The sequence below is a fragment of the Gallinula chloropus genome (genome assembly GCF_964237585.1).
Source record: "Gallinula chloropus genome assembly, chromosome: 3".
In the NCBI taxonomy this organism is placed as follows: Eukaryota; Metazoa; Chordata; class Aves; order Gruiformes; family Rallidae; genus Gallinula; species Gallinula chloropus.
In genome coordinates, this window is record NC_140087.1 from 112,349,720 (window position 1) to 112,421,808 (window position 72,089).

The 72,089-nt window shown below is 44.9% G+C and overlaps 2 protein-coding genes across 2 annotated transcripts; both read right to left on the reverse strand.

Moving 5' to 3' along the window:
- Positions 1-5,684: 5,684 nt before the first annotated feature.
- Positions 5,685-20,756, reverse strand: MATN3 (matrilin 3; the record flags this gene model as incomplete). The annotated part of the gene is made up of 7 exons (XM_084261173.1): positions 5,685-5,812; positions 9,137-9,259; positions 12,629-12,751; positions 13,939-14,061; positions 14,510-14,632; positions 18,208-18,777; positions 20,624-20,756. The coding sequence occupies 7 exons, from the start codon at positions 20,754-20,756 to the stop codon at positions 5,685-5,687; spliced, it is 1,323 nt and encodes a 440-aa protein (XP_084117299.1).
- A 1,980-nt stretch (positions 20,757-22,736) lies between these two features.
- Positions 22,737-36,067, reverse strand: LAPTM4A (lysosomal protein transmembrane 4 alpha). Its single transcript, XM_084261471.1, has 7 exons — positions 35,916-36,067; positions 29,667-29,787; positions 27,453-27,529; positions 27,243-27,365; positions 25,432-25,527; positions 23,999-24,097; positions 22,737-23,520 (listed from the first exon to the last, which is right to left on the reverse strand). Exons 1-7 carry the CDS (start codon positions 36,012-36,014, stop codon positions 23,446-23,448), a joined length of 690 nt encoding a protein of 229 aa, XP_084117597.1. The 5' UTR covers positions 36,015-36,067; the 3' UTR covers positions 22,737-23,445.
- Between the last annotated feature and the right edge of the window lie 36,022 nt (positions 36,068-72,089).

Here is a 72,089-nt window from a genome sequence, read left to right on the forward strand (position 1 = left end):
GTACAACAGTAAGAATGGCTGATTAATAACATAAGTAAACCTTTCAGGATAAAGATCTTAAATTGGAGGATGCTTTTCATCCTTCTGAGTGTTAAACAACATTATTAATACTGGAAATTACTTTTAAACCTTTTATCTGCAGTAACAAGGACATGAAGGTTTTCGAATCAAATGGGGGAGGGCTTTCCAACTATGTGACTTAGGGATAGGATCCTGTCGCGACGGAGGGAAGACAAGGATATGCTCAATATGAGTAATCAGCAAGCTTCAATTTATTATGGCTAACGGCTTTCTGTTATACTATCGTTAATACATATGAGAGTATTCCAAGGGCTGGTTGACAAGCGCAAATGTCCTTGGGAGTACTGCTCCTGTACCAATTGATGTGCTTGCTGCAGGCTTTCCCTCTTCAGTGGCCACTGCTCAATCCACACTGGTTCTTCAGATTTCCATTTGAGTGGGATCGGGAAAGTCCAAGCAATGGCCACTCCTAAAAAGGGAGGTCCGAGGTGAGAACCATCCCCATTTGGGACAAGATGTCACGACCAATCAAGGCATGTACCCTGCTGGGGAGTAAAATAACAGAGACACAGCAACTTATCTCTTTATCCCCTATTGTCCAATGTAAAAGAGGCGACCTGCGAGCGAGGGTTAAACCTCCCACTCCTGCAACTGAGTCACTGGTGGCATAAGTCAGCCACTGGTCTGGCCACATATGTGAGCTGATTATGGACACATCAGCTCCGGTGTCCAATAGGGCAATAAGTGACAAAGTTTGATTTGCCTACTGTATCCGCACCGGACGTCGTGGACGCTGATGTAAACCGACAGTCAATAGGGCCATGGTTCTGGTTGATCCAAAACTGCCCTGCCCTTGAGGTTGTTCTTGTAGCGGTGGAAGGGCTCCAGCAAGATGGGGTAAAGGAATTAACTGTGCCACCTTGGTGCCCCTTTCAATAAAAAGAGGTGGGAACATTGTTTGGGCCATAATTTGAATTTCCCTGTTAAGTCTTTATCGATCAATCCCACTAGTATATTAAGTCCTTTCATGGTAGCAGAAGAGCGGCCTATTAATAATACCACAATGGAAGCATCGCCAACGAGTCGAGCCACGGCCGCCTTGTCGCTGTCTGGAGGTTTGCAGGTGCAGGGGCGCAAGGGCTGCAAGAACCTGATTCTGCATAGCCCTTGCCTGATCTCTCAAACCTATACCCAACTCTTTTATGGCATTAACCAGCATAGCCTGAGACCCTACCGGGACCTGAGACATGCGCTCCAATGCTTCTTCAATTGTCCATGTGGCAGGCAGGGTAGCAAGTATATTTCGAGTGGTACTATTACAATTTTGAAGTGCACATTGTTTTAGCAAAGTCCCATGCAAATATTCGGGAGTTCCAGCTGCTATTATGGCACCTGCCACATGGTCAACAAAGAGGCCAAATGGCTCCTCTCTACCCTGCTTAATGCTCATATACGAAGGAAACCATCCGGGCTGCTTGGCAAGCCAAACGCATACTTTCCTTAATCTTATCTGCACCCAATAATGCCTGTGCCTCTGTTCTCACCCAATTACCCAAGCCTAACAACTCATCCAAAGTAACACCGTGTAAGGGATCCCCAGGGGGACGCTGCTCAGCTACTGATTGATGGCACCGAGCCTGCCAATGGGCTCCAAAAAGCAATTGCTGGTGTTGAGTAAGAATTAACTTCGTTATACTATGGATATCATTAGGCAGCAACAAATTCGTCCCCCAGATGTAGTCTAGCATTTGTCTTGTGGGCTCTCCCTTTATACCCGACTCGTTCACGGTCGCGTGAAGCTTCGTTAGTAACTTCCAATTTAGGCTCTGAATCGCAACAGCTACATTCCCTTGTGCATCAGGGGCAGAATAAACTACTGGGAAAGCGTGCGCGATTTCGGCAGCTACCTCTAAGTCACCAGCAGCTACAGCCTGTTCCGCTATCTCTTGCCAAAATTTGTGCCGGCTTTCCCTTACCCCCGTGTTTTCAGCAAAGGGATTTGTACTGGGAAACGGCGGGGCTGACGCCGGGGGGCAGGAGCTATGTAACGGAGGCAACTCCGGCGGAGGGGGAGGCATCTCCTCCTCCTGCCCATCCAAGGGGTTTTTCATCCCGCCTCCGGCTTGTATAGTGATAGTACGCACCGAGGGTGGCAAAGGGAACATGGAGGAGTCTTATCTACAGCCCGCTCGCCCGTTCTTGCTGCCGGGGCAGCCAGACGGGCGGTGGCAGCTGCGGCAGCTTTCTGCTCCGCCTGGTGTTGGCTTAGCGCATTAACAACCGCCCGCCACGGCTTCATTAGTTTTTTCGCCGTTTTATCATCATTGATAACGGCATCAAACAGCTTATCTCCAAAGTTCCGCCACTCCTCCTTCTCAAAGACCTCATTACGATCGCTAAAACATCCCTCTGCTACCCCATACGCTAAAAGTCCCAGGAGCTCCCTCTTACAATCTATACCAGGAGTATTACACTTTTCTAAAAAGCATTTTAATGAATCATACACTGCTTGTCTGCCAGCCATTTAACTCAGTGCACTGTAGCAGCCTTTTCTACAGACTCCGGCGGTGCGTGGCCGGCAGGACCCGTCTCTACGGTCTCCTGAGCGCGAAGGTAGTTGATCCGCCCCGCAGACACAAAGCTACCTTTTCTTTTCCGCCTCCTGGGCTGCACAGGACCGGAACCTCAGTCTCCGTCGTGCTGTGGCCACAGTCACCTGCTATCAGGTCCGTTCTCGCCGTCTTTCAGGTCCCTGTTCGGGCACCATTTGTCGCGACGGAGGGAAGACAAGGCTACGCTCAATATGAGTAATCAGCAAGCTTCATTTATTATGGCTAACGGCTTTCTGTTATACTATCGTTAATGCATATTATAATTGTTACTAATGCATATTATAATTGTTACAACTTGATTGGTTCTTGGTTAAAGGTTACATCACTCATCTTGCTGCCTGGGAACGGTGCTTCTTTCTCATGCTCAGGAACAGCAGAGCCTTGAAACATACATTTTGTTTCTACTTCTTGTTACTGTGTAACACCACCCATCTTGTTACTGTATGACATCACTATCAAGAACATACCCACCTTCCTCTCTATCATTTGTGTCAGGATGGTGCAAGGCCTACTCTGGCTATTAAGTTTCATAGGAGACTGATACTAAGTTACACAGGAGACTGCTTGAACAATTACTCCATAGAGCCATGGCCTTGCTTCTCACCTAGCCATTCTTCCACAGGATCCTGTTTAATTTTGTGGATTTCTTCCATTTGTGCCTCCATCATTATCTTTTGAGGTTTTATTTCCTTGTTTTTGTTAAGCACTTTATTTCTAAACACACATCCTTTAAGTTGTATGCAAAAAGAACTTCCAACATCAGTGTGCTGATCATACTTTATTTTATTTAAATAAGTTACAAGACCCCAAATTACGTTCCCATTTATTGGACAAATGACATGGGCACACTTTTTACTCTGTCTTGCCGTTTCACAGTTTTATATAATGTGATATACTGTATCCATTAATTTTTTTCTGTGTTGACTTTTAAATAAGAGAATAAAAATGCAATTATTGCAGAAAAGCAGTACCTGCTGTACTACTTCTAGTACAGACTGAAGCTCAGTAGGTATAGGTAGCGTTATGCTTACAAAGGGACTGTATTTTAAGATCCTCAGGGTCACTATTTTCAAGACGGTTCTTTCCCTGAAGTCTTGAAATTTGTCAATAACAACAAACCAGCTGTCATTTTGTAAGCTGTGCAACAAAGTAAAGCTTGCTGGACACAAGAAAAGGGTTGCTTCTGAAAGATTGTTTTAGAATTAAGTAGAAAGATGGCTCAGACAATCTGCTGCCTGTCTTGATATGCCTGTAGCTTCTCAGACACTTCATCTAGTGGTCAGTTGTTAAGGACAGAATAATAGATGGTTATAAGGATTGGTTAACAATCTTTCTCATTGCTGCATTTTCAACAAACTGCATTTTCAAATGAAGTCAATAAATGCTTGAACCAGAGATTACAAAACATTTTGAGATCTACCAAGGTCTGGCAGCTTCCTAAATGATCTCAGCAACCCTAATTTCTTAGAAGGAGTAGGACCAAGTGACATTCAAGAGAGCAGCAGGCAATCGTCTCCACCGTTTTTTCAGGTTGTCTTGAAAGGGTGCTAGGGACACAAATTGCACACCAAAGAATAACTTTGGAAGACAGCCTCAGTTCTTTGTAATAAAGTGTATTCCTGACTTGAAACCAGAAAATTTTCTTGCTTAACATTAGCTCTTTCAGGCAGAAAGACTGTTCTCTGCAGAGTGTGCCACTATTGAGATGACATTACAGATTTAATTATCTTGGTGTTCAGTTTTAACTACTTAGATTCTCTGGAACTGCATATTTTACTCCAAGGAAAATCAGAGTCTTCACCTTTCCCAGGCAGATAAACTGACCTCCAGGCACACTGTAGGAAGAGGGATTTGCAATAAGACCTTAAAAAATAACTTTGATGATAACTTTGGACTCTATGATCTCAATGGTCTTTTCCAACCCAGTGATTCTGTGATTTGATTAATGAACCGGGAAAGCCTTGTGTCCCTGGCAGAAGTTTTCACTTGGCTTTCAGAATCATTGGTGAACTGAAAAAACTCATTTATCTGTTTAAATAATGAGTTAACATATAAAACTTACTACTCTCCTGCTTTACTCTCCTTCTTTTGTTAATCCTAAATGCCCCACTCTTCCTTGATTTTGAAGCTTCTGGGATCAGAATGACAATAGGTGATGTAGTGCTCCCCTAAATCAATTTCTATTTGAAAAAGAGACGCTTTTACAGGAAAAAGCATCCAGTCTCAAAAACTTATAACTTCCATCTATTCGTTCCTGCCATGCTATCTGAGGGCATTTATTCCAGCATTCAGGCTGGCTGTGCTACCACAGAGTTCACTAGTTTCTCTTTTTTTTGGTTGGGTGGGGTTTTTTTTTCTCTCCCACACATTTATGAAATGTCTAATCCAGGGGCTAACTACATTTCTCTTCTCTGCCACATGCGCTGCACTACAGCAAATGAAGCTAGCAGATCCCAGCACAGCATAGCTGGCACCCACCAGCCTGCACCTCAAATGTCCTGCAGACCCAAGGCTTGCCCAGTGCCTCCAAACTCAGCACCCTGCCTTGAAGCTTTCCACAACAACTGCATATTCATAAGATAGCACATTTTCACAGAGAAGAAGGTGGTGCATGAAAATTGCTTGGGACAGTGCCTGTCTGCAGAGTTGGGATGCAGAGGAATACCACGGCAATGGTCAGACTGTGTCACACTCCCTAGTTTGAGTGTCTTGAAAGTTTTGGGGCATATACCCACTACTAATAGGACAGCTCAAAGCTCAGGTTGTAACTATAAAAATCACGTGAAAGAATTATGAACAGAGCAGAGCTTGATATTCAAGATGCCATATATAACCTTGGTGATGTGGGCACAGGCATTTTATCTGTATCTTGATACTCAAGCCCTTCAATGAAATGTGAAAGCATGATGGTATTTGCAACAATCAAGATTTTGCTCTGTAACATTTCTGAAACTATCAGGGAAATTCTTTCTGTTGTGAGGTATGCTCCTTCCCTGGCTAACATCAAAGCAGCTCCCTCTAAAATACCAGTTAAGAGCCGAATGCAGAAGATCATGTAAGAAAAAGGATATGTTTTGTGGACAGAGCTTCAAGGCGTGAGGTGACTGAGTCCTGCAGGGCAGCTATGGCTTCACACTTACAGGATTCTTCAGTTGTTACGAGACTGCTTGTTATGGCTCCTAAGAAAGAAAACAGCATTTAGAATTTGTATGCCAATTATCAAACATTTAAATCCAGAGAAAATACTTTATTCTGCAATGGGAGTTGAACTCGTGCTCTGAGACTACAGTCGGCACTCCAACCCACAGCTGTCAGGAAGGAGGGAGGCAATGAACAGGAGCCAGTGTGCAGCCAGAGAAATGAATGATAAGTTCCAGAAACAGGGCAGGCAAGAGAGAGCTTGACTCTAGCTGAGGAAGAGGCAGAACAGGAAGTTCCTCATCTGCCTACCTGGATCCTCTGCATCCTTTAAATTAGAATATTATTGAACAAAATATAAAAAGAAGTCTGGGTGCAGGGACCAGTCAGCCTCCCCTGTCATTGGTAGACTACAGTGAATCTTTATGCCTGTTATCACCTCTCTCATCCAGAATATCCCCCATCCCAAATGGTAGGACACCCTTGGAAATAAAATGAATGAGTTCAAGTAACAGAGACTAAGAAGAACCTGCAGTCCAGGTCTTTGTGTTCTGAGTAGTTCTTTGACCATCAGACTATCCACACAGGAAGGCCACTGACATCACTGTAAACAGAATCTATTCAACTGGCTGGCTGAATCTGTTCCTAGGTCTTGCCCTCAGTCTTCTAGACTTACAGAGCACCAGCATCAGCTGTCCTCAAGAATCCCTTTTTCTCCATAATCCACCACAAAACCAAGGATGATCACAGAGGGCTCAGAGAGATGATCATTTCACTGCGGTATAGGAACGTCAGACATCAACTGATGGCTGTGAGTTTGTAGCTACATAAAAGGCAATTTAACCTCACCTACTCCATAAAGAAAACAGGCCTGAAGGCAAGCTGCACCACTTGCTGCAGGCTAAGAACAAGCATATCAACAGCTACTGAGGCACAGGTACTGCACTGTGATTACCATCTACATCTGAGACCAGAATAATAAGCTTCCAAAGCCAGAGCCTTCTTAAAAGAGAGCCTACAATTAAGAAATACCCTTTCAATAAGTTATGCAATACCTCTTCTTGATACACATGTTTTTACATAGCTTGCAAAGACAACAACAGCAGATTATTCAATTATCTTTTTCTGTGGATATATAAAGGCATAGCTGATCAATACCAAACAAATTATGTGAGCACAAGAACAGGAAAAAAATAGAAACATTATATTTGGATACAATTTATCTCTTTTTTTTCTGAATTGCTTTGGTTTGTTTGTTTGTTTATCAATCTTGCCATTGGTATTTCCATTTTGCAGGGAAACATCAAAATCTGTGAACAGATTCACTTCTGGCACTGCAGAAATTCTCTTCTCATAGAGCCAATGTTGAAACTGGTGTCTCCTTGATTCCACCCACTGAACCTGTATTTGTTCAGCTCCCGTCTTTGGAACGTTCTTTATGGTGAACGTACAAAGAAGAGCTGTTCACAAGTCAACTGGAGGGAGGCCAGTTCAAAATATCACACCAGCACAGTTGGTTTCCAACCAACTGCCAGTTCATTTTTTATGTTTGCATTTAAATTCTCCAATGACAGTTACTGATCCTTCTCGGAATGTGTGTGTTTTAATAAAATTACTTTTCCAACCAACTTTGACTACTGCCCAAGGGTACCCTGAAGTCTTCTACAGTCCTTCTGTGAAAGTTAGACTCTTCCAGTATTTGATATTCAAAATACTGGACACTCCCATTGCCACCAGGATGCACAGAGAGTCACACAAAACATGCTGGAGTTGTGTTTTTACACTGCATTTATGTTTAAGTCCAGATCTAAAAAAAATTTACTATTTTTGCAGATGGTGTTTGGTTATATCCACCTATTTTATAACTTACTTTTTCATGGGTTCATAGGACCATAGAATCACAGAACATGTTGAGTTGGAAGGGATCTTTAGTGGTCATCTAGTCCAACTGCCCTGCAGGAAGCAGGGACACCTTTACTAGATCGGATTGCTCAGAGCTTCATCAGGCCTGACCTTGAATGTCTCCTAGGAATATCTCCACTACCTCTCTGGGCAACCTGTGCCAGTGATCTACCACCCTCATATGGAAGAACTTTTTCCTAATATCCAACCTAAATCTCCCCTTTTTTTGTTTAATACTGTTACCCCTTGTTATACCTCTACTTGCCCTCATGAACAGTTTTTCCCCAGCTTTCTTACAGGCACCTTTCAGGTACTGGAAGGCTGCTATAAAGTCCCCTCAGAGCCTTCTCTTCTCCAACTCTCTCAGCCTGTCTTCACAGAAGAGGTGCTCCAGCCCTCTGCTCATCTTTGTGGCCCTCCTCTGGACCAACAGGTCCATGTCCTTCTTGTGTTGAGGGCTCCAAAGCTGGATGCAGTACTCCAGGTGAGGTCTTACCAGAGCAGAGTAGAGGGTCCTTAGCCAGTTGATGTAATGGCAAATTATTCCTGCTCTGAAGTTATTACTTGAGCATGTTTTCTCATCTGGATTTCAGGTAAATCCTTCACACCACTCAGGGGCATACGAGCCACCACTGCTTACACAGACCTGCTCACAGCCATGGTTTCCTGGTGCACACACATCAGTTCCTACTGAAACTTACCTGAAAACAAGGTAACTTTTTGAACGCTTCCCCATGGCAGTTCTTTCCCATGCCGGCAGGCTTTCCTGTGTGACTCCTGCCAGGAACTACTGAGATGTGTGACTGATCTTGTCTTGGGGCAGTGAGATGAACCAATTGCCTTCCCCTCAGTCCTTATTTTGTACAGCCAGTCACTCTGACCACAGCTGCCCAACCCTGCCAGATGTTAAGTGCCAGATCACCTCCAAAGGCAGGCTAGGAAGAGTTTCTAGTACACCATAAATTTACAGGAAGGAAAAAAACCCTCCCACAATGATTACATTTTTACTACAGTACAAAGTCACTGAGAAACTACAAATGGGATTCAGCCTGGAGGGGAGGATGTCGCCTCAAGCTGTGTTCTGCATGGTGGTACACAGGTCTCAGCACCACCAAGTGCCGTGTGGCTGCATGACTAACCCCAACTCTTCTCTCCCCAGTTATCTGAGTTCTGGATTTGCTGAATGTTGTGTATTATTTTTTAAATACAGCAAAAGCCTTAGTCATGATGATAAAGACAGAGCACATGTCAAGCAGTGACTAGCACTGCATGAAGTGCTTTGTATCTGGGAGTGTGTCTCGCGGTGGAAAAGGCAGAGTGACTCCCAACTGTCTCACTGTGCTTGAATGCCTGTGAAAGTGTCTCGAACAGATCCTAACGTGCTGACCTGCTATGAGAGGTGTGTCAGTACAGGTACTTGGCTGGGGGGGCATGGGGGAGAGGGAACGGCACTCTGCTCTTACTTGAGCAAGTCTTCTTGTCTGGATTGAGGGTGTAGCCTTGGTAGCAGTCACAGGTATAGAACAGGTCGTCCCTCACGCAGACCTGCTCGCAGTCGTGCCTGCCAGGTGCACACATGTCCACTGCTGAGGGAGGAATTTGAGAAGAGAAGAACATTAACCAATGCCCACATTTCAGCGTAGTTGAAATGAGGAATTCCCATTTGCACACACATCTTCATTTGGATTCAAGCCAGGGTGGTTGTAGTGCCTGTCAGCACACCCTCAGCCACGGTGGGGCATGCTGCATGTGGCTTTATCCCTCCACCCACGTCACAGCATTAACAGGAGTTTTGGAACGCTGGCAGCAGCACTTCGCTCGGTTGCAACAGATTGCAAAAGGAACTGAACTCACAGTGACCCAGTTACAAAATAATTATCCAAAAGCATTTCAGAGAACAAATGTCTGGATTTTAAGAGAGCATTTGGCATTATTTCAGCTCTGGTTGAGTTGTATAAGACACTGTTTTATGGGGTGAAACAACCATGAACAGAGGAGTAGGGAAAAAGAGTAGGCTGTGGGGGCTGTGGGGGGGAAAAAAAGGATGTAGCACCCGCTGCCAGTTACAAAGTGGGCACTTGGTGTGTGAGGCTGATGTTCTCTGCCAAATTTAACACTCAGCTCTGAAAGCCCAAGCTGAAGAATTCCTATATTTGGATATCTTTGCAGTTGGAGGTGCAGTAAGGCACAAGCAAGAAAAGAGAGAGGGAAGGGAAGGGAAGGGAAGGGAAGGGAAGGGAAGGGAAGGGAAGGGAAGGGAAGGGAAGGGAAGGGAAGGGAAGGGAAGGGAAGGGAAGGGAAGGGAAGGGAAGGGAAGGGAAGGGAAGGGAAGGGAAGGGAAGGGAAGGGAAGGGAAGGGAAGGGAAGGGAAGGGAAGGGAAGGGAAGGGAAGGGAAGGGAAGGGAAGTTGGAAACAGGTACAGAGAGTGAAATGAGTTGCTCTTGCTTCACCTGGGAATGCTAGCAGCCTGCTACATCTGTGTTTGGATCGTTCCACTCTTTCTTCCCTATTGTTTGGGAAAAGTAATTGCAATCAGTCACCTCCAGACAGCCTGGTACACCTGTACCTGGGTCGTGGCCCAAAAGAAGGTGATGCCAAAAAAGTTCTCAGTCTGTGCAACTGGCAGAAAGTACCAGAACATTTTGCCATCTGAGCTGAGCTAAAGTGGAAAAGTACCTGACAAAAGTCAATTATCTCAGATCCTGTAAACAGTGATTCTAAGTGAGACCTTTTGAGCTCTCCTGGATTGCAGTGAGCTCTGATTAGCATCTCCCCTGAGCTGGGACACCTCTCAGGCACAGACTCCTCAAGGACCATCTACTGATGGGAGGCCAAGGTGAAGTCAGCCTACTCAAGTCTCAGTGGTGATGCATTGTGACTATTTACGGAAAACCTGACGTAGAAAATTTTAACTACAAGCTAGATTCCTACATCCACTTCCCTGCCTATGTGTTTAAATATCCACATTGGCTTTCACAAGTGTGGGTGGAGACATATGGAAGATGCTGTGACCCATGTTGGAGTAAGCTCCTGACAGACCCTGCAGCCCATGAGGAGAGGCTGGCCCATGACAAAGCAAATTTGCTGGAGGGACTTGTGACCTTGTAGGGGACCAGGCTGGAGCAGTCAGGGCTTGAGAGACTGAGAGACTGTCTATGATTTATGACTGCACCCCATAGCAGTGACTCACACTGGGGCAGCTGGGGAAGAGCTGAAGCCCCGACAGAAAGGACTCATGTTGGAGAAGTTCGTGGAGGACTGTCTCCCATGGGTGGGACCCCACAGTGCAACAGGGAAAGGGTGTTAGGAATGCCTCTCCACCCCCACACCCCCAGCTAAGAAGGAAAACAGCTCGTGAGGAACTGACTGGAACCCCATTCCCTGCCCCTCCGTGTGCCATAATGGGGGGAAGAAGGGAGCAAAATCATGACTAAAGTGAAGTTTGCTAAGAAGGGAGGGGTGGGGGAAGGTGCTTTAAGATCTGGTCTCACTTCTCATTATCCAACTCTGGTGTCACTGGGCGTGCAGTGTAGTATAATAAATCAGAGTTTTCTTTCCTTTGTTCTGTGTTGAGTCTGTTCTGCCCATGATGCTGATTGAGGAATGATCTCTCCCTGTCCTTATCTCGACTCCTAAGCCTCTGAATATATGTTTTCTCCCCAGTCCAGCTGAAAAGGGGAGTGATAGAGCGACTTTGGTGGGTGTCTGGCCTCCAGACAGGGTCAAACCACCACACATATATTACTGTCCCCAAGTCTTTTTGTGTATGTATACCTGAATGTTTTATGTTTACATATATACATACATATGTATTATATATATATAAACTTTGATTTAAGATAGCTTCTAGCAAGTTAGTATCAATCCTGTCACCTCTGAGTCTGTAATCAAGTCACTCTTTTGATCATAATATATTTTACTGAATTACTTGTAAAACTTTTAATGAATCAATCACTGAGCGCTGCTAAAATTCAACCTTTGCTATAACTCATCCCATTAATGAATTGTGAAATGACCAAATTGTAACTGTGTCAAACTCCTCCATCACTGACACATGGATATGGCAATTCGTGGTTCACAGGTGTGAAAACACTGTGAGGGAAATGCCAAAGGGCATTTATAATTATAGCAACTGTGGGCTTCTGTCCTGGTTTCAGTCAGGATGGAGTTAACTTCTTTTGTAGCAGCGGATGGAATGCTGTGTTTGAGAGTTAAAATGGGAGCAGTGCTGATAACACCCTGATGTTTTTTAGTTGAGCCAAGCAGTCAAGGACTTTCTCAGTTCTTCCTATTTCTCTATTAATGAGAAAGGAGGGGACGAAGCCAGGACAGGTGACCCAAACTGGCCAAAGAGGGTATTCCATGCCAATTAAGTCATGCTCAATATAAAGGGGGGCTGGTGGGAGGAGGAGCAGCGGGGTGGCTCCAGGATGCGCGGTTTTTGGGGGACGGTCGGGTTCCGGGACGGCTCTGGGTGGCACGGCCTGAGCTGTGGGTTTGGTGAGAAACTGCATTGTGTATCAACAGCTTCATATATTTTTTGCTTTAAAGTCCTGTTGGCATTGTTATATTTTATCTCTCTGCTATTCTAGTAAACTATCCTTATCCCAACCCACGGGCTTTTGGTTTCTTGGTTTTGGGGTTGTTATTTGCCCCTTCCTTTTCCCTTCCCTTGCCTCACACCACCACCTCCCCTCTTCCTCTGCTCTTTTCCTTTAAAGAGCAGGCAGCTGCGTGGATCTCGGCTCCCAGCCAGGGTAAAACCATGACAGCTTCACACAACTGCAGAGAAGTCACAGACTCCTCGACACATGAGGAAATAAAGTTGCACTGTGTTTTCAGGAGTTGTACAGAAACGTGGATAATTTATCAGAAAAAATAACATAAATTAACCTGGTTTTTTAAAGCCACTTGTTTTTTAGGTAAATACAATAGTTCCTTGATCAGGCCTTACCTGAGCAAGTCTTCTTGTCTGGATTCAGAGTGTATCCTTCGAAGCAGTCACAGCTGTAGGACCCATCATTACTCAGACAGACTTGTGCACAGTCGTGCTTTCCAGGTGCACACATGTCCGTGGCTGTGGTGAGCCATGTGTTAGAGAAAAAGACCCAGTTAATCCCTCCCAGACTCTCAAGCATTTTAAACACTTCATTTTTTAATAAATGCACCTTAATTCAGATTCAAATCCTGATTCAAACAGTGCCCTCCTACATCGTTATATTATGCTGCAGGCAAGTGGATTCAGTTACTAATTGTTTAATGAGCAGATATCTGGACTCCAAGACATGAAGATACCACATGATTCTGATTCTCACCAGCAGTTCTAACAGTGCTGAATGTCCCCAGCCAGACTGATGCTAAAACACCATATGAAGACGACCTGCTACTTGCCGAGGCAGGAGTTGTTTCTTGTGGAGTTTAGCAGTAGCTATGGTGAATCAAAACTTAACTTCATACTTTCACCCTTGAGAGGAAGGCAGGCACAAAAAGCCATGTGTGACACATAGAATTGCCACTAAATGGCAAGGAGATATAAAGTCCAGTGAGAGCAAAACCAAGTAAATAAATAAAAAAGCTGGAGCTCTAGAAGGTCACATTCTCTCTTCAGGAGCAATAAGAGTGAAAACTTCGGTGGAAAGAAGGCCTATGTGTTCTCAAAGGGAGGGATGCGCTTACCAGTTAGAAAATAGCTACCCTAAGGCTGGTACTGCTGGAAACATCAGGATTTAAAGAAACACATGAAGAGAAATATTTGGGGGGAGAAAAGAGTTTTATAACAGGCTTTTTAAGGTGACAATTCAAGAAACTGCTACCAGTATAAGACTGGGGTTGCTATATCTCAGATCAGCTTGCAAGTAGAAGCAGCAAGCTCAAAAATAACCAACAGTTTTAGCAGAACAGATGAAAGCACAGGGCAAAACCATGAGGTTTTTAAGTTCTCTATGGACTGGTGGCATTCTCTGCCCAACACAGTCCTGTTGGGCACCTCTGGAACAGGCTCGTCCTCTCCCAGGGACTAAGTGATGTTTATGAAGTACTGTGAAGACCATAAACCTTTGGGAGATGTCAAACTGCACTTTTGTAAACAAGACCCTTAAAGAAAAACACAGTTTTGATGTTACTGGAAAGAAGGGGAAAGTCTCCAGGTGAATCTCATTTTAAGAGTCTATTTCTGTGAGCAATTCGAAACAATGAAGATAAATCACAGAAAACACACTCATGTCTCCATGAGTTTCCCATATTAAAGTAGCCTTTAATTCTTACCTGAGCAAGTTTTCTTATCTGGATTCAGGGTGTAGCCTTCGTAGCATTCGCAGGTGTAGGATCCGTTGTTGCTCACGCAGATCTGATCACACTCGTGCCTGCCAGGTGCACACATGTCCACAGCTGCAGGACACATGTTAGAGGAACAATGTGTTGTTAATAAAAAGTAGTTTGGCGTGGATATTCATGGGGTTTAATGATATATTCAGATACTCCAAATATCTGTTTGGAATCAGCTCAGAAATGGCCATGATAATTGAAGGAATTAGAATAAGTAGTTGGAGAAAATATCCATCTACATCTGAAGAGTTTGTTTTGGCATCTGGCCCTAATGAATGGGTCTGCAGGCATAATAAAAAGGATGGTGATGGAATCTAACTACTTCTCACCATTACTTGCAGCATACTTATTTATTTATTATTTATCACTCGATTTATTATGATTGAAGGAGATGCAGACACTCACTCTGTCAACAGAAGTACACCAGTAGCTTCTCCAGTCCAATTATGGTGTTAAAAAGGGATTTGTTTTTTTCTTTCCTACTTGGACACATTTACTGAGGTAGTGATACCTGAGCAGGTTCTTTTATCTGGGTTGAGGCTGTAGCCTTCATAGCAGTCGCAAAGGTAGGATCCGCCGCTGCTCACGCAGACCTGCTCGCAGCCGTGGGTCCCAAGTGCACACACATCAGCAGCTGCAAGGGGCATGTACAGAAAAGGCCTTTCAGTCCTCCCAAGGGAGAGAAACGGTCATTAGTAATTCATGCTTACAGAAGAACATCTCACATTGTTGGCTGGATCAGGAGTAGGAAATGTCAGCGCTGTGTCACTGTCACAAGTAGCCACAGGCATCTTTAGCATCATTCCGTGGCCAGAAGAAAGAGGTCATAAAGGATGCTGGAACAGAGGCACTGAAGTAACTCACCACCCGAGGTGGCAGAAAGACAAGATGAATTGAAAAGGGTGCAATGGGGAGAGAGAGAATTTAAGGATTCAGTAACATGACACTGGAAGTGAGAACTCAGCAGTGAGAAGTTCTGTCTGGCTCTTTGTACCCTGTCCCTTTCTATCAATCACAGGCAGACGGTTTAACTAACCCTGAGATCTGTCAGTCACTGCCTAGCAGCTCAGCGACTGCTGCTCACTGGCACACACCCTGGCTTGTGAACAGAGGGAAAGAGGAAAAGAGGGAAAGGAGGAAGGGAAGGGAAGGGAAGGCAAGGCAAGGCAAGGCAAGGCAAGGGAAAGGGAAGGCATCAAGACCAGAAGGAAGAGGAACTAGTACAACACACTGTCTTCTCAGGGATGAAAAGTGTGTCTGTATAATGATGATCCAGATGTATCAGCCAGCAAAGAAACCCACCAAAATGGGTATGTGAGGACGATGGCTCTCTTAGTCCACCAGGTTTAAAAAGTCAAGACCAAAAGAGGTTATGGAGGAAAATTTCTACAGTCAGGTAACTTCACAGGCACACAGACCTCCTAACTGAAGGCTGAATGCCTAAACCTCAGACACCTGAGAAGATGAAACTACAAACTACAAAAGAAGATTCAATTTCCAGGGACCAGCTAATCCCCCAGCAAACAGCAAGCCTATCTCATCAGACTGGGAGAGCAGAAAGCAGCAATACAGAAAACAGCGGGACGGGCGGCAGCTGGCAGAAGGGTGTTGTGGTGACAGGGCAGACAAAACGCCCGTTGCAACACTGCAGTGCGCAGTGTGTGCCAACAGTCTTTTCTTTCACAGATGGTCTAGCTACAGAACTAATTACTTTCTGATCATTTTTTTCTCAACAGTATTTAGCTTTGGATCTGCTGCTCCTTTGGTCACCTCAAGATGCCCCTGTTTCTCTTCACAGACTGTAAAGCAAACATAGCTACTCAGATGAGTTTTAGACTGCTAAATCTAGATGAGAGGGGAAAGGGAAGGAGAGAAAGAAGAGAAGAGGGAAAAAAAGGTGGAGGAAAAATGTGGGAAGGGGAAAAAAGGGGAAAAGAAGGAAAGAAGGAGGAAACAAAAGGGAAGAGGACAAAAATGGAAAGACATGTCTGCTATTACCTGAGATTTTAAGTAGACGAGTAGTTACAATGTGGGTATGGACTACTGGTAAAATCAAACTCCAAAGCAATAGTGGTAAGATTAGGAATGAGAAGCAAAAGTGCTTGAATATTCTCATGTGTCACTGGCTGCAAGGCAATGCTCCCCATTTTCTAAAACACGGGACACAGATGTCCCCTAATAAGGCTGATAGAAAATGTGTCTTTCCATTGGCAACAGCAGATCTCAAACCAAGACAGCATCTTTTCATTCTGCGCCCTTGGGAATAAGAGAATTCATCTCCATGACTTACGAACAAAATCTGTGGGTGTTATTTTCAAGCATAACCAAGAAGCTCAGACTCAAATGGTCACATTTTTGTGGTAGGAAAGTCAAACCTCCACTGACTTGGACACCAATTCAAGGCTAAGATTTTCCATCTCCAGGATGGTCTCATTGAATGATGGTCTCAATGCATCAAGAAGTTGATCTTAGCCAACTATTTTGCCCCTGAACATTAGTTTTCCTGTTTTCAGTTCACCCTACAAACAAATTTATTTGCCTTGGCCAAAGCAAAGAAAATCCTAATTGTTGCTGCTCAGTCTACATTTCTGACCAAAAAGCGGTCTGGAGTTGGAAAGAACCCAGCTTACCCATACTCTTACAAGACCCTCTTAGATTCATTTGGCTTGTAGGAACCTTCTTAAATACTATTCCCTTTACCCTGTTCTTGTTCAGGAATCCCCCAGATTCTGGGTAACTGCATGCAGGGAACTGGAAGTGTATCTCTGTGAGCTCTCTTTGGTTTATCCAAAGGGGCATAATTTCTATGCTTTGGCACAACAAACAGTAAGTTTATTCTTAATAACAAGAGATTTTTCTTCAGTGCTATGAAAGGACTTGCTTTGATGAGAATATCAGTGGAAAACCAGCGCTATGTTCACAGCACACATACCTATCCAGCTAGGTGGGCACTTGTACCCACTCCCAGCTACTGGAGAGAGGATGCGGTTGCATCAGCAACACAACATGATGCCAGGCCAAACCTCAAGGCATTTCCTATGTTAATTATTGGGCAAAGTGTCCCATCTACAGATGGGCCTACACATTCATTTCATAGCTAGAAAAAGAGGTCTATTCACGCTAAACATACTCAAAAGGAAAGCTACGGTGGTAATTTTTAGTAAAGCTCTGAAATTATGGAGTAACACATTGCCAATCAAGTCCCCAAGGCAATGGCTGTTACTTCAATTCTCTTACAATGGTCTTTACACCTAACTTTACCACTTACTTGGTAGAGGTGTATTTTACAAGTATTTTCATTAGAAATTTACTAGAAAAAAACACTTCATACAGGCTTTTTAATTGTCAAAAAGTCACCATTGGTTTTTGGGGGTAGGACTGTGGCATAGCTGTCTGTAGGCAGTTATAGATACTCCAGATATGTGACCTTTTTTTCTGTAAATGACAAAATCAACCCAACTGGCCTAGAGAATATCAACCCAACTGGTCTTCACTGTTAGCGAAGTTCTAGCTCAAGCCAAATACATATCCAACATTTTCCCAACACCAACCCCGAAAGAGCCAAACTAATTCAACGGACCCCACAGCTCCCTGTTGAAATCAAGTTGCAGAGAAACAGGGAGAAGCATGAGTCAGGCACACTGAAGAAAGCCCAGCAAGCCTGCAGAGGGAAAGCCCAGCCCAAGATGAAGTGCCGTTGTACTCAGGCGATGATTCTGTGATTCATCCTGCACCAAATTTCTCAAGCTAGCCTGGCAGTTCACCCACCACACCAATTTCCCCAGTCTGAACCTATAAGGAGCTCTTCAGCACCACACTTCCACCCTCTTTGCTTCCCATCAAGGTGGGAACAGAAGTGAGCAGACCGCACAGCCCCGATGTGAGCTCTCAGCAGGTCAGTAAATAGGCACAGCCCAATCCCAGCCGGACTGCTGTGCTTTTGCACTGAGTCGGGCTAACTGCACAAGGAGGTCCCCTGAGATCAGGTCTGTTACTTGCATGGTAAGGTCACTATTCAAAATGGAAAGTCACTGCTTGGCCTCCCCTGAATAAAAGTGTTGGCTTGTTTGCCCAATGGGTGGCAAAGGAAATATCTGAATTCAACACATAACACCTCTCAAAAAGAAATACTTGTTTCTTAGGGAACGGAACCACAGTAGGAGCCAAAAGGAGCCAAATTACACTACCCACTTGGACTGACCACCTTACCACAGAACGTCGCTCTGAACTTGGCTGTCAGCTTCTCGATCACCCCATAGGTCTCCACATAAAAGACGTGTTCATCCAGTGGTTCACTGGCCATTATCCTCAGGGACTGCATGTCTGCCCGGTCCACCCCAACTGCATAGATCTCAATGCCAGCTGCCCGGGCGCTTGCTGCCACATCTTGAACCTGGTCTTGTGGTCGTCCATCTGTCACAACAATGACCACCTTTGGGATATTGAAGGCTGCTGGCCGGGTGCCCATCTCCTCAGTGAAGACTTCATCCATGGCAGTTTGGATGGCAAGGCCAGTCATCGTGCCAGCAGACAAGGGCTCAATGTGAGATATAGCCTCCTTCATAGATGCTTTGTCAAAGTAGGTCCGGAGAGGAAACTCTACCTTGACAGTGCTGGCATAATTCATGACAGCCACACGGGTTGTTCTTTCACCAACGTCCAGAGTATCAATCATTTTTGACAGAAAGATTTTCACCTTCTCAAACTCTTCAGGTCGGACACTACGGGAACTGTCTATGATGAAGACGAGGTCCAGGGGCCGGTTCTTGCAGGCAGTGTCTATCAAGAAGGAAGGCAAACAGTTATCTCCTACACAGGACCGGACCTCTCGCCCTAGGGCAGGGAGAGCTGTCAAGGCAAGCTGTTCCTACCAGATAGATCTGGCATTCTTGATTCTTTGGGAAGAGGCTAAACATGATAGTGAGCAACACATTAGAAATTCTTAAATATTAATTTTGACCAGTAATAAATAATTGAATATTGTTAAGCATTAAAAGACAGGTCGGCATTTGAGCCCACGAAATATCTAACAGTCCTTGAAACAAGGGGTGGTAGCTCACCTGTAACAGCCAACAGAGAAGTGTAGCAATCATATATAAATGTACTTACTTTCTATTTTTATAAAGCCTGAATTCCATTTTTATAAGCTACAGAAACAAAAGTATAAAACAACTGGCTAGATTACACAGTGAGCACATCCTAAGACTATTTTTTTAGGATAGTGACAGTGTAGATTGCTGTTTAGGAATTATTTCTTGTTTGTCACTGACAATCCAAAGTACATGAGAAGAAAAAATAAAGGACAATAGGAAAAATATACAAACGATACTGTAATAAAAGCTTCCTTAGATGTTGTTGCTGTTTAAAGGCTTGTAGAGAAATAAATTAGCTTATTATTTAAGTTACTTTATACATAAAAATGAACATTTACACATATATATCTAGCTTCTAAACCTCCTCACTGACATATAAATCTAAACAGAAACAGAAAAGCCATAGCTCAGATCAGACAAGCATGAAGATGAAAAACAATCAAGACAGCAAGAGCAGGCAACCTAAGCTCTGTGCCCTGACATGGGTGATACCATCAGAGTATGGGTTTGCACTGCTGGCTTGTGGAAACCAGACAACTCAAAAGCCCAGTATTTCTGCAAAAGAGACCGTGTGAGGCGTTCCATTTGAATATACCTCCTGAAGGGCTGTTTGGGGAACCTGGCTCACCCACCAAGTTGACTTTTATTACTCTGTTCTATTCCTTTTTAAAAAATACCAAAATTCTTCACACTTCTCTTAAAAGTAGAGGTGAAAACAGCCTGGGGATTCTTTTTCAATGCATTAAAAACTGTTTTCTATCGTACAAGTTAAAGGGGAGGGAAAAGATCAAATTGCTCAGATAGCTCTTAATTCCATCCGGAAACAGAGTAGTAGAGCTTGTGTCAGAGAAAAGGACTGGATGAGTTCAGGATGTCATCCAGTTATATTACATATAATTCTATGTGAAACCCCATAACTCATTTTTTGCATAACATTTAGGAGAATGGGCTTGTGCCCTTTGGAAAGCTAAGAAAACACGAAGGGTTTGTGCATGCAGGTGGAGCTTAGGACGTGAAGGAGACACAGAGTGTTTGGCAAAAAGAAAAGAAAAAATCAAATCCCAGATTTGCAGGCAGAATTCTCTTTTGTAGGTTGGGGGGGGGGGGGGGGGGGGACACGGACGGACGGGACGCAGAACTAAAGGAACCAACGAAAAAAACCCGAATAACTTTTCAGCAGCCTGATCCTTCCAGGAGCCTGGGAGAGCTGCTCTGAGAAATGAACACGGGCAGGAGGCAGTTAGGCTTTAAAGATTAGCAAGACCGGCTTCGCGTTAAAAAACAAGCGCTTGGTACTTCTGCCTGCGAGCGGCCGGAGCCCTGAGGCTTCAGCAGGAGGCATCCGAGGAGGCACCCGAGGAGCGGCGATGGAGGCGGCACCCGGCGCGGCTGGGCAGCGGCGAGCAAAGCGCGGAGGGAGGGAGCGAAGGGAGGGAGGGAGCGAGCGAGCGAACGGGCGGGAGAGCATCTCCTCCGGCAAGGGCTGCGCGGGGAACAGCGGGCGGACGGCAGCTCCGGCCGGAGTACGGTACCTGCCGCGCCGAGGCTGCCGGAGAAGCCGCCGCCCGGCCGCGGCTGCCGGCGCAGTCGGTGCGGGGAGCTCCGCGCCGCGGGCAGCAGCAGCAGCGCCAGGCAGCAGCCGAGGATGCCGAGCGCCCGCCCCATGGTGCTGCCGCCTGCCCCGCGGCCCGCGGCCCCGCATTTAAAGCCGGGGAGAGGGGTGGGGGAACCGAGGTGGCATCGGCTCTCTCCCAACCCCCCCGCCGCCTCTTCCCCGGGGGGGCCGGCGGGCGGGAAGGCGCGGGATGCCAGCCCTCGCCCCCAGGACGTGGTGGGGCGGCAGAGGGAAGGGCTGTAGGGATTAGAGCGGAAAGTTGGGAATTTACTTTCCCAAGTGCGGACCGGGTTCAAAGCGGGGAGCAGGGGAAGTTGTCTGACGCGGGTCTGCACGTCCCGGCTCAAGGCTTCGTGCCGAGAATTTCTTTGAGAAGGGGATAAAAAGCTCACAGCGTGACCACCGAGGCACAACGGACCCCCTGTGCCATCTAACCCAGCGCATCGCGTCTGATCCCGGGCATTACAAATCCTGCCCCTTCCTGCGGGAAACTGCAAGGAGCTTTAACGGAACCAGAACGCAGAGCTTACGGCACAGATACACCACGGTTTCCAGCACAAGCTTTCAGAAGGCTGAACCCACAGCAGACACGTTAGACTGCAGGACCATCTTTCTATCTCTTCATCTACTTAAGGGGAACAGGAAACCCCAATTTAGAACAAGCCACAGGCTCACAAACCACCAGCAGTATAGTCTCGGGCAGCTATCAGCTCACTTGAGCAAGTGCTGTCATGACTGCACAGTGGAAGACCCCACCATCACATCTGCAAAGACTAAAACCGCAATCAAGGCAGAGGGAACGCTACAGGACAGGGTCCAATGGAGAAGGATGACTTTCAGCTTCTAGAGAGCACCAGTGCATGCACACACCCCATTCAAGTTTCAAGCAGCACAGAGCCCTCTGCCCCTATGCAACATTTTTGGACTCCAGGCAGCTAACAGAGTGTTTGGCTTGCTTCCCTAACACACATCGAATCTCCCTAGGTGTAGATAGACCCAGGCCAGAGGACATGCTCAGGGACCAGCATCATTCCCCAATAGCTTCAGCTGTGCGCTTAAGTCACATTAGCTTTATGCATTCTCTCAGCCCCCCTCCAAAATTGACACTTAAGCAGACCTCACCCCCACAGAGGGATCATTTTTGGAGTCTCTCCAGGAGTCCAGATCCACCACAGCTCCTTAGAGGGTGGCAGCCAGCAGAAGCAAGACACCCAGTGCGTGGGGTAACTGGAAGGGCAGAGCCCTGCCAGAACAGGGCACAAGGTGCTGTTACACCACCGCAGCATACAGTGCCTGCACAGATGGCATCTTAGGGAAAAGAGAAAGCAAAGGGACCCATTACACAGCAATGACAGAGGGCATTGAAAACCTGCCAGGGGAGAGGAAGGAGGTACATACTTGACCAGACCAGAATAACCAGCAACCTCTACAGTGTAGCAGCGTGAATCCTTTTCCACAGTTTAATCCCCAATTCCTTTCACGTAGTAGAAGGCCATTTTCTCTTCTGATGTAGTAGCAGATCATGAAATTACCTTTTACCTCTTACCACAGAGGAACAGTAGAAAGTTGCTGTTCGCAGCTGGGTTTTTGGTTGGGTTGGGGTTTTGTTGGGGTTTTTAAGAACGTTTCTGAAGTTACAGCATATGCCCAGCAACTTTGGACATTTCCCAATGGCAGTAATGTTGTAGTCCTGCTGGTGTCTGCCCTCCTCCTAACACCCAAGATCATCACACATCAAATTAGCCCCAAGGTCCTGAAGCCTCCAGTACAATTCCCTCTCCCAGCTCATGTGTAAGTAGCAACAAGATGAGCAGACATCAGTATGTCAACTGGGAAGGCTGCAGTACAGGCTTACACATTAGAGGGGAATCCATGTTCCCCACCCACAGGGAGACTTCTGCTGAAGAGCACACATCAGCCACCCAACAACCTGGAGGTGCTGACCAAGCTGCAGGTATGTGGGACTATCTGCAGCACCCTGAAGCACTTACAACCCCTAAACCAACAAACAGATCAACCAAGTCTCCTGGTAAACGTTTCATAAAAGATTTATTTAAGTATCATTTATCACAAAGAAGAAAATACATATAAGATTAGAAGCATGCAACCATCTTCCACATTCCTATTCATTTTCTTGCATTCACAGCACATTGTACTGCAACTCCTGTGCCACCCTCCCTTCTTCCTGAAAAATATGATGTTTCAAGACGTAGGATAAAAAAAACACAATAAAAGGTAAGATAACATGAGAAAAGTGCAAAATAAAAAAAAAAAAGAGACACATATATACCACATTCAAACCCCTCCCTCTCCAAAAAATGGATAAAGGCAAACTCTCATTTTGCTGCACGATCAGATTGTCTTTATGAACTACTTTACAAAAAAATTAATATAAATTAAGGGCTCGATCCTGCAGACACTTATAATTGTAGCTAACTTCAGTCATAGATTGGCTCAGTTGGTATTATTAAAAGCCACAAGTTAGTCACATGCATAAGTTCTTGCAGTTTAAGGCCCTAAGGCAATAAAATGTTTAAGAGCATTAAGGAGAACAAAATTAAAGCAAACAAAAATCACTCCCAGATGTCTTTTGCTTAGTAAGTTTATGTCAAACATATTTTAAACAGAACAGTTTGCTCCTAAAGCCCTGAATATTTCTATTACTTAAGCAGTTTTGCAAGATTAAAAGACAAAACCCCCAGGAAGCTGGTACGAATGTTTATTAACATAAGAATTGCTTCAGGCAGGTATGTAGGGAGGTGGAGGTTCCTTCTCAGGCATCTTCACTGCCATCTCATAGGTTGGCAGAACATACTGAAAAGAAGACATTTTGAAGAGATTAATGCAGGAGGTTTAGAAGAAAAACACAAAAACCCACCCACACCCCATCAGCAACTTAATCTCTGTTACAGACAAACACTTTTAAGAAGATCTTACTGCTGTTTCTAGTGAGCTAATGAGGAAGTGAAAGAAGTAACAGTTTACTGCTCTGGTGAGCCTAACCCTGGGTCATTCATTCCACTCCACTGTCTCCCAGTTTCACAGAGCAGCAAGGAAGGGCTGGGACTGGCACAATCAGAAAGCTTCACTCCACTACAAAAACCCAAAGACTTTTCTCTACAAAGCCTCCTATTTTATGCACTGTAAGAGCGTAACAAAGACAGAACCCATTGTAACAGTAACTGCTTTAACTTCTTTTAGTCTTTCCAGTCTGCAAATATGCATGATACAGTGGTTTTCTACTTCAAAATTCAGTGATGCTGGTTCCTTTTATCACAAAAAGAGGTTTTACCTGTGGAGGAGCTTCAAAAGCAGGGTACACAGCTATCTCTGGCAAATTTCTGTTGCTGATGTATTTATAGCAGTTCCATACACAGTTAATTAGGTATGCCTGAAAGAAAGAGAGATTTCTTTTTAAAGACCTCAGGTGCATTAACCGAGTGAGAAATTAGATGCTGGATTACATTCATAAAACAAAAAGGAGCATAAATCAACTTAGAGGCATGGTTACTATTTCAAAGAACTATCCACATGCCTCTGTTGCTGCCCATTTAGCTTTGCTACCATAGTGATACTGAGAGCATGACCAACACAGGTTTCAGGCAAAGAATTCAGACCCATTCAATTCATGTCTCCATCTGCCTCAGCAGTGTTGATCAACTTAATCCTCAAGTGGTTTGTGCTTCTGTGGATCTCAGTCCCAGCTCGCCAGGAGGATGAGGCAAACAGCACAAACACCTCACCCCAGAGTCAGCATTATTACTTGTCCAACCACAAGTAGGGCACAAACACACCATTGGGGTGGCAAGGAGAAGACTGTAAAGTAGCCTGTACTTTAAGTCAAAATTAATCCTTATCAGAGCATGATAGCATGTCTTTACAGCAGCTACATTTTTCTTCATTATCAGTCTATAACAAATTTCTCCAAATTTTTCATATGCAAGTCAACATGTAGTTATGTAAAAGGTTCTCAATTCCCCAGTCAATACAAAAATATTATCTACTGTATTAGGCTTCCACACACGCAGTCAGATATTCCTCTTGGAGAAAGCACAGAAAAGTAACAAAATTCTTGTTTATGCCTTAATTTTTCCCTTAAATTCAAACTGAATGCAATAAAGAAATAACATCGTGGCCAGTGTATACTACGAGCTCATTTCTCTATCACTTAGTCTCCACAAGTTCTTGTAATTCAAATGAATGCCTCTGTGTTTAGATCATCAAAAAGAACATAACTGCTAATATTACCCTTCACTAGGAAGAAAGATGCAGCTGCAAATTAACCTATGCACTTCCTCCTTCCATCATCTTCCTTCCAAAACACACACCCTGGTTTGCTTGGCACAGTGCAAGATTTTAAAGGTTTTGGTTGGAAAATTTGTTTGTTTCACAACAAGCTTAACTACAAGCATTAAGTTTATCTCCCCACATGCAAAAAGATGGTATGTGAAGTCTCTGCACATTCCTACTTGGGAAGGACAGAGCCACGCAAACACGTCCCACTGCATAAGAACAAAAGTAAGGTGGCTGAAGACACCAGTACACAAAGTAAAACACTCCAGTCACACCATAACTGAACATCCTAACAATTCTGCTCAGTGAAGTTCTTAATTCAGCATTAAGAAGCCTGCTGAGACCTTAATTCGACATTGAGAATTAACTGAGATTGAGAACATGTTAATACAGTAACTCATGAAACAGACACATGCTGCAGTTTCAACTTACCTTTAAAATGATAAATAAGGCAAAGATCACCAGAACAATGAACAAGAGACAGCTGGAGTCCAAGGCAAGGAGATCATCTTTGTAAGGGAAGTCCGGCTAGTTAAAAAATAGGGAGAAAAAGGGAAGAGGTAAGCACGAATGCTGCAGTCACAAACATGACTGAAGGACATCAAGACTTTACATCAAGTGGAAAACACTCCTGAATAAACACTACTCCCCCAAAACCAACCAAAAGTTCTATTTCTCACTAATTTCTTCTTTGTCCTACCACAAAGCAGTGTTTGTCTTGTCTCTGTCCTGCAAGAACAGGTCAGAACAGAAGAGGGCTACCTATACAGAAGCCTAGAACCATCCATGTCCACAGTCACTTCTTCAGTCTCATGCTAATACAGATTTTTTTACATATATACAGCCTTTGTACTTACAGTCCTCTATTTCATAACTCTCTAACAATATTAATTACCTCCTGTCAGTTCAACCAGTAACATGTACATGCAGGGAGCAGAACAAAAAGAGGTGTCCCCAAGCTTCAGAAGTCAAAGAGCTTCAGCAAATTCACTGTTCCCTTTCCCTGACCACAGTAACAAAAGCCTCTCTCTGACACCAATCCATTTGACCTTCCCCCTCTACTCCGCCCTGGTCAGGCCCCACCTGAGTATTATGTCCAGTTCTGGGTTCCCTGGTATAAAAAAGACGGGGATCTCCTGGAGAGAGTCCAGTAAAGGGCTACAAAGATGATTAAGGGCCTGGAACATCTCTCCTACCAGGATGGGCTGAATGAACTGGGGCTGTTCAGCCTAGAGAAAAGAAGGCTAAGAGGGGATCTTATTAATGCTTATAAATATCTTAAGTGTGGGACACGGGGAAATGGCCAGCCCCTTTTCAGTGGTCTGTGGGGACAGGACAAGGGGCAATGGCTGCAAGTTGGAGCACAGGGAGTTCCACACCAACATGTGGAGGAACTTTTACACAGTGAGGGTGACAGAGCCCTGGGACAGGCTGCCCAGCAGGGTTGTGGAGTCTCCTTCTCTGGAGATATTCAAGACCTGTCTGGACACCTCCCTGTACAACCTGTCCTAGGGAGCCTGCTTTGGCAGGGGGGTTGGATCCGATGATCTCTTGAGGTCCCTTCCAACCCCTACAATCCTGTCATTTTTAAAATCTCTTTAAAAGGGATTTTTCACCTCTACTTGAACAGATCCCAAAAGACCAGCCACAAAGAGCTTGCAATCCCTGTTAACTGACAGTGTATTCTACCCATGGAGTCTCCTTGCAGTTAAAGCACAAGCAGTGTTAATGACAACTCCATTAGTTTCTTCAGAAGGTATTGTTGCAAAATGAGAGGAGTCATCTAGAACATGAAAAAGAATCCTCAAAATCTCAGATTCCATCCCATAATGCTGTGGGACCTACACCATATGAATCTTTACTTATCGTTGCCTCCTCTCCCATCAAGTAACAGTCAACACATTGTACAACTGCAGTAGCAAACCTTGCACAGAACAGCATCACTTAAAGCGTTGGGGACATCTTTGGTTGGAGTGCAAATGTAGCAGAGACAGTTCAATAACTCCTCCACAGTTCTTTCTTTACTCTCCCTGACTTTCCCTTTAGTGAGCAATGACACCTTTGACCCTTACACCTCTGATAATCTCAGTCTCAGCCACCCCAGCAGTCAGCATTGTGGCTGCTGCAGCCTGAATTCCTCTTTGGGATTCACAGGAAGGTAACTAAAGCTCAGTCATTTATCCAATTAAAGCAGAGTTTAATTTAAAATGTGAAATATCAATTTGAGCTGAACAAGCACTTACCAACTGATCCAAGTAATCCTTGATTCTCGGCAAGTAGGTTAGAGAACTGATGGCAACCAGACAGCTGAGCACAAAGTCAAAGAGTTGGTAACAGAAAAATGGGATCAGCCAGCCTACACGGTGCTAAAAGGGAAAAAAGCAGCAGTCTGTAAGGTATTTCATTAAAACTGAAGTAGCAAGTTTAAAACCACATATTATAAATATACTTACCGCAATTGCGCCGTACACCATCATTGCACTGATTGTGAACATGAGGAGGGAGATGGCAAATAGAACACAGGCATTTTCTACATGAAAGAAACAAGAGTATCAGTCACTTTCTGAAGATGCCATGCTGTAGCTGACAGGTAACACAAGCTCTATCATCACTATGATCAGTTCTCAGTCAGCTGTTACATCTGTGCAGCAGCAGGACTGAGTAACTCAGACTTCTCCTAATGGGAAAAAAAATCTGGTTCAAGGAAACCAGCAGTCATTTAGAAAGATCCCTCTGCTATAAATCAGAAGTCTGAATAAAGTTCAGACACACCAATCAGAAGCCTGACACAGTTTGATAGTAAGGTAACATCATGACATTGATTCATCATATGTTGTGTGCTAAAAGTAGGTGTGTGAGTAACTTAACAGCAGCACAGCATCAACCTTTACACTTCAAATGGTTTCATTATGTAATTTGGTCATTGGCAGTGGGAGCAACGCTGCTCCTTCAGTAACACTGAGGAACACAGGAAATTGCTATGTGGAAGGTATCCCCTTATTCACAAGAAAAGGCAGCTGAACAGGAGCCGAACAGCAGCAGAATCCAGGACACTCATGGAAACAGAAAGATAAAGGTTGTCTCTGTGCATCACAGTTACTGATGACAGAAGAACAGCTGCCTTCCACAAGCTAGATGATGCTGGTTCTCCTGCAGCTAGCACAGTTTACATTTTTAAACACAGAGAAAGAAACCAGCTTGAGAGCCTATAGATGCAGTAAGCTCTTGTTTTAGCAATACCCAAACCAAACTGTTATGGTTCTCAGGCTTGAAACAGACAACCAAAGAATTGTCAGCTTTCTAGTCTGCAACTCTGGAGAGGCACTGCTGTATCCAATTCAGTACAAGGTAATAACATCTACATACAACATATGGCATTAAGAAGGAGGTCCTCACATGCTCGAAACGCACTGCATTGATCAGAGTGCTCCAAGTACTCAGCAATAACCAACAAGTATGGTTTTCTTCTCAGGATTTGTTACTCACAAGATGCATAATCAAAACTGTAATATCCCTTCATGCACACAAAACCCTCTACTCTATATCCCAACCTAGTAAACACGAACCTTTAAGCAGGTTATAGCCATTTTACACTGGAAAGTAGAAAAAGCACTTTCAGAAGCATCTCTCAGTTACACAAGCTTAAGGCTACCCAATACATGTTACAAAACATAAGACATTTTATAGGTATCTGCTATAGTTATACTTAGTATCTTGGCTTTATGAAATACTTGGTTCTTGCTCCCACTCTCATTTCATTACTAATGAGTGTGAGCTACTGTCAGAGGCCAGAAAGGTCAGATCCTCAGCTCAGGTCACATGCAACTGACATCAAGGCTGTAAACTGAAATTCTCAAAGTCCAGATCTGTGCTGTACTATTTACCTTCACTCCAGATTGTAGCTGACCCTCCCTAAATTTTAGTGCAATATAACTGACTCAGATGAGAGACATTAGAAGCACCACACTCAACATATTTCTGCACATTTTAAAACAAGAAAGAACACCACATACAAGCTTACATGTCACACTGCAGTTAAGAAACTTGGTCATTACAAACAGAAGTTTGACACTGATTACACCTGTATACATCACACACCTCATCTAGAACAGAGTGGAAGCAGGTTTAAGGCTGCTCATGATTCTTTCTCTTCTAGTTCTTCTGCATGTCTAACTTCTTAGATAAATATGCATTCACTCCAGTATTTGGCACACCACTTCTTAGAAAGACAGCATGTTTTTCCTCTTAGTTAAATTAGAACTCCTACACAGCAGCCATAAGTTGAGGGTCAACACAAGCTTTTAAAAACCGTGTAAGAAATTAGCTGGTTTTTATTTTAGTGGCACAAGAACAGTAAATGCTATTGGAGAAGGTGAATTAGATGTTCCACTCATACTTCAACACTCAAAGCATGAGAAGGCCAAGAAATCTTTAGTAATCTATTAAGATGCTTAAGAATAATATGGAACAAGAGTAATATTCCACATAAGGGGCTTTTTATTAATTCTTGTAGAACACCTCAACCTCACAGTAATTAAACAGAAATTCAGAACACAAGATAACCATATTCAAGAGCTGTATGCATATATTACACACTGGCCTAAGGCAAATGCACTGTGACACTGCATATGCTCTCTTTTCTAACCAAACAGCACTTAGATACCTACCAGCCATTCTCTCGGAAGCATAGTAATTCCCAATGACTTCATACTGGATATCAACAGTTGGCACCATATTTGGATGAGTCACTTCTACTGTCAACAAGATGCCCATCAGCAAGTTCACCACCTGAGAAGGATCACAGTTACCTAATGGTTATTTACATTGCAACAGTTACAGTATTTTTCAAGGACACACTAATAAATCTTTTGTTAGAAATAAGCTCTCTGCTTTGCCTATATATGGAAGAAAAAAAAAGAACACAACTTTAGTCTTAAGTTCAAGCTGATTTAAAGCTACTACTAGAAAACCACCTAGAAAAGCTTTGGACACTTACTAGCAATGAATTAGAACTAAATAACTTTGAAAATTAAGTATATAGTGGTTGGAAGAATTCAAATTACATTATTAAACTGATGGTACATGATGAGTGCACAGATTTGTGAACTGAAAAATTTGAAATGTGAACAGAAAACTGAAAAAGAGAGGACAAAAAGGAAAAGGTACAAGAGACACAAGGAACATTTGGGAAGAGGTTCTGCTTTCTACAAACTGAAAGGTAGAATTAATGTAATGCACAAATAAGGTACTGCACCTTAATCTTTCAAATCGTGCTGGGGGCATGAAGCATGAGGGGATGGGCAAGGACCACACAGTAAATACAGAATATGAGGAAAAAACATAGCTCTAACCCTCAAATGTACCTTGCTTCTTGGCTTCTCCCACGTGACAGTTTTAATACAAGCAGGGAAAAATAACTGGCTTGCTCCTTCCCTCCCTCCCTCCCCTTCCTCCATCATTCCTTAAAGTCTCATCAGTCCTTATCAGAATGGCTACACAAACACAGGTAAGTTAAAGAAGTCTCACACAAAGATCACACAAAGATTGCACTCCAAAATATGTAAACATTCAGCACTGGTATGTGCTTACTAGTCCTCCTCCTTGCTTACACTGCCACTGAAGACCACTTCTGTTCCCCCATTTTGGTACATACCAGAAACGCTTTCAGTGGCACTAAGAGCTGAGAGTCACAAGTGGCTTAAGCCTCTGTAACATTGCCCTCACAGCATTTATAACCTAGTCAAGATTTACTGGGGCACAGTTTCTGTTACTAATATATCGAGAGAAGGCTGCATAACAACCAAAAAAAAAGTCACAGTGGTATTTTCAAGCTTCAGTTGTTTCCCAATCAGTACTCAGTACTATCACCACCACTAGTGTGATCTTTTATAATCATCCCTGAAAAGAAAAAAACCAAACTGGTTTGCAGTTTCTCACAACTCAAGAATATCTGCCAGATACTTCTTCTTTTACTGGCCTGGTTCAAGGAGTCAGTGATAGTAAAAGTCTTCTGACATAACTGAAGTTTTCAGTAAAGAGAAAAGGCTTTTGAACTTTTAAATGGAGCTTTAGTTTTTAAAGCCCATAGTTTGCATATGCTTTTCTAAGTGTTCTGTTGGTGTTTGTGCTTCCCCTGGGGTTTAGGGTTATCAAGGTGATAAGCTTGGTTATACTTTCTGCTAAAAAGAACCCATTAGTGAAACCAAAGCTGACAGTTTTGTAGAAAAGCTATCACGTCAGCCTATTTTCTACCAATTTAATAGAAATTCCAGCTACTTTCAGCTACTTTTATCCCCCACTTTATGCCTCAGGATGTAAAAATATTACAGCTAGTACTGCTGGCAGTAAAGAACTAAGTTTAGCCACCAATATCTTTAGCCTTGAAATGAGCATCTTCCCCCCCATTACAATATGCTTCCTACAGGGCAAGCTGTCAAGTTGTGCATCTGTCACTTGTCTTTTATTCTGTTTCACCAGGGATCAAATGTATATAGAATACTATAGTCTCTCACCACTCCTGTTTCACCCTTCTCTACGCTCGCTTTCTGCTCTCAATGCATTTTCAAGCCTCTTATTTCCTTCTGAGTGACTGAGCAGTATCAAACCTCTCCTTTGGACAGTAACTTCCTGCTCTGTATCTGATTTAAAAAGCTTATGTCAAGGTTCAGATCTCTGGCAATTGAAACACTGGTTTGTACTTCACAGAAAACAGAGACACATGTTCAATTGTACCTTAATCATTTATTGTTTACACAGTGTCATCATTTTAACTTAAATAGTGATAAAGTTGAGGACAAAATACACTATTATTTCAATACTGAGTTGAACTGCCATGACAAGCTGACTCAAGATAAAGAACAAGCAGCACTTGGATTAATACAGAAGTTCCAAAGAACTGGAATGCCTTGGAATTGCAAGTCTGTGATCCTACCACGGTCCTAATTCAGCATACATAAGTCCTTAGTAATTTCACTAATTATTGAGTTCAGTTCAAAGCATTAAAGCTTTATTTTCTCAACCTGAAATGGCTTGCAAGGAAAATAGGAAATTGAAGACAGTCATTCAAAACCCAATCTGTTAGGATGACTGAGACACAATAAAAATACTCACTGGCAAAGTCCTAACAACAACAAACCCAGACCACTGCCAATTTACACCCCAGGGTTCCCACTACTCTATTACTGCTATTTGTGACTCACATCACAGCACTGAGCAATTAATCATATTCAACATAGGGATTTCAATTAAGAGTTACTAACAACTCCAAATTAGTCCTTTTAAGCCCAAAGCCAGAGCCTATACTTTAACTACCATTTTGCTTCCACGGGAGCTTGATAACAGCAAGATCACAGTGCTTGTTACAGCTTGATAGTCAATGTGACTGGCAGCAAGAACATGGTTTGCACTGCAAGGCATGAAAGCCTGACAGAATATACTCACTACAAGTATATGTTTCAGCAGCAGTCTGTGTGTAAGAGATGAGAAAGACACAGCACAGGTAAGGCTCAGCGTAATCTGAAGGGTAAAACCTCCAACACCCAAAAAAACCCCTACCAACCCTAACAAACCAGCACTCAGGGGATTGTGCACCACTCTGAGGTGACACCTCAGAAATCCCCACAGTCCCCATCCTGGCCTTTTTTGTTAGAAAGTCAAAGAACAGTAATACAAAATGCATGCTTATATTTTTATTTAAAAGATGGTTCCATTAAGATAAAAAAAATCCTTAACTTCACTTTGTAGTAGTTAAAGAAATCTGTTTTAGTCTTGTAATTGGGATAACTGAGATTAACAGAAGTCTGGTGTAGGTTATATCAAATTTAAAAGAATCTAATAGTTGGTGTGAAAGTAGAAAGTCAGCATTTACTACACACTGGTAACAAAATACTAGCTCCCCATATGTTCAGAACTCAAGAGACTGTGGAACTGTAACTAGCATTAGCTTTTCAATTAGGAAGCTTTATCTCCACAGTATACATCTAATATGCCTAATCATGCAAGTGCTTCATCTCTCTGGAGGCCTGAACACGCAGTCTAGGTTTCCCTAAGCACTCTGAGTGACTAAGTCTTGGACAGAAACAAGAATTCCTACTTATGATTTGCCTCTTTCTTTTTATGAGTGGGCAAGAAGAGAGAAATTGCCTTGCACTAGGACACTTTCTCACCTTCCTCTCATTTTTTCCAGTAGTTTTCCTTAAACATGTCCCTGAAGAAATAAACTGAGATGGGGGAATTTATTACACTAAAACAACGAAAAACCTGAAAACCAGTGATTTTAAATAGGCTATTTCAGAGCTTCTAGCGCTGTCAGCATTAGATTGAGGCCAGTTACATTCCTTTATTTCTGGAAGACCTGTTAAGGGAACAAAGGCCTCCAGAGTTCATCCTGACCCTCCTGCTAACCAGTAGCAATTGCATCATTTTGACTCGATTGTTGAAGTTTGCTGCCAGGATGAAACAGCCACTCCCTCCAAAACAATGCTATTACTTTTAGACTGTTTATGAAACTCTCATCTGATTTCTGCCAGCAGAGTGTTCATGCTTCCGGCTGCTGGAAAGCGCTCTGCCTAGTAAGAAAGTTTACAGGAAGAAACAAACTTCAAAGCCACACATTTGCAATTACAGAGCTAGGAATAGGAGGTTTCTTTTTCCTTCCTACACAGAACAGTAGTGGGTGTTGCAGAGTAAACCAAACTACATGAATCCTGGAACTCGAGCGCGAGTCTGTTAGGTATGTTCTTAACTCATTTTGCAAATGCAGTTTTATCTGTTTATCAGAAACACTGGCAGAATACAGACCCAAGCATGCTTAAAAGACACAGTTTGATCACACAGCATCTGCAGCAGACATTTTAGAAGATCCTTGTTCTCTCTAGGCTCACAGTAGCACACAAGGACAGTTCTGCAACTGTTTTAGCCAGGAGGCAAGTTAATTAGATGCAAGACTTAAGAAGATAGATACAAATAAGCAAGAAACAGGAAAATGCTAAAGAAACGGTTACATAAGAATAACACGAATGTATTAAACAGCCAAAACTCTTATCTTACTAAAACATCTGGAGTAGATTGCTAGGAGACTCCATTTTCTGTTTGGTATCAGATTCCTTCAGGACTGCATAGCTCGGGAACACAGTGTAGCTAGTAAACGCAGTCTAACCAAGACTTTCAGTAACACAAACCTATTGTTGAACTAAACACTCTCCTCCACCGAAAAGCTACCTCCCTCTCAAAAAGAGGAACCAAAACAATCCTCTCCCCTCCCCCCCCAAAAATCAAACCACAAAACCAAACCACAAAACAAACCCTAAACTAAAGCACTCCACACAAAGTTGTGACTATTTGTCCCAACTGCAACTTACAGGCACAGGTTATTAAATGGTTTTAGAAATACTTCTCCCAAGCAACTGTGGAAAATACTTAAGTTAGTGACGTACTTAATGGTTCATTAACTTGTCTAAACAACCTGACATACTCCATTTAATTTTTTTCAAGTTAGTCAGCAGAAAGATAAGTGTAATTTTCACTGTCCAAATCATCCTTTTCCTGCAGTTTTGTTACACTTCCCACCCCCTACCTTCCATTTTCTTCCATTCCTCTACTAGTGTGATCCTGTACTTTTTTTCTTGTCAATTGAAGGTCAGATTTAAAAAAAAAAAAAAAAAAAACAAACTAAAAATCTCCCTATACTTGCTGGAAATAATCCACAAACTCTCTAAATTTAAATTCTCACATCTCTAAAACCAACTTCTGTGCATGGCTCCTTCACATCAAGGCCTAAGAGTTCAGTATTCTCTATTTTTACAATCTGAGAAAGGGTGAAGGAGAATAAAGGTTTTTGTTACAGTTTCAGGAGACTAGAAAAGCTGCGATGCAAGATTTTTAAAGTATCCTCACATTTTTACTGCCCATGAGGGTAAGGGGAAGGAAAGATAAGGAAATGACGTCAACAGAGGGGAAGCCAGTTCCCCTTTAAGGAGACTGAGGGAACTTTAGGCTCCAGGCCTTAACTTGCCGATGCTGTTTTCACATTTCTACTTCAATTCAAATCTCTCTTGAATCAAGTTCACCACCACGGCTGCTCAGAGAAAGGGCGCCCAACAGGCGGAAAACAAGAGGTGTTCTGGGAAGTTAACCTGTTTCTGTCAGTCCTCACCCACTGTGGCAAGAGCACAGTGCGCCAAACAACCAGGAACTTCCCTTTCCACAACGCTCGTCAACGGGCAGAAGCCACGTTTCTTCTGAAGACCCTCACCTTCCTCTCGGGGGCTACGTGCCGCCCAGGGGAACCGCATCTTCCCACCCTCACCGCAGCCCAAATTCCAGCCCCTCCACGCGTCACATTCTCCTCTCCTACCAAGGGTGCACCAAGGGAACCTACAGAAGCCCCTACTCTTCCGATCCAGGGAAGGGAGCTACAGTAACAGAACCCCTCGGAGACCCAGGCTGACACATACTGAACTTTCCTCTCGGTTTATTTCTCTGATCCAGAAAGAGAGGCCGCCACGCCACAGCTGCCCGACACTCAGAAAGGGGCAGGCCCAGGGAAACACGCCGTGCGCCCCCAGGGAACTCGTGTACCCCCAAGAAACTCGTGCAGCTCCCTGCGCACGGAGCAATCGCGACAGTTGGCGCGACGACAGGCGCCTCCCGCAAGGGAACAAGCCCCCAGGCGACATGACGGGAGCCCCCGCTGCGCCCGCCGCCACGCACCACCCCAACCCCTTCCCCCCCCCGCCTCAGGCTCCCCCCAGCCCAGAACCCCCCACCGGGCCCTCCGGCGGCGCATGCGCGCTGCCCACTCCGCGCCCACCGCTCCCGAGCTGGGCAACGGCCGAACTCGCACGCATGCGCCCCGCGCGCAGCCCAAATCGCCGCCCCCTCAGCGGCGCTGGCTGCCCCCCACGCCAGTCTCTCACCATGTACCAGGTGCCCAGGATAATGGTGCCCGTCCGCACATGGCAGCAGCCACAACAGCGGGTACTGTAGAAGCGGTCCCGGCTCCGTTTAAACGTCATGGCGGCGGTGGTAGTAGCGGCAACAACACGAACCTCCCGCCTCCGACCCCACCGCTCGCTCTCTCTAGCCACTTCTCCAGCGGAGAGCCGTAAAACCCCCGCGCACGCGTCACCGCCCCCCCGCCCAATCAGGCGCCGACAGCCGTGGCGCGGGGGTGTGCCTACGGGAGGGCGCGCGCGTTGCCGCGGTAACGCGTGATTGACGGCGTCATGGACCAATCACAGCAGCCCTGGGTGTACCGCCCTCTCGTTCACCTGCGGCGCCGGGGCGGGTCTCACCTGAGCCGAGGTCCGGTGCCCGACGGCCCGCGGAGGGTGGCGCCCCGTCTGTCTGCCATGTTGGGGCGGTCCGTTCTTCCCGCCACAGCCCCCTCGGGCTGGCACCACTCCGCATGGCTGATCCCGGGGGGGGGGGGGAGGAAGGGGGGGGGGGGCAGGCCCCTGACCGCGTTACCTTGGCCTGCCTCCCTGCGTGGTGCCGGTTGGCCAGGGCAGAGAGCCGGTGCGCGGCCTCTGAGCAGGCGGCCAGAGCCTTACGGGAAAAACTTCCTAATCCAGCCGCAGCCCTTTCTTCCAGGAAAATCTGGAGTAGGTGTCTCCGTAGTGGAGCCCTGCTTTGAGGTAGTGCCAGCATCCCCCGGCCTTTGCTGGAATGCAGCTGGTGCTGTAGCGAGTCTCATTCCTCTGAAACCTTTTGCTGTTCTTTGCTTCAATTCCTCGGATTAAAATACAAACACTGTGTGCTACCTGCTAAGGGGTGTGTGATAAGTAACCAGAGGAGCAGTTGCAGGCTTGGATGACGCCTTTCTTTTTTGTCAGTTGAAGTCCCCATTTCTGAGTGGGTAATAATAATACTTGATTGGTCCCACTGGACATACAAGGTGCTGCCAGGCATGTGTGCTAATTAGATGTAATGTGTATAAATCCAATGGCTGCTTTCATACAAGCATGTGGTAAGAGGTGTACTCCACTGCTTAAAGTGCGAGATCTGGTCCTGCATGGAGTGGGACCTGTAAACGAACTCTGACCCAAGGGCAGCCACTGGTTTTTGGAGACCTGAGCTGTTGATGTAGGTAGGCACACAGTTTATTTTAACTCTGATGCAGCTGCAAGTATTTCCTTCTTTGCAGCATACAACCAATCTGAGACACTCATAAAACCATAAATATTTGCAGTTCATATATACGCCAAGATATATGTCATATATCAGTATTAATACAGACACAATATTTTTTTCACTCAGAACAATGAGCAGGTAATGAAGGGGACTGTACTTGTCCTTTTGCTATATTCCTGATCCCACAATTAAGACATTTTATTGTTTCAGCTACTTTGTCTATTTTTAACATGAGCTGTTGCTGAGTTGTTTGAAATTACTTACTTAAAGGCTTTAAAACTGACCTTTTTATTTTAAATCCCCTGTGTTCCATAATTGGTGTTTTTCTTCCTTAGGGCATATTTCATTTTTGAGTAAACATGTTGTAAGTGCTGCTAAGACTGCTCTAATGATCCTATTATAAACTATTGTTTGTTTCTTCAGTGCTCCTAATGTTCTCAGCCCTGTGCACAGATGCTTAATTATCAACACTCTGATTTAATGTAGCAAAACCAGACTAATTTTAATCAATATACACACATGCATGTAAATAAATAGAAAAGGATTGTGCTTTTTATTTTTTTCCCCAAACAGTCATTTAAGAAATCATTTTTTTCACAGATGGCGCGTTGGGAAGCCTCAGCCAACTGCTCCTGCAGCACACACGCCTGAATTGATTACATTGTTCCTGGGGAGCTGAGAGAGGCTCTCCCTCCTGCTGGTCTGTCCCTGTGGGAAACTGGAATTCACAGAATTGTAAGGGTTGGAAGGGACCTTGAGAGATCATCGGGTCCAACCCCCCTGCCAAAGCAGCTCCCTAGCTCATATTGCACAAATAGGCGTCCAGACAGGTCTTGAATATCTCCAGTGAAGGAGACTCCACCACCTCCCTGGGCAGCCTGTCCCAGGGCTCTGTCACCCTCACTGTGAAAAAGTTCTTCCGCATGGCGGTGTGGAACTTCCTGTGCTCCAACTTGCAGCCATTGCCCCTTGTCCTATCCTCACAGACCACTGAAAAGGGGCTGGCCATTTCCCCCTGCATCCCATATATAAGATATTTATAAACATTAATTAGGTCCCCCCTTAGTTTTCTTTTCTCTAGACTGAAGAGCCCCAGCTCACTCAGCCTTTCCTCGTAGGGGAGATGCTCCAGGCCTTTAATCATCTTCATAGCCCTTCTCTGGACTTTCTCAAGGAGGTCCCTGTCTTTTTTATACCAGGGAGCCCAGAACTCACCTGGCTGTCAGTGAGTCAGAAGAGAAAGCAGGAGCCTCTTGCTTGAGTTAGGACATCCACATGGGAACACCTAGATTCCATGCTCAATTTGAATGGTTTGTGGGGCCAAGCCTGCCAACTAAGATCTTGGGGTTGGACACTGCCTTGACTAGTATCGCTGGCAGCTCTCACGTCAGGCTTAGATCTTTAGGGCTATTTTCATGAGATGAAAGAAATCTTAATTAAGTGTTCATATCTTTGTCAGCCAGGCTCAGAATAAGAATTGATGCGATTCCCTTGAGCTTCACTGCTTGTTATACCCTGCAGACAACAAAGATACTGGGAAGAATAATGTGAATGTCATTTAACATCTCAAAGCAGCTTTCCACAGCAGGATAGGCTGATGTGGAACTATTGAGTGGACATAAAAAAAAACCCCTCTCCACTTTCTCCTCCACTCCAAAAAGAAAAAGGGAAAGAAAAGATAAGATTAAAAGAGTATTTTCAGAAGGATCACATCGTTTCCTGTACTTGGAGGAATAGAGGATGGGTTAATGATTTTAGTCCTACCGTCTGTTAAAGATTCCAGTTCCTCCACGCCACAGGCAGTTCTGATGACCTCAGACAAGGCAATTTGTTCTCTGTGAGCCTTAATTCTCTCCTTTTTGCTAGTTCAGAGAGGATTTCTAAAGCTAAATATATGAAAAATTCTGAAGGGCTCAGCTTATAGTCATGGCAGACAGAGCAAAATCTAAGAGGGGAAGAGAGTACTGGTGATAAACATTTCTTCCCGAATAGCAAAAGATGTTGAAGAAGCAAATCGTCCACTTCCACAAACCTAAGAGGGGAAAGCCCTAAGTATATCTGCAAGCTAAGAGCAGCTGCAAGAGAATGATTCCCGTTCCTTTACCAGCAAGACACTTAACTCCTTCCCTCTCAGCAGGTAGAGAGGGAAAGTTTTGGTATCATGGTGCTCCTCATTAGGCAAACTATTTGTTTTTTTTTAAATCTGTGTCTAGACATATTTGAATTTCTGCCTTGAGAATGCACAGGAATGTTTTAGCAGATGCAAATTATTATTTTTGAATAATCATATTTGAAAATAATATAAAAAACACGTGACAGAAGAACAGGGTAGGATCATGTAAACAAGAGGCCAGGTTGCATTCTCTCTCAGCTTCTTCAAAACATTAAGTTCAACACCTACAAGACATCAAAACAATACAGCACTAAGAGTGTTTTATGATGAGTGTTGTAATTCCAGTCTGTCCCTTTTGTGCTATTCTTCAGTCTATCCTTGGTTAAAAGACCTTGGTTTAGACTCTACACTGTCATCACCATTTCTCTGCATGCACTGAACCACTGCCAGGCTGCTTATGAAAGATGAGGTGCTGTTCTGCTTCAGCATTTGCTCTGTGTGAGAGAGAAAACCTACAGATTTACTGCAGCCTTCCAGTACCTAAAGGGGCCGACAGTAAAGCTGGAGAGGGACCGTTTACAAGGGCATGGAGGGATAGGACCAGGGATAATGGGATTAAGCTGTAAGAGGGCAGATTTAGGTTAGACTTTAGGAAGAAATTCTTCCCTGTGAGGGCAATGAGGCCCTGGCACAGGGTGCTCAGAGAAGCTGTGGCTGCCCCTGGATCCCTGGCAGTGTTCAAGGCCAGGCTGGATGGGGCTTTGGGCACCCTGGGCTAGTGGAGGTATCCCTCCCCATGGCTGAGGGTTGGAACTAGATGGGCTTTGAGGTCCCTTCCCACCCAAACCAGTCTGTGATTCTATACTATGAGCTGGTAGTGCCCTATAATCTCCATGGGCAGAGTTCCTATTGCTTTATATTGAAAATACTGCTCTCCTTGGGGTCAGGGAAACTGAGGCACAGTGAGATTCACTACTGAAGTGGAGAACATGATAAATATTAGCTGATCAGCAACTGACTATGTAAAGGATGTGCAAAGTTCTGCCTAAAGGCCTACAGTGTTAGCACGTTGTGTGCATTGTGAAACCTCAGGAGAAACAACTTCTCTCTGAGAAGGGAGCGAGATAAAGAGGAAGAAGGAGAAAGAACAGGAGGGTCTGCAGAATCAGCTCCGTGGCTTTGTTAGCAAGACAAAAAGCTGAAGCTCACCAAAAGCCCATGAAGTAAATGGCCATCAAAAGTCTTTGAAGCCCACCAAGAGATGGGGTGGGGTAGGTGGGTGGGTGATAATGAGCAGACATAACGGAAAAATTAACCATTCCTTGGGAACCCTATGAATATTCATTTTATGAAAGTGCATATGATGTGTCTTGTATAAAAGCTGTGCAACTGACTCTTTATGGCACACACATTTGGAGGAGCGATCCCCTGTGCTGCCCAGCCCTGCAATAAAGAATCTCTGCTTAATAGTCACCAAGGCTGTTGAGTTTTGATTTTGGCTTTTCACAGCCTCACTACAAAGACTAGTGAAAGTGATAGGAACATCAAGCAAGTTTCCTGTCTTCTTTGCCAGGGAAAAAAAAAGTGCAGGACAGGACATGTTGGAGCTCTTCCATCCTAAATGGAAGGCACATCACTGTGAGGGCAATAAGAAGCCATTTCTGGTTTGGGTGGGGTTTTTTATAGTGTTACTGTATGTGTGTGCCTGGTAATGTCTACACACCAAAAAAAAAGGAGGAAAGATCTACTTCTCAGAAGTAGTTATTTTCCATACAGAACAACCATTTCAAAATTCAAAGCAAAAAGCAAGGCTTTTCAACATCCTAGAGAAACTAATGTCCTCACACAGATACTGCAGTATATAACAATGGATCTCTACAGTAGAATTCAGAAAAATCGATACAGCTGGTGCAGAAGATGTGAAAAATTATCTGGGCTGAGAGCATGGGTTGGCTTTTTGCTTCTTTAAGGAAGGTAAGAATGTAGTGGAGTAAAAGCACAACATTAACATATCAATGAGGGGAAAAAACCTAAAATAAACTAGTCACAAGGGAGACTTTCCTGTTGGTGACTCACACAATGAAATCCTAGACACCCTGAAGTCAGCATTAATGAATTTTACCAGCCTTTTTCTCCAAGATGGATTCTGCTAGAGAAAAACAAGCTAGTCCAGAGGTTCAGTGGTTTCTTGTAAAAAAAGATTAAGCAAATAATAAGAAGGTATCACAATGTGTTTTGTGGTTATTGGATTTTACTTTTGTTTTCTGCGTTAATCAACATCACTTTGGGATTCCTAATGCAATGTTTCAAGCTTCTGTACTTTTTGTTCTAGCCGGTTGCTGTTAACAATATGAATTATCTTTTACCAGCAAGAGTCAGTTTAGCTTCGTTCCAAACCTTTTAACTTGCAGCAGATGGATCAGAAAGTCAGGGTTAGCAAAGCAGCTAAAATATGACAGCATGACGTACAACTTTTATTAGTACAAGACAGTGTTTCTGGGTTACTTGCTGTCTGCTCAGGTTTTCTGAATATCAGACACTGAAGAAAAAATCCTGTCTTCATTTCCAGAATCAAAATCTGCTAAACTAAAGGAGCTGTGGCTCAGTTATATCAACCTTCCTACAGCTGAGGAGCTGTAAAAATACCTAAAATTGACATGTGGCACTTTCCTCCACCTAAAATGATATTTGCAACTTCAGATATCTCCTTACTTTCATGTGACTGAAGCGAGTGCTGGAAAGAAGAAATGTCTGTACCTACTGGCAGTCTTCCCCTTCCAGCCCTCAGCCTGGACTTGCCTCTCCATGAATCTTGGCAGGGTGAACAGGAGGAGCCTGAGAACTGAACGCTACCTGCTCAGGGAAGGACGCACAGTTACCTTCTGGTGATTGTAATTTCTTTACCCATTGGCTCTTTGAATGGGTTTGCAGTTTGGGACGTCAGCAAAAATTTCCAGGAGGAGCACAGTGGCTGGCAGCTGGTGCTGCCAGAAGTGCTTGGTAAAATCATTTATCACATGTCTCCATAACTTACAGCACTTGAAACAATCACCAAGGGAAAATAGTGCGTGGATACATAAATTAAAGGCAAACAAAGTAAAGTTTAGCAAGTTCCCAGTAGTCTCCTGATGGGATGGTATGAGGGTCAGTTGTTGTTACAGCGGCTCTTTCCCAAGAAGGCACCAGGAGTTTGTTTCTGAGACAGCACATCACAGTGGCCTTTCAGTACAGGAGGACGCCTTTGTTGCAGATGAGAACATCTGCAGAGCTGATGTCAGTGATGCCACATCCTGGAAAGTTCAGTTAGCCTTGAAAAGCCCCTTGAGTCTGGTTCAGCATGATCACAGAAGGAGGACAAGATTCCCTAAATGTGATCTTTGTAGCTTGTGACTTAAAACCCCTCTCTTCCCCCAAGGAGCCAGCTATCCTTAGAAAACTGTCAGTGTTACAGAGCAGGGCTGTGCTGTTGGCACAGTAAATACCTTCTTTTCTGCCAAGCAATTAGCATGTCTACCTGATATTTGGCTCAGGGAGACACATCAACTGTGCCAATTCCGATTGGGTGGATCCTTGATAATTATAATTATTACAATGATCAATTACAGATAATTATGGAACAGCAGGCCACATTCCTCTCTGCAGTTGCCCTACTTAACCCTGACAGCATTACACCACGGTTTGAGTGTGAAGCAAAGCTTCAGACTCTGCATCTGCATAGTGCAGTCTGCCTGTGAGTAAACACAGCTTTCTAGGTCAGGAGTTCATCAATTACAGCATCAACCACATCTTAATGCCTGAGATAGCGTCTTACGGACCCATCGCTTATGGATATGGCCCCATTATTAGGGATGTAGCCAGTCTTCCACCTTCAAAAGGCTTCCTACAAGAAATAGCATCATTATAAAAATAAAGCAGACTGAGTTTAGGAGAAAGTTGAAACTTAAGCAGCATATTTCATCATTTGCAGCTGCTGCTATACCAATAAATTACGTGCTTCTAACCAGATCATAGATGTTTTTTCAGCCACACTGCATCCTACCTCCCACACCACGCTGCACCAGATGCTTGACTTCTATCCGCTGGGCCATCTGCAGGGGCAGGAAGAGCTTTTGGCTGTGGCTGAGGCATGTGCCACTCAAGCAACTAATAAATTGCCTGGGGAAAAGGCAGGGAGCCAGCTGGATCTGGCCCATGAACTGGCAATTAGACTACACTGGCTTGATGGATGACCAAAGAGAGGCCACTTTAGATTTACCCTTCTAACGGATAAGTTATGCAGAGGATAAAAACATTCAGCTGTAACACAAGTAATGCTACAACTTGCTGGAGAACGTTGACTGTCCTGTCTGAGGTCTTGCATTTGTCTCCAGCTAGTAAAGATCGGGGGCTATGAGAATGAGCGTCACTGATGCTATACACAGAACAGTTAACTGTCACAGAATGACAAGGGAAGACATCTGAAAAGAATAGAAACCAGGGACTAGCCTGAACATGCAGTGATGGAAGGAAGGGGAATTTCATAAGGAGCTCAAAGATCTACTTTTCAAAGGCACTGCCCATCTGCAAAGACCATTTGTAAACCTGAGGGATGGTTTTTCAGCCTCTGATGACTAGGAAGTGAAAGAATCAAAGTTAACAGCAGTTGCTGAACACGTTGTGTTTTGGTTTTGTTGTTTTTTTCAACTGAGGAACCAGCTCCTTGGCACATGTTCCTATCCCTGGGAGCCTCTGTAGCAGCAGCACTGGTGGGATGCAGCACAGAAAGGCTCCCAGCACGACCACAGCCACATCAACCAAATGGTACCCAGCGTACCTTCCTAACTACTCAGAGCAATGTTAGAGTGATGACTTCCCATCTGTGAAAAAGTGGACCCAGAAGAAAAATACAGCTCTCCCGATACTGCTGATGTCAGTAAGAGTGGTACTGATGAATTTGACAGAAAAATTGGGTTATTTGCTGCTGCTTGTCATCAGCACCACAGTCAACTTGTCACGTTACAAGTCTTGATTGGTCTTTTATCCCAACAACAGAAGAATGTAATGAGGATTTCCTAAACATAAAAGGGTTCAAATGAAGGAAATATCTTAAAAACACACTTACAGAACCTTGAATGAGCTTCAGAATGAAATGGTTTTAGCCAAAACCATGTGGTCTTACACACATACAAACTAATTAAATAAAACTGCTCATGAGTGCTAGGCTTCAGGCAAAAATGTTGACTTTTTATTGGAAAAACAATGAACATTTAAAAATACCATAACATGTTGAAATAAACCATAAGTACACAGACATCAAAAAGTTTGCAAGCAGATATAGAGGAAAAAAGCAGCAGAGTCAACCAAAGTCTACCAATCTTTTGAGCTTCTCTATCTCCATTCTTTTTTTTTTGATGATGGAGATTATCTTCAATGCTAAACAAAGACCTTGGGCAACATCCTGGCCCCAATGAGGTCAATGAATGTTTTCCATTGGCTTCAGAGATAGCAGAACTTTACTCATTGCCCATATACTCATTAACGCATCTTCCAAATCCTTGAACTTGCTGTACTTGTTTCTCCAGTGAGGCCATGCATTTTCTCATTATGCATCTGCTCTGAAGCAGCTACTTTCTAGATAAAAGCTCTTTGGTCTATTCAGTCCATTCCTACACTGCCTATGCTTCCCCTCCACTGAGAAACAATCACCCAGATGTACAGATTCTGGACTGTGGGCTCCTGTGTGGCATCAGTTAAGATGACCCCTCACCTGTCTGTCTGAAACAATCCTGCTGTGCTAAATTTCAGGGCACACTGTACAGCTAGCTACCACAAAAATCACAGCACAGGAGATCTGCCCTTTAATGCTGAGTAGCTAAAGTTCAAGCACAAATACAGCACTGCAGTTAAGTGCTCCACTAAAGGACACTGCTGCTTTGACAGCTATGCAAGAGATGAAGGCTGTCAGGTAAAAGTGCTGAGCTGCAGGTAAAGCTCAGACAGGGCAGCACTGGGGACTGGGTGGCTGTGATGGCAGAAGCAGAGAGGTCTAGCGCAGTGATGCAAGCGGCTGTAGCGACATAAAGCCATTAACATCCCTGGTTATTCAGTGTTCTCCCTGAAATCAGTTTCACAGCATCAGCCCAGTGCCTGTGAACGTGCGTATGTTTAGCATGCATCAGTGAGGGAACCTTCCCACACAATCTCCAAAGGCATGGAGTGGAATGCAGGTGGAGATGTGACAATCACTGTATCAGTGTTCGGGGCAGCACTTCCCAGGTGGATCAGGTGGAAGCCCAGTTTCAGGACCACCTAACAAACCCCTCACAGCTACCGTCAGAGCTGCAGCTCCTCAAGGGATAAAGGGCTTCAGCTCTTAGCGGTGTCAGCTCGGCACTGTGTGTAAACTTATGTATTCAATTGTAACACATTCCTTCCTTCATACTATAAGCCTCCTGACAACAAGAAACACACACTTTTCAATAAATACTAAACTGACATTAAAAAAAAAAAATTAGTTCACCCTTTTACTTTACATTGAATATTTAAGTAACAAATTGATAAAAAACTTCCATATCTCAGATTAAGAAAAAATTACAAAAAGTTACTTCAGTCTAATGTAAGTACAAATGCAACATGCTTTGGACATACAGACTTCAAACAGCCCACCATGAAATCTGAGGAGAATAAAAAACGGTTTAGACCATCTTTCCAAAGATGTTTAAAACCCCCTTTAGAAATTTCCCCTTGTCAAGCAAGCTAGCCTGATGTGGGGTGAAAAGTAAAAATACCTCAAGGTATGAGGCAGAAATCTGACTGGCTGACGACAGGGATTTAAAAGATTTAGGAGGTTTTAGAATGATCCATGTTGTCCTCCCCTTGTCACAGAGCTTTCTTCTGTACATTACTAGCCTGTGGATGAGCACCTCTGCAAAAATGCCAGAGGAGACTGGACAGGCTGGTGGATCCACCATGGGACCGAGGTACAATCACAGTCAGGTACAGCCCGACCATTGCTACACTGGCATATAACATTACAAGTGGACAAAAGACACGACAGTGACAAACTGAAAGGACTCGATGCAACCACTCAAACCCCACTCAACAGCTTTTACTCAAGGGCAGCAGTTACTAATGAAGAGCCACTCTGCTTCACCGCCACCTCCTGTGCGCAGCGTGCTCGTTCTCTGTTCTCACACACTCACACTCTGGCCCTCTGTGCTGCTTCTCCTCTTCCTCTCGCTGAGAGGGCTGCTAGAACCTCTCTTTACTTCAGGCCCAGCACGGCATTGCAGAAAGCAGAATCCTTGCAAGTTCATCAGCACGGCACGCCTGCCCTGTTGGGTTGTCACTCCGGCAGCTGCACAGCTCCCTCAAGTCTCTTTCTTCATTTTCTTCCTCTTCCTCCTCTCCTTTTTTCCAGGTACACCTGCCATACAAACAACAAGGGATGGTGCACAAACCTTCATTCCGCAATCATGTCCATGGGAGCTGTTGGCATTTTGCTCCAAAAAGGGTGTTTTGGGGTTTTTAGATATGTTTTACAAGGGTCACCGACTTAGAGAGGTAATAACCCAAAGTCATGGGGAGGGGTCTGAATGTTTTTAGTGGGCTCTGACTCACACATTTGCTTCTGGTTCACATTTAAAAGTGCTGTGCAAAAATTACTCCCACTAAATTAGGGCCCAGAGGGTTGTGGTAAGTGGTGCAGAGTCTAGTTGGAGGTCTGTAGCCAGTGGTGTGCTCCAGGGGTCAGTGCTCAATCCAGTCTTGTTCAACATACTCATCAGTGACCTGACAAGGGGACTGAGCGTATCCTTAGCAAGTTCCCTGATGATACAAGACTGGGAGGAGTGGCTGATCCATCAAAAGGCCACACTGCCATTCAGTGAGACCTGGACAGGCTGGAGAGTTGGAGGAACCAAATGAAATTCCACAAGGGCAAGTGTAGGGTCCTGCGACTAGTGATGAATAACCCCAGGTACCAGAACAGGGGCTGACCTGCTAGGTAAAAGCTCTGCTGAGAAGGACCTGGGAATTCTGGTGGATGACAAGTTCTCCATGAGTCAGCAATGTGCCCTTTTGGTAAAGAAGGCCAGTGGTGTCCTGGGGTGCATTGAGAAGAGTGTGGCCAGCAGGCCAAGGGAGGTTGTCCTCCCCATCTACTCTGTCCTGGTAAGGCCACATCTGCAGTACTGTGTATGGTTCTGGGCTCCACAGCTCAAGACAGACAGGGAACTACCGGAGAGAGTCCAGAAGAGGTCTACAGAGATGATGAAGGGACTCTTGTATGAGGAATGGCTGAGAGAGCTGGGGCTGTTTAGTCTGGAAAAGACTGAGAGGGGATCTAAGCAGCACTTACAAATATCTAAAGGGTGGATGTCAAGAGGATGGGGCCAGACTCTTTTCAGTGGTGCCCAGTCACGGGACAAGTTGTAACAAGCACAGATTGGAACACAGGAAGGTCCATCTCAACATGAGTGAAAACTTCTTTACTTTGAGAGTGAGAAGAGCACTGGGACAGGCTGCCCAGAGAGGTTGTAGAGTCTCCTTCTCTGGAGAGATTCAAAACTTGCCTGGACACAACCCTGTGCAGCTTGTGCTGGGTGATCCTAAGGTCCCTTCCAACCCCCACCCTTCTGTGACTCTGTAAATGCAATAGCAGTTTTGCTCATTAGCCTAAGGAACAAGAACAGGTAATTGTCACAGGGGAAAAAAAACCCAAAGCAACAAAACCAAACCAAAACCCAGAGCCTCTCTAAGAATTATCACATACAGCTAGAGGAGAAGCATTCACTTAAAAATGCATTTGTGAACACTTCTTAGATTGCACATTATTCTGAACCCAAAAGTTATCAGATATGCAAACCCAATCACTTACTGTTACTGGGTGAATTATTAGCAACGTCCAGGGATTTTCTGAAGGAACCACAGACTACATCACTGCTGTGTTTTGTAGATATCAATTCCCTTGGGCCTTCTTCCATTCTTGTTTCCAAACCTTGCTGGGGCTTAATTGAAACAATATGCTTCACTAAGCATATGAGTTAAACGAAGCACATGCAAGTACAAAATATGAGAGAACATGTCATTGGAGGGAATTAGGGTATTGAAAGAAACTGCAGGAGGAAATTAGTTCTAAAATGGTTAGAATATCTGGCCTGTCATCTACCTACCTCCTGTTTATTTGTTTTAAGAGGGATTAAAATATTACAATTGTCTTTTGTTACCACCTTTCCCCTTATTCCCCTCCCCCCATGAATAGAAGAACAGCAAGATACATTGAGGTGAAACTACTGTAATTGTACAGTGAGACTGAAGACTGAGATGTGCCCAGTGACTGCTAAATGACCACAGTCCACAGAAATACTGCAGGCAGCACAGGCAGTGTGATGAGCAACTTTCTATACCTGGCTTCCTAATTAATTTCCATTTGTTTATCTCCATCTCCGAAGGATGAGCTTGCACAGCAGCAGACACCGGCATTTTGGGGCTGATGTGCAGCACAAACTCCTTCTGGCCCACCATAAATGTGCCAGAAGAAACAATGCTGACCTGAGGAATCTGATCAGCACTACTGAGATTATTCATTAAGGTACATACAAAGCTAAAGCGACTAATTGGATGTGCAAGACAGAGAGTGGCCTGGGGTGTCCTAATGACCATGTGGTTTGTGGTCAGTGGTTTAGTTAAAAGCTTTTCTCTTAAAATGGGAATTCAGGAAGCAAAATTGTCAAGGATCAGGTGAGTTTACAGTGGGTAGGACAGGAAGACAAATGATTACTACACAGCTGTAGTAGTCCAGAGCAAGATACTCCATGACAAGTGAATGGAAAACAATTGGGACATTTTGTGGGGGTCCCCCCTCATTTCTCATTTCATTGTGCAACAAGGACATCACAGCTAAGGACTGGTCCAAAACTCAGTCCACAATCTGTTCCTTTGTACCTCCCATCCCAAATGAGCTGACATTTCCACAGCCTTTCTTTGTTGTACTCTGAGACATTTTTCTCTCAATAAGCTTTCACTGGTATAACACTGGTCTCGCTTTATCTTCACTGGTTTTCAGGAACCACCTTTTCATTGCTGTTAATATCTCCAGGTGACCTTCTGCCATAGGTAAACCACAGCCTAGTAACACACTAAACTTAGCGAGCATTTCCCTTGGAAAGTACTTTTTCCTCCATGATGAACGCCGTATCCTCTCTGCATTGCAAAATCAAACTGGTTTGTAAACAAGCAGGGGAATACCATTTTGCAAAAACCCACTGGTTGCTGTGCTGGCCTTTCTTTTATAGGCAGACAGGGAGAAAAGAAAAGAGTAAGCCACATGATGGAGAGGAAGAAAAGCCCCTGCTTAGGTGGGGCTCCTCATCATCCTAATGGAGAAGACACCACGCCCCCCACTCTTGGAAAACCAGATGCTACTCTGGGAATACAAAATACTCACAGGCCTCAGTCCAGCCTCACCCCTTGCTTCCTTCACTTCAGTTTTCTTCTTCTTCCGCTGCGTTTTGCTTTCGAATCCAGAAAGGCAGAAATTAATGTCTGCTTTGCCTTTAGGCAAATCCTGAAAGCATCAGAGATTTTATAAGCAGAGGCCTGGGACAGCTGATTCATGGGGTAGGGGGGTGTCATGAAAACTGATTGCCTCCAGGAGTGTGTGCTGGCAGCATATGAGGAAGGGTAAAGGTAAGGTATGCACCTTGGCTCGAGACAGCCGCTTGCAAGAGCTCAGCACGCTTGTCCCACTGCTGCTAAAAGGGGACATTTCCCCAGGCTTCTAGAAAGTGTTCAAACAGCAAGCCTGGTGCTGCTGCTGCTCCTCCACCCACTACCAGCCAACTTTCCCAAATAAGTATGTCCCAGCCACCTGGGATGTGCAAAGGCTGGTGTCAGCTGTGAACTTGACAGCTCTTTTAAGCCCCAGGTACTCAGAAAGTCAGCAGCAGTAGGAAGACTTCATTCATCCAGGGTGGCAATCACCCCATGTTTGCTGTTCAGGACAGTGATGCCATCTGGATGATGAACTCCCAGAACCTGCTAACTCCCCCAACCCATCTTACATGTCCTGCTCATGTCCCCCAGCTCCAGATATCTAACACAGGTCAGAAGGATGACCACACCAAGCATCTTTCAGCATGAGAAAGCCCCCACAAACAGAGGAGTCTGGCTCTAGGGCCAGACTGGACACCACAGTCTGGCTGAGACAGACACCACTGAAGCAGGTCTCCCTTTGTCATCAATACCATTGCCTCACCTTCTCCTTTTCGTTCTGATGCTCCTCATGTCCTGTCCAGTTTCCCCACTCTTCTGTGGGAGCCTTCCAGTCAGAGTCTAGGTCAAGTGCTGAAGGATCATCTATTAGGACAGGTATATGAATGAATTATGATTAAATCCATACTACTTTCCAGGCTCACACTAGTAACCAAAATGCTCCAGAGTTTCTGTCATTTTCCTGCTTGTTGTCTGGGTGTCCAAGTATGCCCATGCATCTTAAACCTGTTTAAGAACACATCCAGGAACACCAGCAGAGATGGCAGGCTCTTCCCCTCGCTGCCACACAGTCCTCAGGCCAGTCACTTGTGTGGAGGAGTAACACTAGCAAAGGACTTGTGCATTTGTTAGCACTCTCATTGGTTCTTCTTTCCTATAAGAAAATAGTCCCAGGTGCATTCTTGAGTTCATCTTCCTTTTGCATTTTCTTTATGGAATGTAACCCAGAAAGGCACCCGCACGGCAGTGATTTCCAGAGCTCCCTAACACGCAACTCCAAATATGCCTGAAATAAATAACATGTACCCTGCATCGGTTCTGATCATTTCATGGGGGCTAGGCAGAAAACCTTTAAAAATCTTTTAGGTTTCTGTATCTGCCAGCATCTGGTACCTTTGAAAACCTGGCCACGAGCCCTCAGCTGCCTTTCCACAAAGCGCTGGCAAATAAATGTTCTTCAGGCAAGAAGACAAAACAGACCAGGCGAATCTCTTTACCCAGACTGAATGAGGTGCAAAGAAGCAGATACATCAGCATAAGATGTTGAAAGGGCTACTTGATTATGTTTTAATGCTTTGAGTGTAACAGTCTTAGTTCTTATCCTAACAGGGAGAAAGACTTTCAAAACACAGCATATAATAATAACTCTTGGCTGATCGAGTCTCTTAAAATAAAAACAAATTTAAAAGAAAAAAAAATCCAGGCAGGATGGAAAAACTTCTAGTTGAAGAAAAGCCAAAACCAAAAGCATGCTGGGGACGATAAAAAAAAACTGTTTCCAAAATGTTGCTCTGTCCAGTTTGCTGCCAAATGTTATAAACATGATAATAAACATTGCTCAAGTTTCTCAGTTTAAAATCCATGCCCTGTGCATAGACAGTATTTATTTCCCTCTTCAAAAGGGTCCAGAACAAGTATTTTCTAATGCATACCCCCCCAAAATTCCAGTCTAAGTATTGTAGGCAAATGAATGCACTGAGCCTGGAGAGATGCACAATATACATGAGTAACTTAGATGACTCAAGAACAGCTTGTGCAAGCTGTAGCTTGGGGGACCACCACTGAAAAGCTTCTGCTGCTTCTCCCAGGTTCGAGTGCACGAGGGTCTGGCTCACAAATTCTGGAGGATTCAGCTGCTGTGGTTGTAGACAATACCAGCTTGCAGTCTCCAGCCCATGGCTATGCCAGAAGGTACATCGTGGTGAGGATGCAGCAAGTCCCGGTGCTGCAGCCCACGCCTGTCCGCTCCGCCTCTGCGCTGAAATACCACAAGCGTGCCGTGGCAGCGAAAAATACAGGCAAACCCCTGCTGCTGCTGCTAGAGAGGAGGCAAGTGCTGGCTATCAGGAAAGTACACAGCACGACTGTGTACTTTCAGGAGTGACAGCCCCTTCTGAGCTGCCTGGCAGCAGAACAAACTGTGATTTAAGGTCAACATATGGACCTTAACTTCCATGCTGCAAGCCACGATTATCATTTTCACAGTTTCACAGAATCACAAGGTTGGAAAAGACCTTTAAACTCATCAAGTCCAAACGCTCCTGTCCAATGTTAAACCATATCCCTAAGTACCTCAGCTACCCTTTTTTAAACGCATCCAGGGATGGTGGCTCAACCCCCTCCCTGGGCAGCCTGTTCCAGGCCCCACCAGCTCTTTCGGGGAAAAATTTTTTCCTAACATCTAATCTGAACCTGCCCTGGCACAGCCTTGTTCCATTTTCCCTTGTCCTATCTCCTGTCACTTGGCTGAAGAGACCATCTCCCACCTCTCTATACCCTCCTTTCAGTTAACTGTAGGCAGTGATAAGGTCTCCCCTCAGCCTCCTCTTCTCCAGGCTAAACATCCCCAGCTCCCTCAGCCACTCCTCATATCATTTGCCCTCCAGCCCTTTCACCAGCCTGGTTTTCCTTCTTCGGACTTGCTCGAGGACCTTGATGTCCTTCTTGTAGTGAGAAGAAGTTTTCACTTATTTAACTTCTGATCTCTTAAACAGTATGTTTATGTACTCATATTTAGGCATGAAAAAAGTTTTAATGGCTAAATTCCTGAATTCATGCTTCGCCCTCATCGTGCAGAGCAGCATGAAGCTCAGCCAGGCAGTGGTGACTCTGCCTCATCTCAGAAGTACTCTTTCCAAAGCCTTATGTCTCAGGGCTGTGTGTTTTGTGACACAGCTAAGCCTAAGTACATAAATGTCACCAAAGGGGCAGTGGCAGCCCTGTGGTATAGGTGCACAAAGGCAGTATTGGGCCATCAAGGTAGAGCACAGGAGGTGGAGCAGGCAGGAGATGGCTGGCAGATCCAGGACAATGCTGCAGACAAGAAAGAAAGGTGCCTGGTGAAACCAGAGCTGCTCTTGGCCCCCAAATTTAAAAGAACTATGCCAGAGGCACCAGTGATTTTCTCTTTATGGCAAGGCTGAAAAGCATGCAAACAGTACCAACGAGCCTGGAAAAATGAGGATGAAAGGTGTTGCCCACTTCAGAGTCCCCTTCCCTCAAAAGAGACTATATCCATCCATGCTAACCATGTGGCTTCAGCTCCAAAACACTGAATACCCCACTAACAAAGGCTTAGATTGCTAAGGACTAACTCTGAATATGCAGAGACAGTGACTGATAACAGAATGAGGATTACAGGATCACTGAGGGAAGGGGCCTCTAGAAACTGTCAGGTCTCACCCTGCTGCTCACAGCAGGTCATTCAAGGATGTAGCCATGTGAGGTTTGAGTATCTCCAAGCATGGAGACTCTGCAATCTCTCTGGGCAACCTGTTGTGTTGCCTGACCAGCCCTACCACAAAAGAAAAAAAAAAGCTTTTTTATACATATACATGAAACCTCCTGTACTTCACTTCATACCCGTTGTCTCCTGTCTGCTCACAAAGCCAACCATCCCATCAGGTGTTTGCACACACAGATGGACTCTTCTGTGCCCACTCCAGTATGTCCATGCCCATCTTGTACCAGGGACCCCAGAAACAGGCACAGCATTCCAGATGTGCAAGTGATTAAGAGTTAACCATGAGCAACAAGTATCATTAATGGATGTTAACCGAGCAGTGTGATGTTTTGAAACCAGCCTGATTTATTGGTCTTCTAAACACTCCCACATCACAGTGACTGCTCAGCTCCCCAGCTGCTAACTCCCTTTACCTATATATGCTTTCAGTTGCAACAACACTGAAGCCTCAAACCTTTTGTGAGTTAGGCTGTTATTGTTTCTGGTACTTCACAAAAAGATAACCCAGTGCCTTGTGGGGAGCCAGCCAAGGCGGGGGCAGGAGCAGGGGCAGGAGTCCATCATCCAGCCTCTTCTGCGCCAGCCCATGGCAGAACAAAGCGACTCATTAAATGTACTGATCTGGATTTGATAAAATGACCCCAGCTCATATTCAGGTTATAAATGACATCTTTTTTTTTTAAGTTCACAGGCCTGCAAGAGCTAACAGGCCTTGTTTAACTGTCAAAGAGCTCATTTTGCCCACGGCACAGACCTTAATGCCAACCATGACCTCATCTAAATTCAGGGAATAGATGTTTGCGACACTCCCCTCTGCATCAATATCAAGGCTGATGATTCAAAGGAAAAAAAAACCCCTTACTGCTAAGGAGCAAGCTGTAAGGCAAGCAGAAATCCTTCCATTTCTGCTTTCAATCAAAGCGCATCTGCTCCGAGGCTTCCAAGGGCAAGCTGCTGCCCTTGCTCCTATCTGTTCTGCTCTTAAACGTTGCACCGAAAAAAAAGTGGAACTCTGCCTGGCTTTGCAACTGCAGATCAAGTCCAGAGTGTGCCAAGTGTGACATGTGCTAAAAGCAATGCGAGGAAACGCTGCTGAAGAGCTCCCCACGTTGCATCCCTCCTTCCCTCACGGGCGAGTCCGGGCTCAGAAGTTACCAGGGGTCGGGTGCGCAACAGCAGCAACGTGAGGGTAAACAAACGCAGTACCAAGAAAGGGGAATGTTTGGGGCTGGGTTGGATTTGTTTTGCTTTGTTTTGTTTTAAAGCAAATTATGCTATTTATAAAATCCTCTGATTGCCAAGCTGATGCATCTGTTGCAGAGTCTCAGTTACTGCTGGGCAGAGAAGCAAGACAACCGTGGTCTTTTCTTCTCGATGGATTCAACCACCCTGGGTTCTTCTGTAGTTAAGGTGATCGGAGCAGGTTGAGCAAGAAGGGGTCTGCTCAGCTCATCAGACATCATTTCTGCAAGAGCAGGGTAAAGCCTCCCGACAACATGGGTATAAATAGATACTTCACTCAATCCTGACCAAAAGGTCAAGAGAAAATGCCATCTAATATCCACACTGTTCATGCCAAATTATTCCAGCCTCTCAGGACCCAAGCACATTTTTAAATGGCTTTTCAAGCACATTTTAAAAGTTAAAAAAGCCCCCAACTATCAGTCATAAAAAGCCTGAATTTCTGCTTGTCACAGTCTGCTGGAGTTGGATCCTGCATCTGGGTTCTGGGTATTGCAAAGGAAACTTCAAGTTTTGGCAAAGATACCAGGTACCCCATGCTCTAGCAGTGCCTTGTCCTCCCCACGGTTCTTCCCTGGCCACCCCACCAAGCCTGGGCTGGGGGCTGGCTGGAAAGGGGCCACTCAGCTCCACCCTCCCCACCCAGCGATGTCCGGGAGGAGAACCAATGCTTCAGTTATGAAAACCAAACCCAACTTTGACTTTGTTTTGCAAATTTGGAATTCAGTAATCTGAGATGATTGCTAACAAGCCTTTTTTTTTTTTCTTTTTTTTTTTTGAAGCACAAAGTCCACATCATTGCCTCTGGGTCCCTGACCCACACTCTGCTGGCTGTGGGGAAGGACGTGGAGGGATTGTCCTGTTCCTGTGATTATCTGCCAGCAACTGCTATGTGCAACTGTTGGAGAGAGGACACAAGGCTATGGGAGACTACAGCCAGCCTCCCTACAGCTGGTCTTGCTGCCTTTCTGAGCTCTAATTACACTTTGCACAGCAGTATGTACACACTGAACAAGACTGCACCTACTGTACCCCTTTTTTGTCACCTTCTAAGTAAACCCATAAATAAATCGCACGTTCTCACCCTTCTCAGCAGTCCCACAGAGAGACCCTGCTGCTCTAACCATGCTCACAGCAGCTTTGGGCGCCTGCCCAAAACCAGATCCACAGTGAATTTCTCCCTTACTTCTGCCAGCCTGGTGCCAGGAGGGAAGCAGACCCTGATTTTTGAGGCTGAAAAGGGTCTCAGCATTGGTACCCTCCTCTTTCCATAGCAAATGAGTAAAGAGACATACCTGGCCCCTGCCATGCGTCGTCTGCAGGGAGGAAAGCAAAGCTGGCGTGCCAACAGCATCTGGAAGGACTGTCCTCAGATAGTTTACTCTTCATATTATCTGCATACAGGAAAAGCAACATTTAAAAAACAAAACAAAACAAAACAAAACAAACCAACCAAACAAAAAAAACCAAACCCCAAAACCTAAAGGATAATCACATAGGTGTATTCACATTATTAAAACCAATTAATCATGCCTTTATCTGGTCGCTATGTCACGATGCCTGGACCTTATGTAATTTCAGCCACACATTAATCTATGCTGCTCATAACTGTGGATTTATTAATGAAGGCTGGATGAAGACATGACATGCACAAGTTATTAAAACCAACCCGCTCGGGAGTGGCTACACTGGCAATATTCAGAGATGGAAACTTCCGACACATCTCTGCTGGGGATGCAAGAAGGGAGCTATCGTTCCTGCAGAACAAAAGCCTCATCCAGTGCATCCAGCTCCACCTCCTGCTGACTTTGGTAAGAAAGCTCATTTCGACAGAAATCCATAATTACCAAAGTAATTTTTTTTTGAGAAAGAGCAGAGATGAGAGAGAACTGCTGGAGGAAAAAGAAGAGTTAAAGCTCCTCTAATGATTACTTTCAACAGGTACAGCAACCAGTAGGATTCACATGCCTCCTTCAGTGAACCCCCTCGGCCCCTTTCAAAGGCCTGTACCTCAGAGACTTGTGTTTTCTTTGTTTTTTTCATACGCAACAGAATTCTTTTTCCCACACCTGATTTTTCATTTCTGCCTTTCACCTGAAGATCTCCTTTCTTTGTGCACTTCTGCTCTGCATCAGATTGATTTTTTGCTGCATAAATGCAGATGTTCACAACTATTTCTCCCTGTCGAGTACTTGTGCATTAGGAGCTGCTTCAATCCACTGATGCAGTGCTGGAAAATAGGTGATAATTGTCCCTGTACTGTGCATTGGTGAGGCCACACCTTGAGTACTGTGTGCAGTTCTGGGCTCCCCACCATAAGAAGGACATTGAGGTCCTTGAGCGAGTGCAGAGAAGGGCAACCAGGCTGGTGAGCAGCTGAGGGAGCTGGGGATGTTTAGCCTGGAGAAGAGGACCTTGAGGGGAGACCTTATCACCACCTACAACTACCTGAAGGGAGGTTGTAGAGAGGTGGGTGATGGTCTCTTCAGCCAGGTGACAGGAGATAGGACAAGGGGAAATGGCATGAAGCTGTGCCAGGGCAGGTTTAGATTACATGTTAGGAAAAATATTTTCCCTGAAAGAGTTGGTGGGGCCTGGAACAGGCTGCCCAGGGAGGGGGTTGTCACCTTCCCTGCATGTGTTTAAAGACAGGGTAGCTGAGGTACTTAGGGATATGGTTTAGCATTGGACAGGAACGGTTGGACTCAATGATGTTAAAGGTCTTTTCCAACCTTGTGATTCTGTGATTCTGCAATAAAACATGGCATGTATTATACTGGCTACCATGTCTGTCTTTAGAAGTGAATTTCAACATTCTGGCTTACAGTACACATGCTGTTTTGTGCACAGAGGTCTATCTCTATGTATCTGTGCTTGCCTTTAGCATCTCTACAATATTCAGGACCAGACTGCATTCATCAGCCAGTCGGACCTCCAGACAAACCGGAGTTTCTGGAGTGTGTATGAGCGAGGAGCATTCAGAGCCAGGCAGTGAGCAGGACTGGCAGTCGCAGGGAGGGAAAGAGAAAGCCAGAAACAAGGCTCAAGTTTAATGTGGAAACAGTTATGCTCCATCCTTCTCAAAGCTGTGCATGGAGGGGCTCAAGCTGAAAATCTCTTGCTGTGCTGGAGAGGAAGCTGCTGGCTACACAGCATCTAACAGGACTTGGGCGTTTGCTCCCTCCCTCGGTCTGATATTCTCTGCATTTGTTGGTCATCAGACCACAAGAGAAACCTTCTGTGTGAGCAAACCTAACAGAGAAGGAATTTGCTGGGGAGGCAGTATTTTCTTTATTTTATTCCAAGGCGTGACACAAGTTTGGAAAGCACTCCTAAAGCATTCTGATGTCACTCCTTAAAACACTGGTCATGGTAGACTGCAGATGTGGGCAAGCTCTGTAAGGGAGAGTGACTAATGAAATGTGGCTCCAAGGGAAAAGACCCATGTGTAAGCAATGAGAGTGCTTTTAAGCCAAGCATGTAAGAAAGCGATAGAAGAATTCAAAGTCCAAGGAAGGCTGACCTACCTAACTCCCTGGACAGCTCTGAGAATGTCCCAAAGGTCACAGGACAGGGTTTTACTTCCGCAATATCCCATGTTCCTGCATTTAAAAAGCAAGCAAACAGTAACCCAAAATGTGATGTCACATTCACAGCTGGAGACTCCAGTTTCTACCTGACACTCCCAGTCTCATTACAGCTCTTCCATGTTCTCTCCATCCCAAGCCTGTGGCCACTGCTGTTGCTGGAGAAGAATCAAACAAGGGGAAATTATCTTCTATGGACAGAGCAGTTCCAGCCCAGTCGCCAGGTATACCTTCCCAGACCTTCAGAGTGCACATCACACCTACACAGCTCTTCTCACTTATCTGAACTGATGTCCCTCCCCTTCATGCACAACTGGCAAAAGTTTTCATGTATCAGCTCGGAATTTGGCCTTTTGAAAGCAATTAGAGTAAAAAATGGTGCTAACAACCTCCCCCCCCCCCCCCCCCCCCCCCCCCCCCCGTCAACCCTACAGTTTGCAAAAAAATAACTCTAGCACAGAAAGCAACTGGTGTAAGGACAACCTGAGAACATTTTCTGAATCACCCGAGTACTGGAATACTGCTGTTGAAGGTGAGTCATCATATGGCCATATATACCAATCATTCCAACCGTTAAACCCCATTAATCAGTGAGATAGTAGTGTAAATAAAAGGCTTTTGAAAATTAGAGCAGAAAACAGTATTAATCACCTTAACTTTTAACTCATAACTCTCCATCCCCACCAAGAAGTCAGGAAGAGAGTTGTAAAGAAAAACGTTAAGGTGCAATTGCCACCTATTTATTACCTATTGGCATTGCTCTTGAACCTAAAGTATCACCCTCAGTAGAAATACAATGCGAGACATAACTTCACCAGTTCATCCCTTTGCTGCTTTCAGTTCCAGCAGGGAACTGAGGACCTCAGAGGTCTGAGGTTTTAGCAATGATGTCTCCCACTTCCAGCTTATGTTACACAGACAATGTCCCAACAGCACAACTGAGACCCGAAGTAGCCCTAAATGAGCTTAATGGGACACTAACAAGGGGTGAATCAGCTGGGAAGCTGGGCAAACTGTGTAGGTACAGTGCAGGGCTGACACAAACAGACTACTTCCAGCTGTCACATATCCAAAATGACATAGGCAGGGCTTGCCTCATACTGCTTTGAAAGGCACGAATACACCCTGAAGCCTGACCGACCTCAGGTGACCATCCTCAGAAGGAAAGGTTTTCCTTGCACTAAGCACCCGTGGGTAGAAAACAACCTGCACATGGTGGTGAGGTGGCAACACAGAAGAAATTCCTGCCATAAAGACACCTCTTTTCATGCTGCTGGAAAATAAATGACAGCTAGCAGGGTTCAAAGGGGTGGACAACACTGTGTGAGTGCAGGGCAGGTGTCGGTGGGGCTGCACTTCGCTGGACGCAGTAATGCACGAAGCTTCCTCTCTGCACCAGTTGAATGTTGACACTCACCTACGTTGGAGAAAACATCCTCTTCTGACTGGGAGAGCGCTGATTCTTCCTGTACAGGTCCTGAGGCCTTCAGAGTGGTCCCACACTCTGCCTTGGCAACGAGCGCACCTTTGCCACCACCACTGGTGTCCTCTGTGAGTGGCCACACTGCTTGCTTCTCATCCCAGTCAAAGGCTGGTTCAACTGCTGACTGACCCTGGGATGCTCTGCTGGGGTCTTCTCGGGAATAAACAATATCACAGGGTCATCATTATTTTTAATTACAATGAAGAGCTTGTGCAAGGAAGACAACAGAGCAAAACCTGATCTAAATGTAGTGTAATGTTAGCTGTAGTGGCTCTACTCCAACTGGAATTATTCACAGATACGACAGTAAAGCAGAGCCCCTGGGATAGGACACTGAAGCAGGAAACGTGAAGGCCATGTGAGAAGGAAGGCCAACCATGAGTCCCACAGGAGATAATGCTGCACCACAGAGGCCTTGGGCATCCTTCCCTGACTGCAAAGGTGTCTCAAGGCCTCCAGAATGCAGCTAGGGATGCAGAGCAGTAACGGGAGGGAAAGATAACCGCAGGACCTCCAAGGAAAAAGAAACCAAACTTCTTCAATGTTGGTAGTTCAAGGCTGCTAGAGAATGAATATTATAAATAGTGACAATTATCTCCAACATCTTTTGTTCCAAAGTACTTCTAAAGTACATTGTGATTCCATTCTTCCCAACAGCAAAGCATTTTCCTGGGGCTCTGGTGGGGAGGGGACGGATGACTGCTGGCATCAACCCCACCTTCAGACACCTAAATGCTGCTGCTGCTTCTTCCCTGCTAGGAAACAGCTACCAGCACTCAGCAGGGTTAGGGCTTCTTCCTGGTAGATCCTGCGTCTCTGCTCTGTAAATGTCCATAACAAACAGGACCACCACAGTCACCTGGTTCAGCCTGCTGCACAGCCCAGGCCCCAGGATTGCACCAAAGACTTCTGGTGCTTCAGCTGCTACTTGGTCTGCTGAGCTCCCTTGCCCTGGATCAGCAAAGCACTTACTGTCTGCATGGGCTTAGTGTTAAACCATGGTTTAACCTTCTGCTCATGCAGCTGGCACCACTGATGCCAACAGGCCAACTTACCTGAAGAAAACCAAATGTGGACCCATCTACTTTCCTGGAGAGCAAGAAGAGACCTCAGCATCTTAAGTCCTTAGAGGTTGTCATGCAGATTTTTTTTTAATAAGCCAAGAGTTAAAAAAACAAACTCTTGATATTTAACTCTATATAATGCAAATGATAGAGAAAGGTCCCAACATGTCTGCACACTTTTACATTAAAATTTGCTGTTCACTTGGCCTTCAGTTTCAGTAGAGCATCTGAAAGCACTTTAAGATAGTCATATTGCAGACAGTGCACTAACACCCACTCTCATCCAGCTGTGTCCCAATTCCAAACCCCTGTCTTAGCTTCTAAATTACTCATACAGAATGCTTACAGGTTTCTGTCATATTGATCATTTTATCACAAATAATGAAAACATCTCCAAATGTCTTAATTCCATCATCTGCTTTCATGTAGCAGTTATAACAACATAATTAGTAGAAATATATATAGGCGTAAGTGCACGGCAGATGCTTTGAAATCCCCAGAGGAAAAATGTGGATTGAGCACAAAGCATTTATTTTATCTCATTAGGATACGAGTGCATCCCCTGTTTATAGTTGTTTACTCTGGGTAAGCCTGAATTAAAGAACCTGTTTGGAACTGAGCAAATTAAAACAGGTTTTTATACATCCATTATCAGAAAACTTCTGTCTGGTCATGCAAAAGTAACTAAACAACATCACACCAAGCTTTAGCAGATCTCAGATATTACAGGCATTTGTTTTCAAAGTCCTACGGGTAACACTACATGTTTAATGAAAGCCTGGAGTAAAAGGAAAGAGCTCCTAAGTAAGAGCTCCCAAAAACTGTCTTTTCCTAATGAAACTGCTGAAGTGAGTGTAAAGATTTTGCTGCCAAAGGATTAATAGAGCAAACAGAAAGACTGTGGGAAGTAGGAAGGGGTGCCAAACCTGGCCAGATCAAGCCTGTACACTCAGCCTGTATGTTTACCTTTTTGTTTCAGCCTTTCCTTCCTTAAATGTCTCTTTTCTCGGCTGCTGATCTTGGTCTGCCAGACTCCTACAACACAGAGCAAAGTTCATTTGAAGCTAGCAAGAAACTTCCTTCACTGCCTTTATTGCTTAGCACCAAGGTAAACAGCTATCTGACAGCTCCTGATGCGGGCTGTAAAAGTGGCATCAGGGCAGCAACTGCTGCCCAGGTCTCATGCAGCATCTCCCCCCAGCATGCAGCCTTGGTTGTCTCTGCAGAAACGCCTTAAATAAGAAATCCCCATCACAAACCTGTCTGTCACGTGTCCTGACTCATGTAACTGCACATATTCTTCTGTCTTTGTGTCAGCCTGACGTGACACCCCTTCCCTCAGGGGGGATGTCACACCAGAGCATCAACTGCCTTGTACTTCTGGCAGTGGGGAGAGGTTAATGAAAATCCTAACCATCAAACAAGGCTTCAATTCAGCGCTTTTTGCTAGCCCTGAATGTACCCTGAGCCTTGTTCTGCAATGTGCAGGCTCCTGCCACGCAGCGGGTTTCCACACGCATTCATCCGCACTGGCAGGGACACATTCTGCCACCATCCTGCTCTCCTTGGCCCAAGAAATCAGGGCAGGAACTGCCATGAATGGTTGATAAAGGAAAAGAACAACCCCTGGATTTCACAAAGACAGACAAACACTTTCTTTCTCTGAAACATCCCTGAATAATGCCTGAAAGAGTTCAGCTTGCTCATCTCTTCAAGAAATGAAACATCCATACGAAGAAAGCTTCCACCACTTCCCCTTCTCCTTCAGCAGCCCTCCAGGCACTCTGCTCCTGCCACAAGGCCCCACAGAGAGGACTCTAGTCCGACAGCATTGAGGGCTTCTCTTGCTCTCACCACCACACTAATCACATTATAATCTTTTAAGCCCAGAAAAGCTTAGATTTTGTTGTTTTCAGTATAACCCTCAGAGGGGGGAGCCAGTGAGGGTCTCATGGGATGCAGCGTATTTTCTGGTGAAATCCTAGCTGCCTGAGCCTTGCTAGCCTCTGCCATATTTCTCTGCAGATTTGCCTGTAACCATGCTCATGGGTGTGCAAGAAATTGTCTATATATTCCCCAGTGCCTTTACCAGCTTCATTCACGGGCACAAGAAGATGTTGCCTGTGAAGATGGCAGCTTCAGCTGCATATCAGCATGGCAGAGGCCACAGGAGTAGATTAAAAGCATGAAGATAGGACCTCACTAACCAGCGGACCTCAGAGATGCAGGTTTGGCATTTCTGCGAATGCATTAAGGACCTGAGAAGTATGGCCTGAAAGCACATGGTCCCTCTCCATGTGGTCACATGTAGAAAAGGAGCAGATGATACAAATAGCTCTCAAACTGGCAACTTTCCCCAATAACCCAGAACTCTAGAACAGCAGAGAAGGCCTTCCTTTTTAAATACTTCATCCCATGTTATTTGGTAACATAAGTCAGGTAACAGAACCTTTTGTTACCTTCCTCCTCTTGCGGTTTGTCTTTTTCCACAGAAAGCGGATCTTTCAGCACCTCCTTGTCTGAGCACTGGGCTTTCCTCTTCTTCTTAGGCTACAGCATACAGGAGATACATGGCAGAGAGATAAAATAGGTCTTTGTTACATTTCATCATGAACTGAAAAAGGAGCCAGGGCAATAGGTTTGAAATGGAGACCACATGGTGGTAAGTCAGAGAGAGTAGTAGGTCGCTGGAGTCTTTAAATGGGTCCAGAAGTCTTCCTGAGAGGATTTTGTTGCAAACTCCACATCAATGACTGTCATAGCTTATGACCTACAAAGTTTGCCAGGTTAGAAAGCTCACATTTTACTTCAGGGCACCTGCTCTATCGTAAGATTTGCGTTTATCATTCCTAAGTCCTAATTTTCTTCCTAAAAAAGGATGAAAACCTAAAATTATCTACCCAGTTTACAATCAGCAGTACTGAAATCTGAAGTTAGGACCCTGCCTATGATTAAGCAAAAAAGCCCCAAGGAACACCCTATTTTTAATGAAGGTATCTTTAGTTTACACTAATCTGCAAGAGCACAGCAGGGCTGGGGGCTTTATGAAACAGCAGAGCTAAACTGAGGCCTTCAATTCTCAATGTTCTGGTTTTAGCACAGTGGTTCTTGACTTTTCCAAGGTGGAATATCCCTGCCAGGAACACACTTCTCTGCCCAGGCTGGGGGACTACACCTCACTTGGAAGGGGCTTTCCTTCACAACACTACAAGTGCTCAGTGCCCAAGGCAAAACCCTTGCCCAGACCCAAGGAAATGTCTCACGTCAGAGCTGGAACTGAAATACAGCAGATCCAAGCTCCCACTTCTGGGCTTGGGCCACTAGACCATCCCAGTTATGGTGGCAGCGACAAGCACCACAGTGTCACTCTGCTAGAGGGTTACTTGGTCTTATGTTCCTAAGTAATCTCTTAAGTGCTCCAACAACAGGAACAATGAAGTATCTTTAAAAAGGACTACGAAATGAGGGAGAGTCTTAAAACAAGTATCTCTTGAAAGACAATATATAAACACTGAAACTCTTGCTGGTACCTTGAGGAGCTTTTTCTCTCTGATGTTGACTGATGTTATAAGCTGGCCATTCACTGGAACCTGAAAGACCAAAAAAAGCATTACAGAATATATACAAAATCACAGAATTACAAGGTTGGAAAAGACCTTTAACATCATCATGTCCAACTGTTCCTGTCCTCTTCTAAATCATATCCCTAAGTACCTCAGCTACCCTTTTCTAAACACATCCAGGGATGGTGACTCAACCCCCTCCCTGGGCAGCCTGTTCCAGGCCCTGACAACTCTTTCAGGGAAAAGTTTTTCCTATCATCCAATCTAAACCTGCCCTGGCACAGCTTTGTGTCATTTACCCTTGTCCTATCTCCTGTCACCTGGCTGAAGAGACCATAACCTCACTGAAGAGACCTCTCTACAACCTCCCTTCAGGTAATTGTAGGCAGTGATAAGGTCTCCCCTAAGCCTCTTCTCCAGGCTAAACATCACCAGCTCTCTCAGCTGCTCCTCACAGGATTTGTCCTCCAGCCCCTTCACCAGCCTGGTTGCCCTTCTATGCATGTTTATGTGTAAATATACCATGAAGACAATTATTTCATTACCTTCATACAATACATAGGATAGGTTGAAAGGCACAGCTAAATAACCCCCAGTACAAATCTGGGCCAGAATTTGTGGTCTTGTTGCAATTTGAGTTAATTCATTCCAAATTAATTAGCATTAGCTAAGCCTTTATGAATGTAAATCCAGAAACTCCACATGGATTTATCCCAAAGCAGACATATTTGTGGTTTATCCTAAGATTTGTCTAGGATCAAAGTTGTTTTTCAAATGGGGTAAGCCTGTTTTTAAAAAGCAGTGTGGACAGGAGAAGGCTTATTTTAATTCTTGTTTACTGGCTGGGGTGGACCTTATGTTCCCCTTCAAGTCTATCTGACCAACTAGAAGAACAGCTTTCACCTTGCCTAGATCCTGTGCAGTAAAGCACAAAAGCATAAAGACTTTGTGGGTTACAGTTTGCTTAGTGTCTCGGCTGCCTCAGGATTCACTGGCAATGGCCAGGCTCCAGCCATGGGGCTGGGAGGTGTGAATCCAGCCAGGGCTGCACCAGGAAAGGCCGCTGCGTGTTGCAGAGGCTGCAGCACCAAGAGAAGGCAGATTTCCCCACGTCTACAGGAGTCTCTGTTTCCCCCTGACATGCACAGGAACACATGTTGCTGAATGCATGGCGCTGCTCTTCCTGGCTTCCCCTCCTTAGAATCACCGAATCTTTAAGGTTGGGAAAGTTCTCTAAGATCATCAAGTCCAACTGTCTGTCCGATACCACCATGTCAACTAAACCACGAAGTGCCACATCTACATGTGTTTTGAACGCCCAGAGATGGTGACTCCACCAGCTCTCAGGGCAGCCTGTTCCAATGCCTGACCACTCTTTAAGTGAAGAATTTTTTCCTAATACCCAATCTAAACCTCTCCTGATACAACTTGAGACCATTTCCCCTCATCCTATTGCTAGTTACCTGAGAGAAGAGACCAATCCCCACCTCACTGCAACCTCCTTTCGGGTAGTTGTAGAGAGCAATGAGATTTTCCCTCAATCTTCTTTTATCAGGTTAAACACCCCTGGTTCCTGCAGTCACTCCTCATTGGACTGTGCTCCAAACCCTTTTACCAGCTTTGTTGCCCTTCTCTGGACCTGTTCCAGCAATGCAACCCCTGTTCAATGCTGCCCAGGTTTCCTTCAGTCCTGTCAGACTTGGGCTGCCAAGCTGAACCCAAAGCCCACAGCATCCTGGCCCACAGCATCCTGACCCACAGTCCCTGATCCATCCTCCACCCCTACCTGGGGCAAGGGGCAAACTGGAACCTTAATGCTTGGGAGGTGAAGGCAGCCCCTGCAACAAGCAAAACCCTGGCTGCAGGCCAGAACTGTCCCCTCGGCACCAGGAGACAGCGGGCACCCTCTTACAAGCTGGTGATGAAGGGGCTTCAGGTGCCCACAGCCCTTGAGGGGAAGGGAAGACTGCTGATGCTTTCCACTGCCCACCCCTCCTCCTCACCCTCACAAGTCCTTTCCACCCCTGAGACGCTGTAGCGGAGTGTAACCACACGCAGGCTGGAAGATGGAGCCCGCAGCAGAGGAGTGGTGCCTGCTCTGCCCTGTCAGCTGGTGCAGGGCTGAAGGGTAACACGGGCAATTAATGAAAGCGAGAGAGAAATCAGCCCGCTCCGCAAAGCACTGCACGGTAAATCAGGAAAGCTGAAACCTGTGCGTTTGTTTTATAAAAAAAGAGGCTCGGTGGGTGGCTATATCCCTTTAGGCATCAGGGACACCACCCCAGATGCGAGAGGCAAAGACTCAGAGCCACCTTGTGTCGGGCGAGATTACAGCTCACACGGCCACGCCAGGATGTGAGGAAACCTCCACTGAGCAGGAAGTCTTTGTGTGCTATCCCAAAGACACCCCGAAACATCGTCAGGACTTGAAGCAGCTCCTTCCAAAAGATGAACCAGAGTTATACCTTAGGCACTAAAACCCAGAATCTGATGATGTTTGCTATGATTGCTTGCCAGTGAATAAAATCCTGTGGGTGACTGTCCATGCCTGTCTCCAGCAAGCCCAGCGGGGCTGTGGGCCTTCACCCGGTCAGTGCTTAGTTCTTTGGTGGTTTGAAGACATCTTTGAGCTCATTTTCCCAAGTATCAGAAAAACCTGACATGACACACACATTGAAGATGGCACGACAGGCACCTGCACACTGACATAGGTTTCATCCCTGGAGGTGCTCGTTTGGGAAACCGGAGCAGTCACAAACTCCTGGTGTACGAGGGTGTAGCTCGGACCCAGGGGGCTGGTGTTCAACCAAGCCCCTCCTCCCCATTACTCAAAGGAGGAGCCCCAAAATTCCAGACTTTGCAACATACCACTCTCCAGATACGCAGACAGCACCAATTCTGCGTCGTCCAGAAAAAAATAACACAGTACCAGGAGTCAAAATAACAACATCAGTAATTCCACCATCTTAAAACTAAAAGCTTAAAGCAAGTGGTGCACATCTCTCTCATTTCCCTTGGCTGTCATTTGGTGTATTTACAATGAAATCCTTCTGACCATTCACTAGTACCATGATGACTTCTCTGTTAAGCCCAGACACATCTCATATTAGTTAGCAGGGGCACCTTTGGGTTTTTTCCTGCTGGCAGTCATCTCTCTTCTGAGACTCTCAGGTTCACTTACTAGAGACACTCCATAAATCCCACCACAAACCAGAGCATTTTCCACATCCATCTCTGCTCAAGGAAGAAAGTCCCCCTGTAACTGCAGCAGGGAGGGAAGCAGCCTCTCACATAGGATGGGAGTCGTAAAATACAAAACCAGGGGAATTTGAGTGAAAATTTGAATGGCTTAGGAATCCCAGACATATATACAGACTGGGAGAAGAGCTCCCTGAGAGTAGCCCTCCTGAGGAGGATCTGGCGGATGAGAAACTTAACATGAGCCAGCAGTGTGCTCTTGCGGCTCGGGAGGCTGATGGTATCCTGGGCTCCATCAGAAGAGGGGTGGCCAGCAGGGACAGGGAGGGGATTGTCCCTCTCTACTCTGCCCTCGTGAGGCCCCATCTGCAGTACTGTGTCCAGAGCTGGGGCCCCCAATACAAGAAAGATGTGGAACTGTTGGAGAGGGTTCAGAGGAGCCACGAAGATGATCAGAGGGCTGGAGCACCTCCCCTATGAAGAGAGGCTGGGGGAGCTGAGCTTGTTCAGCCTAGAGAAGAGAAGGCTGTGGGGGGACCTCATTGCAGCCTTCCAGTACCTGAAGGGAGCAGAGAAACAGGAGGGGAATCAACTTTTTAAAGGAATAGACAATGGCAGGACAAGGGGGAATGGATTGAAGCTAAAGGAGGGAAGGTTTAAATTAGATATTAGGGGGAAGTTCTTTACAGAGAGAGTGGTGAGGTGCTGTAACAGGCTGCACAGAGGTGGTGGGTGCCCCATACCTGGAGGTGTTCAAGGCCAGGTTGGATGGGGCCCTGTGCAACCTTGTGTAGATCCAGGCCTGGAGGTTGGTGGCCCTGCCTGTGGCAGAGGGGTTGGAACTCTGTGATCCTTGGGGTCCCTTCCAACCCAGACCATTCTATGATTCTATGATACACTGAGAAAGAAAGCAAGAGTCATGTAAGCTCAAGTTCTTCCTTTTCTCAACATGTGTTCAATTAAATGTGGGAAAATACAAATAGGTCATGTCTTAGTGAGCAGCAATTCCTATACAATATAAAATGTTGGAGAGGGGGAGTGGTTTTCCACTATGTGACACAGGACTTCAGGAAAACCGAATTTCACAGCATAAACACACAAAGGGATAACATGATATTCCTTTCCACTCTCAACAAAACCTGGTGATTGCCCAGTTCTCAATGGGATCTTCAGTGTTTTCTAAAGGCTTTGCAAACAGACCTCCCCCAAATTACGCCCCTTTCAGCAAGACTGCCACCATCAGCAACAGAAACGGCAGCACCAACTTGTGAGGTAAGGAGGGTGATGCTTTTTTGCCTTCTTTCAAACACACACAGAGGATGAGAGACATCCTACCTCCTATTAGCCTCTCTTTACATCGAGATGCTTCTGCAGCATGGAGGACTACATGCAGAGAGACAAGGAGATATCAAGATTAAGGACACACAATTGTCTTTCTCCCCTGGGCTGCCATAAGCGAGCGCAGCCTGAAGCTGCTCAGAGCCCCCACAGAAGCAGGGAAAACTCCAGAGGGAAGGTGTTGACTACCACAGAGAATTAGGGAAGATGCAGATGATACTGGCTCTGACAATTTGTCTCAGCTGGGGCAGGATCATGTTCCTGGGCATTCTCTCCATGTAAATGGCAGCAATCAAGAAGCTGGGAAAATTGAAGCACTTTAGATTTAATGCTTTGCCAGTCTGAGTGCTGTATATCTTTACCAGATAAGCACAACATTTCCTATTCAGCCCTAAATACCCACCTGGGACACCCAAACCTTGCTGCATCCTTCCTAATGAGCAAGAAAATGAGTGCAAGAAAACTACCAAACCTGACCACTGCCTGATGAGCACCAAACAGCTCACCACTCTGAGTGGTGCTCTTCTTTCAAACCTGAAGCAGCTGGTGCTTCTCCACAGCAGCAACTCTCTTCCTTTCATTGCCAAGTAATTTTACTGAGTTCAACTTCCTTTTGGTGGAAAGGTATTGCTCTAGCCTGACTTTTTGTACTAAATCCTGCCTTTATCCAACCCATCTTCAGGCAGAAAGCTGGCTGTATGGCTGAGGAATCCCACCCCCACCCTGTTCTTCCCCTTTGAAGCCTTTAGGACATGCGATCAGTCATGCCTCTTTATCATGCTGTTTTGGCCACTCTGGAAAAGAAAAAGCAATTTTAATTATTTTATTGCACTTAACCTAATGGATTCATTAAAGACAAATTAATTTTGCCAGGACAATTTTTTTTTCCTTAATGAAAAATGTAGTTTTGTACAGTAAGAACACATCTAAACCCACCACATTAAGTGGCTGCATAAAGTCATCGGTGCGATTCCCAACGTGTTAAATCTGTGCAGAGAAACAGAATCTGGAGTTTTAGTGGAATCAGACTTAGCATATTAATTTCTACTCAAATTCTGTGGAACAATAGCAAGATTATTTTTAGTTCATGGCCATTTGGTTCGTGACCCAGTGGAACAGGATTTCCCCCCCCACCCCCTGCCTTTTTTCTCCTTTTCACATAACCTAAGCTTATATTTCTGATGATTGCTCTGAAACCTTTATTCTCTGGAGCTACCATTTAATTTATTTTACGCTGTTAATACAGTTCTGTGTAAAGTCACAAAGAAAGAAGGCGAAGTGACAGGTCTTCAAATATTAAAAAATGCTGGGTTTAATCCTGATATATATGTGGTGCATCTGAAGCCATAAAACTGTACCCCAAGACACTTACCCATATGCATTTCAATAGTTTCATAAGGCTAGTCCTTTTTACAAAACCAGGACACCTTTGTAAGTGTCTGTCATGTCAGGAAGTCTGCTTTCAAACCCTAGTGCCACCAACTGGCTACAGGATTAATTAAAAATTATGTGAACATTAGTTTCAGGTTCACTAACTGCCCTTCCTCCCACTTGGGGGAGGTGCCTCAAAACTGCCCTCCTGGGGAAGCATGCAGAGGCTTCCCTGGTGAGGGGATGCTAAGACAAAATGAACTCAGCGTATGAAAGCCAAGGGGAGATATTACGTGCTCCATACATTAGAAATTAAGGAATTCATTTAAGGACATGAATAAAGACTCAGAAAATTATTTTCAGCTACCGCTTTTGGAAAACTGAAATGAAGTGGGTTGGACACGGGAAATGAAAGGAAGCAAAACGACCCCGCTCGGGCAGGGGGTCTGTGAACACAAAACCATTTCCAGATTTGAGAAGTGCTTCCATTAAATTGTTTCCTAGTGCTCATTTCCAGTGCAAAAAACAAAAGCAATTTTTTCACTGTGTGCAATAATATATGATGCTTGTGGCGGGCTGAGGCAAAAAGGCTGCACTGGTACAGCAAAAGCAACACCAACGTGCACTAAATTTAATTTAAAAAACAATAAATAGAAGGAAATAAATAAATAAAAAAGATAAAATAGCAAAGAGAACCAGAGCACTAAAGAACCTCCCTGAGGCATGCTGTTACTGCTGAAGAAGATATTCAGTGCACTCTTCAGCTTTTTCAGTAGATCAACAAGCTGAAAGCACTGGGCAGAAAGTCGTCAGGTCTCTTAGCATCCCCTGGAAGATCTGGTCTTTGCTCCCTACCCAATGCACCATGAGTGGGATATCTGCAGGACTGCTGCCCGCCGTCTGTGCTGGGAGGATGAGTTCTTCTCATCTGTGCACAGAAGCACGAGCTCAACCACAGGCTGAGGAAGCCAGAGCGTTGCTACAGCCGGCCAACAGCTTGTATTGCTCCATCAGCAGACAATGAGCAATCTGTGTGACAAACTGTTGGGAAATAAAGCAGCAGCACGCTGAGTTTCATTAATTCTGAGTCAGATTTTTGTAAATGGAAGCAGACATCCTGGCCAGTCTGGCTTTGCCACATTGTCCTGTGCTGATGATGGACTTCGGCCTCGGAGACTTCCTAAACCGGTGGGAACCACGTGAATGGGAAAGGACAAGTCTGCATTTGTCAGAGGAGATAGGATGGGGTTTAGGCAGAGGAAGATTCCCCTGGAGAGGCAGGAAGGCACCAGCTTCAAAGAAAATTATCCGCTCAGTGCTAAGAGCTAGAGAAAGGATAATGCTAATGCCATTTCCACTAAGGTGCCAATATGAAGCCACAAAAACATCTGGGGTTTGTTAGCAAAGGAGACTGAGAGGCTCTACATGCATGGCAGAACATAAAGGAACTTCTTTGGGCCATGCCTGCTCACATGACTACACACACATACCTGAGACAGCGAGATCTTGGTTTGTGATAAATATTGTAAATATTAATAATGTTATTGTTAATAGGTATTATGGATATGCATTAATACAAAGGTTTCCCTGACAAAAGTCACTTCAAAGAAATGCATTCCCCATAGGAAGAGTCTGTTGGATGGGAAAATTGCATGGGAAACCCATACAATGAATAGAGTTATATGGGAAATACACAGTGGGAATACATGAAATGTTTCCCTATGTTTAAGGCACCTGGCTGAGGAAAGAGGTGATGCTCCCATCAAATACCTATGTTTAAGGCA

Coding starts and splice junctions, on each gene's coding strand:
- LAPTM4A (XM_084261471.1), bottom strand. CDS start 36,014: ATGACGTTTAAACGGAGCCGGGACCGCTTCTACAGTACCCGCTGTTGT. Junction 27,366..27,452: donor TGGTGTACGGCGCAATTGCG/GTAAGTATATTT, acceptor TTTCCCTTTTAG/CACCGTGTAGGCTGGCTGAT. Junction 25,528..27,242: donor AGGATTACTTGGATCAGTTG/GTAAGTGCTTGT, acceptor TTTTTTAACTAG/CCGGACTTCCCTTACAAAGA.